The sequence below is a fragment of the Schistocerca serialis genome, chromosome 3 (genome assembly GCF_023864345.2).
Source record: "Schistocerca serialis cubense isolate TAMUIC-IGC-003099 chromosome 3, iqSchSeri2.2, whole genome shotgun sequence".
NCBI classification, from domain to species: domain Eukaryota; kingdom Metazoa; phylum Arthropoda; class Insecta; order Orthoptera; family Acrididae; genus Schistocerca; species Schistocerca serialis.
In genome coordinates, this window is record NC_064640.1 from 180,470,947 (window position 1) to 180,543,035 (window position 72,089).

The window sequence follows — 72,089 nt, forward strand, 5'->3', positions numbered from 1 at the left end:
TGAAGCTCTTACAATATTCCTCGCAAGTCATCGTCACCCCTTGTCACTATAACTTGATCAGGAATCTTATTCACGAAATTCTGCAATTTGATCAACCTGTACAACGTTCAGAGTCAGCAACTACTTCGCCCGATATTACCGAATTGTGTACAACAATATATAGATGGTCCCTTTAGCCTCTGTCCTATCCTTATGATGAACATTGCAATCTGTATTCAGGATTAAGTTGCTGTTTCCCTCCGGTTTCAGCGAAATTTCTGTTCCTAATACTGTCCAGTCATTGTTACTTTTAATAGGCGGTATTAATTCTGAATCCTAACTCTATATGATAGATGCTCCTGCAGTTGGCTGGTATTATATTAACTTTCTCTACTTATAAACTACTACACCCCTAGCTTTTCAATTTTACTTCTTGACACAGGGTATAGCAGGCTGGTGACGTAAGTCTCTGTGGCTCAGTTTCATTTCAAGTACTTACAGGACCTCGAACATGTTATTAGAGAGATCGGTATAACACCTTGAGTTCTCCCTGGTCTCTGTCTACCCTTTCCAGGGTGCCTACGCCTACCATTGCACAGTAGTCACGGCAATTTACATCTGCTTACAAACGTCAACTAATTTATCCCGTGTTCGACAAGAGCATTCAAGGTGTGGCTGCGTTATGGTTGCTAGTTTTATTCTGATTTCTGGATCTGTTAAGCTAAAAGAATTATTAATCCCCTTTAGCACATGAAGCAGCTGGTTACGAAAAGAAGATTTCTATCAATGTAACAGATAAACCTATGATTAAAATTCTGATTCCTGAAAGATTGTTGAGGATATAGTCGATAACAAATTCAACAGAAATGTTATTATACGATAAATATACACTCCTGTTGACAGCGAACTAAATGTAAAACGGTATGATATAATATAATCTACACGAACTACATAGAAAATGCCGAATTATTACGATAAATGATATATAACGTCAAAATTACAGAGAAACATTGCAGAGCAACCTGTCCAGTAAATGAACTACGCATTTGTTTATATCTGTGACACTTTTGTTTATTTTTAAGAATCAAAATAATTTGGCTAACAATAAAAACTGAATAATCTTTTTCAGCGGTGTGGAATTCATGTAATTTGTACCTCTATTACGTCACATTATCATTATTCCAAAAACATTTATTATGTCTGTAATTATACTTTGGTTTACACAGCTTTGTAAAATGACATGGGAGGAAGGATATTACAAGCTTTCAAGTAATACTGACTCATGTAATAATAAATCACTTTAACGTATTTAATTATCATCATCCCTTCACATATCTAAGAAGAATAGAAAAATATTCTATTCTTTTAACTGAAGCATAGACATGTAAGCAAATGGCAGTAAATATATTATGGTATCTTCACGTCTCACATTAACCATTTAGCTGCTGCTCATCATGTTGCATTCTTTGCCCATGCTACTTCCTGAACGTGTAGTGCTAGAAATTACGACACAGATTTAACCTAAAGAATCTCTCGTCATAGGCAAATACAAAACTGAGATGACTTCCTACTGTAATTGCATCAAACTATCGCCTGCATTCACTATTGTTCCATAGTTTACTGCACAAACTGCGTTGCACCATTGTTTAGCTACGAACGATTACCGCTGACTCTAGTCACATATTCTACCTCATTGGTTAAAGACCACGTTCAAAAATATATTACATCATCCCTTCACGAAGATAGCAGTTACTTACAAACATTAATAACGAAGATAATTTGATGTAGAACATAGTTTCAACAAACCAAATTATTTAATACATATTGCATAGGTAACAATTGGTTTCAAAAACAATGTATAAAAAAACATTCGGTATTAAATTATGATGGCAACAACATGCGATAATAATCAAAATACACTGCTGTTACGTTACAAGCTGGATAGATCTTCTATGTTGTATTAAAAACACCTCCAACAAACAGGTTCGCTATGAACTGTATCTAATTGAGTATTCAGGCATACTTGCTGGAGAAAAGGCATAAACCATTTTAATCGTAAAATATTAAGTATGCTTATTAAGTACGTAAAAGTGTCAGATAGGTCATAGTGTTAGCTAAATCGCTACTAATATCATAGTATGCTAACAATTCTGTGCGAGCATCAGGGACACGCCTCAGGGTCACTCTTACGCGGGTTAAACAAACCTGTGACAATTTATGCTGCCTTCTCTGGAGATGTTCAGTATACCCGGCTAGTATGGATCACACATACTTGTACAATTCCTTAGGATGGAAAATATTGAAGTGTGCGTCAGTGGAACTACAGCGAGTGTTCCAGTATTAATAATTTTATCTGTGCTATGTATTCAGACAGCATATTAAATTGTTCCTGTTTTAAGATATGCGACGCTTTAGTTGCATCGAGAATGGTGATGTAGACGTTCAGTACCTACATTTCTTCGGATCATCTTTGAATTTATTCCTCTGAACATCTTTCTGTCTTTATACATTGCAGTTGCTGCAGCCTCCTGCGTAAGCCATTGCGTATTTGTCGTTTTGAGTAATGATGGAATCAGAACAGAAATTTTGATTGCTGTGGAGTGTGAACCAAGTGATTGGTGAAATGAAGTCCTATTATTTCGCACGGGAATTTCATGTCATAGAATTCTCCTGCAGTATAAGCCGGCATCATTTATCGACAAGCACTTCTCATGAACGACGAACGGCATTTCAACCCCACATAACATCACAAAGTAACGTTCAGCGTCTCATCCAGCGACTTGCGGACACTTACGGAATCATAAGCAACGATCACGTGTGATTTCGGTTTACCACGTAGAACGCGACTGTTGTTAATAGACCAGTAAAGGTTGTACCGAGTGGATATCGAATTTGAAAAATGTTTTTGATGAATAGCAGCAGAAACCTTAATCCACGCCCTTGTTCACGCAATCGAATCGAAGCTCACAATATGCATAATTCTGCGCAGACATGATCGCGGACTTCTTGTTCTGAGGTGATTGGGCGGCGTGATACAAAGTTTTCGATGAGTTTATGACTAGCTGGACAGGGCTGGGAGTGCCTAGATTAGCGCTGTAGGGGCGAGTACTGTTGGATGTCTTTGAGTTTATTAGTTAAACACGTTTCTGCTGTTTCCCTTGTAAGCCATTCACTTTTTCCCGTTTTGTGTTTGTAATGAAATCGGAACACGATTCGTGATTGCAGTCAAGTGTGAACCAAGAGAACGATGAAATGAAAACCTATTGTTTACCACGGGAATTTGACGACATAGTATTCCCCTACCGTTTAGCCAACAGCAGTTGGTTTCGACAACCACAGTCATGTACGATGAACGACATTTGAACCCTGCATTCCAACTCAAAGTGAAGGTCAGCAAATTCATCCAGTGACTACCAGACATTGACGGAATCATATGAGACCAACACAAGTGATAGCAGGTTACTTCGCAAAACGAGCATGTCGTTTATGGAGCAGTGAATGTTGTGCCAGGCAGAAGGCGAAACTGAAAAAAATTATTTGATAAGTAATAGTTCCAGAAGTCTTATGCCACGCCCTTACTCACAGAATTTCAACAAAGCTTACAATGTATAACATTCTCCGCAAAACAGATAGGGGACCTCCTGCTCCGAGACCAGTGGCCGACGTGAACCAGAGACTACGATGATTGTTTCACAAGCTGGACAGGGCTGGAATCTCCTAGCTTTGTGCTGTAGTTTCGAAAACTGTAGGGTCTCAGTTAATGTCTAAGTGCCGCAATACTATCAGAGATACTATCCACCTGCTGATGGCGTGTGGGATACTCACGAAGGTATTGTGCTTGGGGGACTTTGCGTCCACATCATCCTGATCAGCTGCCGAATCATTAGCAACAACCTACATGGGTTGATAGCACTCGTAAAAAGGTGTGGAGTCCACAAAAGAGAAGGTTATGAAATTTATGAAAAACTCGACGATGACGAAGGTGAGATTTATTGTGGCAAATGCAAGCGTATATCTAAAGCATATGGGATATAGAAGTACTGTATTTATCACAAGGGACAACAAAGTCGGATTAGCTGAGATAAAACTGGAGCTGCATGCCAAAGTATTTCCTCAAGACTCAGTTTCATTATTGGGAATATTCTTATAACTCGATCTACCTATGAACCACCGGACTCACGCCCAGATGTGACTGAAAACTTTAAACTCAAACTCATCTCGCTTAATTTATTTCCCCATTCAGACTGTTGTCAATAGAGAAGCTTGTAATGATACAGATATGGATAGGAATAATTCTTAGTGTTGGTCATGGTAAGACACCTCGTTTATCATTGCTAAATGCCTTTTCTAAAAAGTACCTACCAAAAGTAAACTGTTCATTATATCAAGAGTAATCGCCATAACTGTGAAATACATTTGGCCTACTGCTGGACAAGTCTGTCACTGACCTTATGCATAAATGTTTGCGGTTGCCTGTGGTAACATGATTGTATCAATTCGCGCTCATATTCCCCCCAATGAAAACTGTGGCCAGTAATCTCTTTCTTCAGTCCTCCAAAAAGATGGAAATCACATCAGTGTAGTTGTAACAAGCCTAGCAGAATGTAGACAGGCATTTTGTTGCCACGGTTATTTCGTGTACGTTGCAGAAGTAATTTGGTAAGCCCTTGCACATCCTCCATACAGTCCCGACCTCTCCCCTAGTGGTTTCCGTATTTTCTGAGTCCTGAAAATGAATGTTCATCAACGCCCATCTGCTCCGTAAGAAGAGACACAGGTCTGGCTACAAACATGTTCCTTAGGCAGATGTGTGCCGTTATTTATTACGATGCTAGTGATAAATGAAAAAGGGGCATATCTTTTTGATGATGATATAAACGATAATTTTGCGGATTTGAGGAAATATTCTGTGTAGAAATAGTTTGAATATGTAACGTGAGGAAGAGTATTACTTTCCGGAGACAACTGAAGTAGTCTGAGCGAGCAGAGACAGGTAAAACGAAGACATTTCCAGCAAATTATCATAACAGAAGCCTTGCAGCGTAATACAAAGTTTTCAGAAGAGACATGATATCTTAGTAATTATTTTACGAGAAGGGAAGAGAAAATTGACAAGACGTAGAGATTTGTCTAAATACATGCATAAAAGCTATTTCGTCCTCGTTGGAATCAGTGACCTTCGCATCCGTTAATTGAAGTTGGTAAATGACGCAATGAGTGCTATTTGTGTCATCCAAAATGGCTCTGTGCACTATGGGACTTAACATCTGAGGTCATCAGTCCCCTAGACTCAGAGCTACTTAAACCTAACTAACCTAAGGACATCACACACAACCATGCCCGAGGGAGGATTTGAACCTGCGACCGTAGCAGCAGCGCGGTTCCGGACTGAAGCGCCTAGAGCCGCTACAGCTTCGTATATATTATTACGATTCTATTCCTTAATCTATTTTATGGGACTATTAGTGTTTGCGTGTGTGTATAATGAAGTGATCTGTCGTAGGCGAGAGCAGACGTGAGGCTACCCACGTGTAGGTTAGGAGAAAGTAATTGTGTTCTGCTGAATTATTTTGGTGATACATTGGTAGGTTTTGTGGTCGCATTTCGTGAGTATTCGTTGTCAGTGGCGTACATCCAGTGATACTGAAGTGCGCCTTATTATTACTACAGGGAGTATTCCAGAATTAATAATTTTAACAGTGTTATTTAGCCGGTCAGTTACATTTAATAATTAATATTTTAAGATGTGGACCACTTTTGTTGTGTCGAGAGCGCTCTGTACACAGTGGTGTTGAGGTTTATTGCTCAAATCGTATCGACTTATCTCTGCGTTTAGTCCCGTGAACATGCAGATGTTATAATACATAGAAACCATTGGTGTCTCCTACGTAAGTCATTTTGTATTTCGTTGTTTTCAGTTTGTGGAGGAATCTATAATCTGGAGTCCCATCCTTCTAGCTGACGGTCTGTGGGATACTCACGAGCATCCGTTAGTTTAGACCCCAACGTTTCTCCAGAAAACAATGTCCTCACATAAGAAGGTTTCAAATGTGAAGCGAAAACATATCTTCCGCCACCATCCCCATTTTGTAAAACAGGGTTTTTCTGCTCCTCTGAGTTGCTCCAGAACAACATTCACCAGAACACACTTATTGAAAGTTGGTTTTTTGTACCCTGAGTGTTATTTCGAGTCAACTTGCTGGTAGTCTAGAATCGGTAACCAAGCGAAATTCTTGTCCTAGTCCTCTCTTTTTGAAAAGCTGGGGTTCTCAAGTTGTGCCTTTAGTTACTCTACGTATTCCGAACATTGCTCCATAAGTACTATGCCGACAAAGAAGTAGTACTGAAATAGAAATTAAGCCACGTTTTTAACAGCTGCCCTTTTCACACTTTTGTCCGTTTTTTCTTGCTGTGTGTTTCTGTAGTTGTTCTGAACATAGTATCCTCTGGTCAAACACTGCCGACAAGTAAACAGTATTGAAGTGGAAACCATACCAATTTCCTTATTAGCCTATCTTTATATGCAGAATTATAGTTTCTAAATTTGTTGTGACTTACTCTAGTTCTCAACAGTCTCCAGAATGACATTTTTGAATAGTTAATAAATATACTAATAGTATGGAATCGGTGTTGCAGTTTGCTCCCCTGTAGATAATAACATTTTTGTTATCGTTTGAAAGTTTCCTTCATCCTCTGTATTCTTCCAAACTAGTATTGTAAGGTATCACAAACGCTGCAGATGAGTGATGACATTTCTTTCCACTTATCACTTTAGAAAATGAAATTCCTGTAAGAAAGTGCTGAGCATATGTTTCTAAGTTTACAGGTATGTCTAGTTTGTTCCCTTTGGATTTCCTGCTAGTCAGCACTGGTAGCGGTGCGTTCCAACATTTCGCAATGTTCCTCGTATCTGCACTCATCCTATTCAATCGAACATTTCACAAGCTCTGCAGGCTACGAAGAGAAAGAGACGGGAATGTCTCTTGCAGATTGTAATACGTCGTAATAGAACTTCGATACCTCTATGAGTAATTTCAGCCATAACAAGTGTTCGGTGACTTCAAGGGTAGTACTATCATCCAATTACTCATGTTCCAACAGAAATGGTAGCCCGCAATATTTTATCTGGCATCTGGCCCAGAATCGGTGAATGTCAACTAACGAAATTTGGAGACACTGAGCTTCCGCAATTACCAACAAATTGAGTTACAAGTAGACAAAGGAAGAGCTCCAAAATGCAATTTTTGGATTGACTGGATGAAATCCCATTGAAAATCTCATCGTCATGAAGATTAAACGCCACGACGGTGAAATTCACTCGATCGGTTTGCATCCATAGCACGTCATTATTGTATGCAGGAACAATTTGCTGTGTTCGTAAAGTGTTCACAATACATCTGTATAGATGGAACAGGTTAATTAGTAAAGAGATTGAAGAAACTAACAGGAGAAACTCAGTTCGCACATCTATGTTTATCAAATCACACAGAAACCCCGGTTTCCAGACTGCGCGTCTTTCAAATGTTGAGCGAGTCTCAAAACACATTACTGGCTTAATGAAACTATTCACTTGCGTAGCAAGTATGAGTCTCAGCGTATGTACGTACACTTTGGTAGATACAGTTAATTATTGTTGAGAAGGGAATGATGTGGAAATAGCGTTTAGTATCACCATTATAAAATTTGGTGGGGAGTTGTTTTAATTTCACAATGTGAAATCAACACGCATAAATGAAGATCTCTAGCTCAAGCCAGTCTTTTGTCTTTACATCATTACGCAAATACAGTATTACACCAACATGACCCAGCGATTCATGTTTTATTAAAACTGACGCATTACTAAAACCACGCAGCATTCAGGAAACATTATCAATAACCAAAAAATAAAGAAATTAGCAATTGCGATGTAAGTACATGATAATAGTAACATTAATTGTAGGTTGTAATACTGCAACTGATGTGAGTCGTTTAATTTGCCTTAAACACATTTCCGTAGTTCCTCAAAGGCATAAAAGGCATAATCGGGAAACTTCTCGTTTGACATTATACATAAGTTGATTCCAGTGAGATATGTATCCTTATAAGCATACAAGTGATGAAAATGGTGAAAATGTTAAAAAACGTAAAAAACTTAAAGAAACAAACCAAATAGACTATGCAGTGAAGGAGAGGATACGTTATTAATAAGTTCAAGCGAAACACAAAGGAAAAACTTGAAAAGAAGGAATGATAATTGAAAACCTGCGCGTGGTACTTGCTGCATGCTCTTACGTTGATAATTTACCCACGTTAGTGAAACAGTAACCTATGTAAATTGAACGCAAGCACATGATATCTCTCACTTACTTTTCGGATACGGTATGATTCCGATAGTTACCTATTTGGGATAATCCAAACCATGATTTTAGTTTTCTAAAGTACCTTTAACTTTTAACTGCTACATTAAATGCTCTACTTTTATGACCTCTTAGTTCAGTATCATTTATTTCCCGGCATTGTAATTCAGAGCAACTGATGCTAATCTGAATGAGTGTCATTTTGGTTATTTTTCCAAAATTGGAGGGCTGGCTCAACATATGGTTTTGGTTGCAATTTCAGGACTGTTTGTCCGGAAATACTGTTGTTCTGAAGCAACGATCAGAGCAGTTACTGCAAATAAGTGCAGGCGTTAAAATTCCGCTTTTCTTAAATTGGTGGCACGTGAGATAACCTGTTTTTGATTCCCATTTGGAAAATGTTTATCTGTGGACATTATTATTATGGAGCAGTGTTTTTATTTTTGTTTCTTACTCTCAAATTTATAGACGTGTTCTTCTGGAGAAACGTAGAGCAAGAAAACAGAATTTGAAAGCAATATGAGAACTTCAAAAATCTTTCATACACTCCTGGATATTGAAATAAGGACGCCGTGAATTCATTGTCCCAGGAAGGGGAAACTTTATTGACACATTCCTGGGGTCAGGTACATCACATGATCACACTGACAGAATCACAGGCACATAGACACAGGCAACAGAGCATGCACAATGTCGGCACTAGTACAGTGTATATCCACCTTTCGCAGCAATGCAGGCTGCTATTCTCCCATGGAGACGATCGTAGAGATGCTGGATGTAGTCCTGTGGAACGGCTTGCCATGCCATTTCCACCTGGCGCCTCAGTTGGACCAGCGTTCGTGCTGGACGTGCAGACCGCGTGAGACGACGCTTCATCCAGTCCCAAACATGCTCAATGGGGGACAGATCCGGAGATCTTGCTGGCCAGGGTAGTTGACTTACACCTTCTAGAGCACGTTGGGTGGCACGGGATACATGCGGACGTGCATTGTCCTGTTGGAACAGCAAGTTCCCTTGCCGGTCTAGGAATGGTAGAACGATGGGTTCGATGACGGTTTGGATGTACCATGCACTATTCAGTGTCCCCTCGACGATCACCAGTGGTGTACGGCCAGTGTAGGAGATCGCTCCCCACACCATGATGCCGGGTGTTGGCCCTGTGTGCCTCGGTCATATGCAGTCCTGATTGTGGCGCTCACCTGCACGGCGCCAAACACGCATACGACCATCATTGGCACCAAGGCAGAAGCGACTCTCATCGCTGAAGACGACACGTCTCCGTTCGTCCCTCCGTTCACGCCTGTCGCGACACCACTGGAGGCGGGCTGCACGATGTTGGGGCGTGAGCGGAAGACGGCCTAACGGTGTGCGGGACCGTAGCCCAGCTTCATGGAGACGGTTGCGAATGGTCCTCGCCGATACCCCAGGAGCAACAGTGTCCCTAATTTGCTGGGAAGTGGCGGTGCGGTCCCCTACGGCACTGCGTAGGATCCTACGGTCTTGGCGTGCATCCGTGCGTCGCTGCGGTCCGGTCCCAGGTCGACGGGCACGTGCACCTTCCGCCGACCACTGGCGACAACATCGATGTACTGTGGAGACCTCACGCCCCACGTGTTGAGCAATTCGGCGGTACGTCCACCCGGCCTCCCGCATGCCCACTATACGCCCTCGCTCAAAGTCCGTCAACTGCACATACGGTTCACGTCCACGCTGTCGCGGCATGCTACCAGTCTTAAAGACTGCGATGGAGCTCCGTATGCCACGGCAAACTGGCTGACACTGACGGCGGCGGTGCACAAATGCTGCGCAGCTAGCGCCACTCGACGGACAACACCGCGGTTACTGGTGTGTCCGCTGTGCCGTGCGTGTGATCATTGCTTCTACAGCCCTCTCGCAGTGTCCCGAGCAAGTATGGTGGGTCTGACACACCGGTGTCAATGTGTTCTTTTTTCCATTTCCAGGAGTGTATTTGAAGCTCAACTTTCCTGACGCACACAGGAGAATTTCTTAGCCTCGCCTACAGTCCATCCACATCACCCTGAATCGCTGCCGAAGCAACGTACAATGACTGGACGCACTCGTAAGAAGATGTGGTGTTCACACGATACAAGATACAGAAATTTAGGTACCAATCGAAACCGACTGGGCTGACAGATTTTGTGGCAAATGAAAGTGAATACTGAAAGCATATTCGTCTGTGTAAGTAGATTATTTATCGCAGCAGAGAAAAAACTTGGAATCACTTACATAAAAAATGAAGCTACTTGCCACATTATGCGGGCAAAACACAGAATCAAGTCTGAGCATAATCTTATAACTGGATCTACTTACTGACCACCGAACCCACGCCCAGAGACAAACGAAAACATTAAAGAAAAACTCATGTCGCCAAAACACATGTACTCAGTCATACCATAATGAGTAGATAAGATTTTAATCATATAGGGATAGTTCGAAATAATTGTACTTTCATAAGTTGAAACGTCCCCTTTTGAAAAATTATACATGACTGTGCTTAAACTGACACACAATATTTTTCTAGCGCAACGCAATCTGACTTTCAGAAATCCCTACAAAAGAATGGCCCTGACTAACATTAACCCATACCTTTCACAAATCACTTACCTCACAAAAATCTTCGTTACTCGAGCTACTGCAATACAGCGAGCGCCACTACTGTCAGCTAAGTAAAAGATTCAAACTACGGTAGGCACTAACTACTTACAGGCATAGTTAGCAAATGAAAGATTTTGATAGAGAAGAAACAATGAATTTACCTTAATAGTATTCAAAGGTCGTAATATATATAGCAGTTCATGACATCCAGACTTACAAATTTCAAAACTCCGCCATTTCTCTCCCCACATTCACCACCGCTGGCGGCTCATCGCCAACTGCGCAACGCTACGCGCTGTTCACATCCAGCTGCCCAACACTACAATGGCAGACAACAATGCAAACTAGCCACAGACCGCACACAGCACAACCAGTGAATTTCATACAGAGCGCTACGTGGCGTTACCAATAAGAAAACATAAGCAGCCTACTTACAAAGTGTTGATCACGGTAAGACACTCTTGCTGAACATTTCACTACACCTTTTATAAAAAGTACCTACCTTAGATAGTTCGGAAGCCAGCTCGTAATGGAAATATATACAACCTGATGGCAGTTAATGGACTAGACCTCCCTGAGGACGCTCATACTCAAAATGTTATCAGTGATTTTATTGCCGTTGTATAAGAAGCATCCCATTAAACCGGGACAATTAAAAAAAACGTAAGCAAACTGTTTAATATTTCAAGACGAAATGCCATAACTGTTACATCGTCTATGCTGCTGTGAGACAAGACTGTCATAGCCATTATGGAAAAATGTTTGCGGTTGCCTATTGCATTGTGACTGTACCAAGATGTGCTCCTCCTCGTTCAGAGCAAATCCATGACCACCAATGTCCTCCTTCAATCCTCTGAAATCCAGGAAATCACATGGGGAGGGATCGAGATGTTTAGCAGATTGTGCAAGGACTTGCAACGTAACTTCTGCAGCGAACTCAAAAGAAGCTTAGCAATATTTGGACGGGCATTTTGTGGCCATGGTTATTTAGACTATCGAAACAGGAGGTAACTGATGTACAATTGTTATCAGCGATCTTTCCGAAGCAAGACGAATCACAGGAGCAACAGTGTGATTTGATAGAATCTTTGTGAATTAATTTTTTCGTTTTCGATATGACCCATCTTCTAATTATCATTCTCCCGTGGACATACGATTTACTATGGCTCCTGCGATATCCAGCTGCTGCAGGAGATACATCTCAGGTGTGGGAGCTAATACATTTCCGCACTGACAGCCATTATTTTCGACACATCAGTGGCTATTAACATTCGTGCTAAACAATATGTAGCAGACTACACATAAAGATAAATGACAACGAAGAATTACGAAGCTGACTAAGTTACCTCAGGACATGAGCAATAAACACAAAATAAATTCATCTTTTCACAAGGACGGGTAATTTATATGTAGTCACTACTTCTTAAATAAAGCAATGAACTCATGCTTTCGTGAGACCAAAATGTAAATAAATCGTTACTTATTTCATCAGCTGTCATAAGCAATTTCGGTATTTACATTTGTTTTGTAAAGTCTGCTTATTTTATCACTTCTCTGCTAATTGTATTATCAAAACTGAACTCAACTAACATGATTCCATACTCTCCAGCCATATAGTTTCGATAAACATTTCAAGTCTCAGTTTTGAGTCTCACTGATCCTTTAATTCAGCATGTTCAATAATTTTCGGTAATTCGTATTAATTCATACATTCTTATCTCTCCTTATAAAAAATAAAGCAAACTGTGTTGACACACGGCACTTCATTCGTCGAAACAGAGAAATTATTTATCCTTCTAAATATCTACATAAATAATACTACGATTCTACTATATCTGTCCTTACTTTATGTGCTTATGTGTGCATATCCGTGTGTGGAATCAAGACATATGCCATAGCCAAGAGCAGAAGCGGGGCTACCTACGTGTAGGTTGTTGTTCTGGTCTTCAGTCCAAAGCCTGGTTTGATGTAACTCTCTATGCAACTCCATCCTGCACAATCCTTTTCATCTCCGATTAATTGCTGTTACCTACTTTATTCTGAATCTGCGTACTGTATTCATATCTTCGTCTCCTTTGACGACTTAAACCCCCTACGCTCCTAACCATTACCGAATTGGTGACTCCTTGATGCCTCAGAGTGTGTCCTACCAATGAATCCATTCTTTTAGCCAAGTTGTACCACAAATTTCTCTTCTCCCCGATTCTATTCAGTACCTCCTCATTAGTTACGTGATCTACCCATCGAATGTTCGGCTTTCTTCTGTACCACGACGTGACAAAAGCTTCTATTCGATTCTTGTGTACACTGTTTATCGTGCAAGTTTCACTTCCATACATGGCTACACTCCTCATACATACTTTAAGAATAGGCTTCCTGACACCTCCGGAATGTTTATCCAAAGAGGGTGCCATCATCAATTAGCCATACAGTAGAGCGTCGAGTCCTCGGGAAAATTACAGCTGTAATCATTCCTCGATTTCCGCCGTTTGCAGTACCAGCAGAGCATGGTCGTTTTGGATGGTCTTAAAAGGCCAGATCAGTCTGTCATCAAGACTACTGCCTATGCAACTACAGAAAGGGCTGGTGCCCCTCTTCGAGGAGCCATTACACCTGTGGTACGGCTATGTATCACTGAGGCACTCACGTCTTCCCACTAGCAGCAAGGTTTATGGTTCATACGGGGCGGGGGGGGGGGGGGGGGGGGAAGGGGCGCGGACCTATAAGTTAGGCGAAAGTATTGGTGTAGTAATAAATAATTTTGCGGATACAGTAGCACAGGTTTGTTGATGGCATTTCGTGATTGTTGATTGACAGTTATCTGTACTGAGTAATACACTCCTGGAAATGGAAAAAAGAACACATTGACACCGGTGTGTCAGACCCACCATACTTGCTCGGGACACTGCGAGAGGGCTGTAGAAGCAATGATCACACGTACGGCACAGCGGACACACCAGGAACCGCGGTATTGGCCTTCGAATGGCGCTAGCTGCGCAGCATTTGTGCACCGCCGCCGTCAGTGTCAGCCAGTTTGCCGTGGCATACGGAGCTCCATCGCAGTCTTTAAGACTGGTAGCATGCCGCGACAGCGTGGACGTGAACCGTATGTGCATTTGACGGACTTTGAGCGAGGGCGTATAGTGGGCATGCGGGAGGCCGGGTGGACGTACCGCCGAATTGCTCAACACGTGGGGCGTGAGGTCTCCACAGTACATCGATGTTGTCGCCAGTGGTCGGCGGAAGGTGCACGTGCCCGTCGACCTGGGACCGGACCGCAGCGACGCACGGATGCACGCCTAGACCGTAGGATCCTACGCAGTGCCGTAGGGGACCGCACCGCCACTTCCCAGCAAATTAGGGACACTGTTGCTCCTGGGGTATCGGCGAGGACCATTCGCAACCGTCTCCATGAAGCTGGGCTACGGTCACGCACACCGTTAGGCCGTCTTCCGCTCACGCCCCAACATCGTGCAGCCCGCCTCCAGTGGTGTCGCGACAGGCGTGAACGGAGGGACGAACGGAGACGTGTCGTCTTCAGCGATGAGAGTCGCTTCTGCCTTGGTGCCAATGATGGTCGTATGCGTGTTTGGCGCCGTGCAGGTGAGCGCCACAATCAGGACTGCATACGACCGAGGCACACAGGGCCAACACCCGGCATCATGGTGTGGGGAGCGATCTCCTACACTGGCCGTACACCACTGGTGATCGTCGAGGGGACACTGAATAGTGCATGGTACATCCAAACCGTCATCGAACCCATCGTTCTACCATTCCTAGACCGGCAAGGGAACTTGCTGTTCCAACAGGACAATGCACGTCCGCATGTATCCCGTGCCACCCAACGTGCTCTAGAAGGTGTAAGTCAACTACCCTGGCCAGCAAGATCTCCGGATCTGTCCCCCATTGAGCATGTTTGGGACTGGATGAAGCGTCGTCTCACGCGGTCTGCACGTCCAGCACGAACGCTGGTCCAACTGAGGCGCCAGGTGGAAATGGCATGGCAAGCCGTTCCACAGGACTACATCCAGCATCTCTACGATCGTCTCCATGGGAGAATAGCAGCCTGCATTGCTGCGAAAGGTGGATATACATTCTACTAGTGCCGACATTGTGCATGCTCTGTTGCCTGTGTCTATGTGCCTGTGGTTCTGTCAGTGTGATCATGTGATGTATCTGACCCCAGGAATGTGTCAATAAAGTTTCCCCTTCCTGGGACAATGAATTCACGGTGTTCTTATTTCAATTTCCAGGAGTGTATATTAAAGTGTGCTTCAATAGTACTAGAGCAAGTGTTCTTGTATCAATATTAATGTTCATATTTACTGTTCACACCTTATCAGCTTGTCTCTTCTGATCATATTTCCGCTTTAATACATACCAATTACTTGAGCCTCCTACGTAAGAAATTCCGTATTTGTCGGTTTGGGTTTGTGGTGGAATCAGAATATGATTAGTGAGAGCTCTGGAGTGTGAACCAATTAAAGGGTGAAATGATGTCCTATAACCTGACACGTTAATTTGATGACGTAGTATCCTCCCACGGTTTAGCCAACGGCAGTTATCGATAAGCACTTGTCACGTACGACAGATCACATTTTAATCCCGTATTTCAGCTGAAAGTAAAATTCATCAGGTTACTTGGGCAACTTGCAGACACTGACTGAATCATTAGCAACAAACACAAGTGAAAGCGGTAATACTAGCAAAATTCGCAAGTAGCTTATGAGTCAGTGAGTGTTGTACCGAGTTTACGAGGGACGCGAAATTGGAAAAAAATAATTTGATGAACAGGTGCTGCAGAAGTTAAAATCCACGCCCTTGCTCACGGAGGTTCAACGAAACTTGCAATATGCAGCTTTCTCCGCAGAACTGATCGAAGACGCCTTGTTGTGAGACGAGTGGGCGGTGTGAACCACAGACTTTGAAGATTGTGTGACAAGCTGGACGGAGCTGGGGCTCAATAGATTAGTGCTATGTGGCCTCCGTAAATGGGTCAGTGGCGCGCTACAAACCGAGATCAGATCTATCTAGCTGATGGTGTGTGGGATACTCATGAGGCTTTTTGAGCCTAAGCGACATTTCATCAACTTCACCCTGATCAGTTGCCGAAGCATTCACAATATCGTACAAGGATAGGCAGAATTCGTGAAAAAGTGTGGAGTTCACACGATACAAGGTACAGAAATGTAGGTAAAAATAGAAATTGACAGCGGTGATAATTTTTGTTGTAAATGTAAGTGTAAATCGATAGCATAAGCGTGTGGTAAGTGGTAGTAGTGTATTTATCGCAAGAGCCAACAAACTCAGATCTCGCTTAGATACAAATTGAAGGGGCATGCCCAAGTATTTAGGCAAGACTCAGTATCAGATGCGCAAGGTCTTATAACTGGATATATTTACTGCCCACCTGAGTCACGCCCAGATGTAACCGAAAACTTTAAAGCCAAACTCATCTCGCTAAAGTGTATGTTCCCCATTCATACTGCCCTGTTTAGAGAAGATTTTACTCATAGCTGTATCGGTAGGAATAATTAAATATTTATAAGTGTTGGTCATGGTAAGGCACCATGCTGAACATTGCTAAATGCCTTTTCTAAAAGTATCTAATTAGTTCGAATGCCCACTCGTGATGAAAATTTATTCCATCTAACGGCAATAAACTGACTAGACCTGTATGAGGATATTTATACTCAGAGTCGTATCACTGACCTTGAGGTGGTTATCTAGGTGGGAGCCACTGGAAAAACGTTATACCAAGGCCTGCTCCTCTACGTCAGAAGCAAATCGATGGCCAAGAATGTCTTACTTCTGTACTTCACAAACAAGGAAATCAAGTTGGGATGGATCGGGATCGAATGGCGAATGTGTAAGGGCTTCCAGTGGAACATCTGCAGCATACTCAGAACAAACTTAACCATATGTCGACGAGCATAACGTTGGGAAGGTTATTTCGAGTACACTGATGAAGTTTCTTGGTAAGACATTACACATGCAGCCCTTACCTCTGTCCTTCCGATTTCCATATTTTAAGGGCTCTGAAAGAAGATATTCGTGGCCGAAGATGTGCCCGAGACGTAAATATACACGCCTGGATAGAATCGTGATTCCTTAGGCACATCTATTCAAATTTTTGTTGCGAGTTAAGTGATAACTGAGAAAGGTAATAGAAGCACGAAAGTGTCAGCTTAAGGACGGGCAATGGGACGTGTCTGTGTATCAGTGAAGAGATGATAATTTTACAGAAATGAGGTAGTATTCTGTGTGGTATAGAAATGGAATGTGTAACGTGGAGAAGAAGACTGCAGACCGGTAACCATGGAAGCACTGCGCCTGCCGAGATGGGTGAAGCACAGAAGTTTCCAAATAATTATTATAGCAGCATCGTTGCAGTGAAACAGCAAATATTAAAGGTAGACATGGTATCTTCGAAGTTATCTGAAGCGAATAAAACGCAAAAATAGAATGCAGATGTAAGAGATTAGATTCAGGAACTGAAGATGCAGCAGAACATCGTCTCCATAATCCTCTGTTTCTTGCGTCGAAGGTTCCAGACATCTAAAATGTGAGAAGAGAGACGAGAATATACGCTGCAGCAGCCAGGAAAGTGTACGAAAAAGGTTTACTCGTTATTTTAACGAAGGAAGCATTAGGTCGGCTGGTCTATAATTCTTATCAGCGATCTTTACAGCTCACGAAGATGCACAACAGCAACAGTATGAATTAATAGCATTTCTTTGAATTAACTTGCTCGTTTTCGATGCCAACTATCTTCAGCTTATCGTCCTCGCGTGGACATCTGATTTATTATGGTACCTGCGTTATTCCGCTGCTGCAGAAGATACTTCTCAGGAGAGGGAGCAACAACTACAGGACGTGACTCTCTTCGACACATCAGTGGCTAATAACTTTCGAGCCAAACCGACTTCACGTAGAGCTAAATAACAATTAAGAATAATAAAACTGAATAAATCATTTGAGAACAATAACAATAAACTGAGATATATTCGAATTTTCACTCTGACGCTTGATTTTCTCGCAGTCAGATGCTTTATCTAACTATTTAAATTAAGCGGTGAAATCGTGCTTACCTGAGAGCAAAATGTAAAATGAATCTTTAGTGTTTCTACCGGCTGTCATAAGTAATTTGGAAATTTAAATTTGTTTTTGTAGAATTCCGTTCATTTTATCACTTCACTTCAAATTGTATTAGCAAAAATGTACTTAACTAACATGTTTCCATATTCTGCAGTCTTAAATTTTGGATAAATTTTTCATGTCGCAACTATCATTGTGATCGTAATTTTAAATCATAGTGCTCCATGTTTTTCCATAATTTGTATTAATTTATGAATTCTTAACCCTCCTGATGGAAAATGAGCGAATGGTGGTGACGCACAGTACTTCAGTCGTCAAACAGAGATGCTATTTGTCTATCTAATTAGCTAATTAAGTACTAATACGATTCTGTATCTGTTCTTGTTTTCTATAATAATGTGTATAAATTGTTGCGTTATCTAGCCATATGCCATAGTCAAGAGCAGCAGGAAAGTTAGCCGCGTCTAGGTAAGGCCAAACTGTTTGTTTGCTAACGAATTGTTTTGGCGAAACACTAGCGTGGTTGTTGGAGTCATTTTATTAGAGTTCATTGGTAGTGTCCTCTATCCAGTCATATTAAAGTATGCTTCAGAAGTACTACAGCCAGTGTTCCAGTAATACCTTACAATTGTAAGGTATTAAGATAAGTAACACCTTTGTTGCGTTGAGAAGTGTCTGTTCTCAGTGGTGTTGACGTTCACTGTTCACGTCTTGTCGGCTTGTCCGTGAATTCTGTTCTCTGAACATGATTTTGCTTTCGTACATAGTAATTACTGCTGCTTCCTACGTAAGCCATTCCATCATTTGTTGTTCCGAGTTTGAGATGGAATAAGATAAATGATTCGTGATTGCTGTGGAGTGTGAACCAAGTGCACTGTAAAATGAAGTCCTACTATTTCACATGGCAGTAGTATTCTCCTACGGTGTATCCAACGGCACTAATCGACAAGCACTTGTCATGTACGACGAACGACATTTTAAACCCGCATTCGATCTGAAAGTAAACTTCAGCAGGTTCATTCAGCGACTTGCAGGCATACACTGACTCATAGGAAACTAACACAAGTACTGCAGTTCTCTTCTTCATGTTACACATTACAACTATTTATTTCACTATTTAATCCAAATAACTTTCGCAACTAAATGCCCGTCCGCAGACTGCTAAGCATTTTTGAATAAGCTGCTGAAGTTTCCTGGAAGCCCATACACACTCTCCATACGGTCCCGATCCCTCCCCATGCTATTTCCATGTTATTGGAGCACTGAATAAAGGAATTCGTGGCCACTGATTTGCTTTTCACGATGAGGGGTACGCATTATTACAATGATGATACGATTGGTACCACAATCATTTTCCCGTAATTGCGTTGAAAGTATTATCTCACGGTAGGATACCTGTTTCAACAGTTATGCCAAATACTCAAATAATACAGAAATTGCGACCAGTTTCCGCAACCGTCTTGTTTTCCTGGCTGATGTCTCTCAAGACCACCTCAAAGTCACTAATACCATTTTGAGTGCGAACATCCTCAGTCTAACGATTTATTGACATTAGATCCAACAAATTATCATCACATGTAGACTTACTAACTATCAAAATTATGTACATTTTACAATAGGCGTATAGCAATTTCGAGCGTGGTGTTTCACCGTGACCAACTTTCACAAATGTTTAATAATTCCTATCCATATCTTTACGATTAAAATCATCTCGAATCATGACAGTGTGAATGAGGGACATGCATTTTGGCAAGTTGCTTCACTTTGAAGTTTCCGGTTACAATTTTGCGTGACTCCGGTGATAAATAGGTAGATGCAGTTATTGAATGATGCCCACAAATTATACTGAGTGGTGCCCAATAATCTGGCATGTAGCTTAAGTTTTTGGATCAGCTTATAAGAGTTTGTTGCCTCTCACGATAAATACACTACTTCCGTTTCCCTTACGCTTTTGCTTCCCGATGTACACTTGCATTTACCACAAAAATTAACACCGCTGTAAGTTTGGATTTTTACCCAAATTTCTATACCTTATATTGCTAGAACTCCGCTTCCAATCCTCGGACGTTGTTGCGAATTCTTCGGCAGCTGATCAGGGTGAAATGGGTGGAATGTTGCACAGACAAAAAAAAAAAAAAAAAAATTCTGAATATCACACACACTATCAGCTAAATGCATCTGATCTCTGCTTATAGTGCGTTAGTGGCCCATTTACGGAGACCCAACAGTTTTCGAACTTACAGTGCTATTATAGAATCTTGTTCAGCTTGTCTTCTCAGTCTCTGGTTCACGCCACCCTATTGTCTCAGAACATGGCGTTCGTCATCATTTCTGTGGATAACGCAGCATATTTCAAACTTTGTAGAAATTCCATGACCAAAGGCGTGGGTTAAGGCTTTTGCAGCTCCCATTCATCAAATATTTTATTTGCAATTTGGTATTCTACACGACACAACCCTCACAGTTCCTTAAATGACATGACCATTCTGGTAGACAGCTGACACTTACGTCATTTGTTTATGACTAATTCATTGTAGGCATATCGGTGAATGATCTTGCTGAACTTTACTTTGAGATGGAATGAGTTGGTTAGCATATCGTTTGTCGACCATGACAAGTGGGTGTTAATAACTGTCGTTGACAAAATCGTAGTAGAATAGTATGTCATCAAATTTTCGTGTGTACTAATACGAGTACGCCGAAGAAATTTATTGTTAAGCTCTTACACGTCGCCGGCTGGGCGGCTGAGCGACTCTAGGCACTTACCCGCGCAGACCGCTTCGGTCGCAGATTCGATTCCTGCCTCGGTCATGGATGTTTGAGATGTCCATAGGTTAATTAGGTTTAAGTAATTCTAAGTTCTAGGGGACTGATGACCTCAGAAGTTAAGTCCCATAGTGCCCAGAGCCATTTTGAACTTCACACTTCCACCACATATCCTCGAACTCAGCCATTGCGATTTCCATATATTTGCGGCCCTGAAGAAAGATATTTGCTGCCGTACATTTACTTCATACGTTGAGATACGGACCTGAGCACAAACATCATTCCTTAGTCATGCCTGCGCAATTTTTTTTTTTTTTTTTTACTACGAGACATGTGATATATGAAAATTCCAGTTGAAGCTTATACGTGGTAGTTTGAAGCCGAGCAGAGTGATGTGTCGGTTTATTAGCGAAGAAAGCGATAATTTAGCAGAAATGAAGTACTATTCTACGTAGTAAGTAGTTGGAATGTGTAGCGTGGAGAATGGAATTGCAGTACGATCGCAATGGAAGTAGATTGTGCATACAGAGACGGGTGAATCGAAAAAGATTCCAGATAATTATCATCGTGTAGTGAAATAGCCAATGTTAAAAGGCAACACAAGTTTTTCGGAATTATCAAGACAGAAGCGATCACATAAGAGTAAGCAAACATAAGAGAGAAGATAGAAGAACTGAAGATTCAGGAGAACATCTTCTCGATAATCTTCTATTTCCTGCGACGAAGATTCCAGACTTCGACAGTGCTAGAAGGGACAATCGTCATCACAAATCAAAATACACTTTGCACCAACAGAGATTGTGTACGAAAGAGATAAACACGTTAGTTTAACTATGGAAACAGGAAGCTGGTGGAAGGTTTATCGAACTGCTGTCAGCCGGCCGTTGTGGCCGAACGGTTCTAGGCGCTTGAGTCTGGAACCGGGCGACCTCTACGGTCGTGGGTTCGAATCCTACCTGGGCCGTGGATATGTGTGATGTCCTTAGGATAGTTAGGTTTAAGTAGTTCTAAGTTCCAGGGGACTGATGACCTCAGAGGTTAAGTCCCATAGTGCTCAGAGACATTTGAACCATTTTTTTGAACTACCGACACAACAATTGTGTGTAATTTCACTCTCGATGAGCATACGGAAAAACGAACAGTAATAACTTTCCGTGTGAGCTCTGGTTTCCCATATTTCTTTACGATGATTGTTTCTCATTATGAATGTCTGCGTCATCAAAATATTTTCTCACTCAGAGGAGAATGTTGGTGAATGAATTTTCGTAAGGATAATCCGTCGGTACAAACAAACGCCTGTGTTTTAACGGTGTCCATTCCAATTCCTGTATCATCTCTGTCACAAAGGCTCCCCTATTTCTCAATAATACTAAAGGTGCTGCTCGTCTATTAACTTTCCCGATCCACTCCGTTAACTCTATCTGGTAAGAATACCAGACAGCGGTGATGTATTCCAAAAAGGGACGAACAAGAGTAGTTTAGGCAGTCAGTTTACTACATCTGTTACATTTGCTAAGAATTAGCGCAATAAAACGTAGTCTATCGTATGTGTTCTTTCCAATTTAAATAGTTCGTAATTGGAATTCCTAGGTATGCAGCTAAATGTACCGCCTTTAGGTTTGACTGATTTATCGTGCAACCGAACATTAACTTATTACTTTGAGCACTCAAGTGGAGGACCTTATCTTTTCAATTGCCAATTTTCGCACTATTCAGATACCCTTTCCAAATCGTTCTGCAATTTGTTTTCTGACAAGTTTACAAAATGATAAGCAGCAGCATCATCTGCAAACAAACTAAGACGCCTCTCAGATTGTTTCCCAAATCGTTCATATAGATAAGGCACTTCAGAGGCAGTGCAACGCTACCTTGGGGAACGCCGCAAACCACTTTGTATCGAAATATTCCTTTATTTTATCACTACACTCCAAATTGTATTATCAAAACTGAACTTAACTACACAATGTTATAGTGTGCAGCCATAAAGTTTCGATAAACATTCCATGTTGCATAATTCATCTTGATAGTCACTTGCAATTATATTTATCAATAATTAATTGCATTTTGCAAATAATTTGTATTAATTTATAAATTTATAAATTCTTGTCACTCCGTATGAAAAATAAAGCAAGCTGTGTCGACACACAGCACTTGCGTCGTTCAAACAGAGAATTTTTTTGTCTAAATAGCTTCATAAATATTACTACGAATCGACATCTTTGCCTGCTTAAGGGGTTCTGTGTGTACATGCATGTTTCGAAGGAAGTCATACCTCATACTCAAGAGCAGAAAGGAGGCTAGCTACGTCTAGGTAAGGCGAAAGTATTTATTAAGTACTGTATTACTTGGGCGTAACAGAAACAGGTTTGGTGGCACCATTTCGCGAGTGAGCATTCCCACTGAGCTCTGTCAGTCACATTAAAGTGTGCTTCAGTAGTACTATAATAATCATGTATGTGAAGCATGTTTAGTTACTACTGTTTCAATGCATGCAGAACTGCCGTTGTGTCGAGAGTGGTCTATACTCAGTTGTGTTGACCTTCATTGCTCACGCATTGTCGGGTTACCTTTGAGTTTATTCCTCTGAACATGTTTCTGGCTTCACGCATAGCAGTTACTGCTGGATCCTACGTAAGCCAATTCGTATTCGTCGCTTTGAGTTTGTGATGGAATTATAACAGGATTCGTGATCCCTGTGTAGTGTGAACCAAGTGAACAGTGAATTGAAGACATTTTACTTCACACGGGAACTTGGTGGCATAATATTCATGTACGGTTCAGCCACCGGCAGCTTACGGCATCAAGAACTACAAAAAAAGCAGCCACATGTCTGAAGGATTGAATCACCTGTCAGCATGAGTAAAGAAATATTTAATAGATGTATTTGATTTGTAAAAACAAGCTGCATTTGTGAGACGGAGAATAAAAGAGTTTAGCTGCATGTTGTTCGCTGAGTTTCGGCTGTAACAATTTTGTATTCAGCGTCGATAGACACTGGTTTTGAGTACAAGACTCTCTTTGTGGGAATGTCTCAATGATTCCCTAGAAAACGCACTCACTGCCTTTGAGGTACTCATGTCGGTCTTAGTTAAGGAATATTTCATAAACTGGATGAGTGATTTATCTAACAGGTAGTGTCTTTCCGTCCTGCATTAAATTTATATACAGCATCTAAAATCTTGGAGATGAATATGTCCTATCTTAAATTACGTTTAGATATTTACATAATTTCAAACGTGTGTGTCGTTTCCTCCTTTATTATGACTTCGCTTTTTAGGCCACACAAGTAAGAAATTATTTTAAGTTGTCGCGAATTTGGGGGCCTTTTAAAGCTTTTATAATTGTCTCGTCAGTCTTAATTGTCGACTTGTTTTCCTACGGAGATTTGGCATTAATAGGTCTGATGGCTGTGATATTTCAAGTATTCTCGAAGATTTGTTTACTGATGAGTAAATTTTTGGATCAATTTTCCAACAAACAAACAAAAAAATGGTTCAAATGTCTCTGAGCACTATGGGACTTACCTGTTGTGGTCATCAGTCCCTTGCAACTTACAAGTACTTAAACCTAACTAACCTAAAGACATCACACACACCCATGCCCGAGGCAGGATTCACACCTGCAACCGTAGCCGTCCCGCGGATTCAGACTGCAGCGCCTAGAATCGCGCGGCAGCTACGGCCGGCGATTAATTTTCAATATTTATGTATTTCTTCTCCAAGGACGTAGTCTGTGCAATGGTGCCTTCCATTGCAGTTCCACATATCTCTTGGCATATGCTCGTTATCGATCCACTGGCCCACTATACAATCATCCAGCATTTCCAGGCTTTATCCCTCCTCTGTTGAAGTGAAAATTTGCTCATTTGACCTTCACTGAACCAGCCATGATCGTGAGTCATGCATAATTTTATACGTAAAATTAGCCGTTCTTTTCCAATCTAAAATCAAATATTAGGGTCCCTACTTAAAATGAAATCACTTTTAAGTTCCAAAACACCATGAAATTCACGTTGAAGCTAACGGCCAGTAGCAGCAATTCGTGACCCACTTTGCCACCTACAACTTATATCTGAGACATTTTGCTGTATGTCATTTCCATCCCGATTTATTCTCTACTATCGATTTAAATTTGTCCTCCCGTTTCGTTTGATTGATACTCTACATTATGCTTACAATGCGATGGGCGCTGTAGTGATTTACTAGTACACGTCAAATACGCTCACGTAATAACGTAATAATTTATTGCTTGTTACACGGCTTTTCCTTCTACCTGAGAGCTCTGGCTGACCGAGAAAGACGTCGTCCACACATAGACGCTAGTTTTGAAAACATCATTCCCAGTCGTCCAGAGAGAACGAAAGGATGTTGCGGCCTGGTGCCTATTTCCAAAACAGTCCGTATATTTTCGAGATCTGCTTGCCGTGGGCTTGATGGCTCTGCCCGCCTTCGTAATAGTACTGTTTCCAACAGCAGCCAGGTCGGATACAATTGCGCTAATATTATATTAAAATTTCTCGGCCATTGCTAACATGGTGTTCGATGTCGCAGTTGTACCGCACGTAGACCTTAGAGATGTTGCCTAACCTAAAGGCGTGATACCTTTTGCTGTAGATACTGGTCACCTCTTTAGATGGGCATTTTGTAACGCTGTGCTATTGCTTATACACACAGTATCTTTCGTTGGAAGCAACAAAATTTTGCTGTTACATTATTATTCTTATTATATAATTATTATTAACAACATGCCATATCTATAACATGAAGTATTACATTACAAAATGAGTATTGTTTAGGTGGCTTCGCAAGGCTTAATCGGGTGTGGTATATCTTATATATATGCTATGTTTGATCGGAAATCCGTAAAGTAGCAGTGTTTAAGGTTTTTGCTATGATGTTATTATTACGTTCAGATGTCATTATTTCTACCAATGGGGGATTTGTGTTCCTTTGTAACTCATGCACTATGACGCCACTCATACAATCCAGTTATTTGATGGTGGATTAGCAGTGATAGATAATATTCCGATACTTTCGGGCACATATTGATTTATTGTGTTTGGCTGAGAGCAGCATTATAACATTCATGCGACGCGATGTCGACGTGACGTCGAGGGCAGTGGGACACAGCATAAAATTTTGGGAAGACACGAGAAATTGTAATGTACGCGAATTACAGTATGTATAAACATATACGTAAAACATGAACAGATACGTAAAATACTGAAAAATGAGAGTACTAAATATCTGTCCGAATGCGGTCTCTGCAAGTACCTCGAATTAGGAAGATCGTGTAAACTTGAGGTCCTCTTGTTGCTTGGAGGCCTAAGGCGAGTTGGTTCTCTAACTGCCTGCTGTATGTAATTTTCGGGAAATACGCTCAGAATATTTGGAACACAACTGCACAAATGCTGAACAGGTCATTAACAAAACGTCATTAGCTTGTGAACGATTAACTTTGTCATTAAGCATTTGCACATAACACACAGTCAGACATCTGTAAAACTGAAGACATACAGTTCCTTAGTAAAAGCGGAAGCGCTGCCGTGGCGCATCACGCAGATATCGTCAGTTTAGAAATACAGAACACATACCAGATACATCGAGCTGTACTGACGAACAGAAGATATGATAATTGCATACATGTCATAGACAAACTGACGGTTGCACTGTGATAACAGCACCACGAAACTAAATTTTATCGGCAAGTGGCACTTGTTTTTTATCGCATGAAGTTCTTACAATATTCCTCGCAAGTCGTCGTCACCACCCGTCATTATAGCTTGATCAGGGATCTTATTCACGAAATTCTGCAATTTGCTCAAACTGTACATTTCCTGACGTAGATTTTTATAAAAGCATGTGATTACCATTGTAACCCACCTTTGATCCTAAACTTCATGCAGATTGGAGATTGAGATACATTCAGAATCATTAACAACTTCGCGTGATATTACCGAATTGCGTACAACAATATATAGATGGTCCCTTTAGCCTCTGTCCTATCCTTATGATGAACATTGCAATCTGTATTCAGGATTTAGTTGCTGTTTTCCTCCGGTTTCAACGAAATTTCTGTTCCTAACACTGTCCAGTCGTTATTACACTTAATAAGCGGTATTAATTCTGAATCCTTTCTCTATATGATAGATGCTCCTGCAGTTGGCTGGTATTATATTAACTTTCTCTACTTATAATCCACAACACCCCTAGCATTTCAATTTTACTTCTTGACACAGGGTATAGCAGGCTGGTGACGTAAGTCTCTGTGGCTCAGTTTCATTTCAAGTACTTACAGGACCTCGAACTTGTTACTAGAGAGATCGGTATAACACCCTGAGTTCTCCCTGGTCTCTGTCTACCCTTTCCAGGGTGCCTAGGCCAACCATTGCACAGTAGTCAGGGCAATTCACATCTGCTTACAAACGTCAACTAAGTTATCCCGTGTTCGACAAGAGCATTCAAAATGTGGTTGCGTTGTGATTGCTAATTTTATTCTGTTTACAGGAACTGTTAAGCTAAAATAATCATTAATCCCCTTTAGCAAATGAAGCAGCTGTTTGCAAAAATACGATTTCTATCAATGTAACAGAAGAAGCTGTGATAAAAATTTCTGATTTCTGTAAGATTGTTGAGGATATAGTCGATAACAAATTCAACAGAAATGTTATTATACGATGAATATACACTCCTGTTAACAGAGAACTAAATGTAAAACGGTATGATATAATATAATTTACACTAAGTAAATAGAAAATGCCGAATTATTACTATAAATGGTATATAACGTCAAAATTACAAAGAAACATTGCAGAGCAACCTGTCCAGTAAATGAATTACGCATTTAATTATATCTAAGCTGTGAAACTTTTGGTTATTTTTCAGAATTAAAATTATTTGGTTAACAATAAAAACTGAATAATCTTTTTTAGCGGAGTGGAATTCAAGTAATTTGTACCTCTATTACGTCTCATTATCATTATTCCAAAAACATTTATTACGTCTATGCTTTGATTATTCTTTGATTTACTTGACTTTGTAAAATGACATGGGAGGAAGGAAATTATAAGCTTTCAAGTAATACTGACTCATGTGATTATAAATCACTTTAACGTATTTAATTATCATCATCCCTTCACATATTTAAGAAGAATAGAAAAATATTCTATTCTTTTAACTGAAGCATAGACATGTAAGCAAATGGCAGTAAATATATTAAGGTATCTTCACGTGTCATATTGACCATTTAGCTGCTGCTCATCATGATGCATTCTTTGCCCACGCTATTTCCTGAACGTGTAGTGCTAGAAATTACGACATAGATTTAACCTAAAGAATCTCTCTTCAGAGGCAAATACAAAACTGAGATTTCTTCCTAATGTAAATGAATCAAACTATCGCCTGCATTCACTATTGTTCCATACTTTACTGCACAAAATCAGCTGATTGGTGAGCATATTGGGTGCCAACTGCGTTGCAGCATTGTTTAGCTACGAACGATTACCGCTGACTCTAGTCTCATATCCTACCTCATTGGTTGAAGACCACGTTCACAAATATATTACATCATACCCTCACGAAGATAGCAGTAACATACAAACATTAATAACGAAGATAATTTGATGTTCAACATAGTTTCAACAAACCAAATTATTTAATACATATTGCATAGGTAACAACTGGTTTCAAAAACAATGTATAAAAAATCATTCGGTATTAAATTATGATGGCAACAACATGCGATAATAATCAAAATACACTGCTGTTACGTTACATGCTGGATAGATCTTCCATGTTGTATTAAAAACACCTCCAACAAAAAGGATCGCTATGAACTGTATCTAATAGAGCATTCAGGCATACTTGCTGGAACAAAGGCATAAACCCTTTTAATCGTAAAATACTATGTATGCTTATAGATACGTAAAGTTCTCAGAAAGGTCATAGTGTCAGCTAAATCGTTACAAATAACATAGTATGCTAACAATTCTGTGCGAGCATCAGGGACCACCGTCCTGCACGCGTTGCCATGTGATGTTCCATAGCGAAGATTTTAGATACAGACATGATTTATGAATTTCATTCTAAGGCGTCGTAGTAGCATCCCTCTACGTCAGCATATAAGTCTATAACGAGCACACCATTATGAAGTGCATGTGGGTATGTCCCGTTGTATCAGGTATTTAGACATTTTCCCTTGCCATTCACGTATGGAGTGAGAGAAAAGTAATTGTTTACATGCCTTTGTGCATGCTGTAATTAACCTAGATTAGTCCTCACGTACCCTAAGGGAGAAATGATTAAACGTTTCTGACATTTTCGTACAGTCACCATTTAAAGCCGGTTTTGGACACTTTTTAGAAGATTTCTCAGGATAGTTTCCGTTTCTCTTTACGAATCTGCTCCTTCAGTTTCTTCATCTCAGTGACACTCTTACGCGGGTCAAACAAACCTGTGACAATATATGCTGCCTTCTCTGGAGGTGTTCAGCATACCCGGTAGAACGGATCACACATACTTGTACAATCCCATAGGATGGGTAATATAGAAGTGTGCATCAGTGGAACTACAGCGAATGTTCCAGTATTAATAATTTTATCTTTGTTATGTATTCAGACAGCATATTAAATTGTTAATGTTTTAAGATATGCGACGCTTTAGTCGTGTCGAGAACGGTGACGTAGACGTTGAGTGCTCACATTTCTTTGGATCATCTTTGAATTAATTCCTCTGACCATCTTTCTGTCTTTATACACTGTAGTTACGGCAGCCTCCAGCGTAAACCATTCCGTATTTGTCGTTTTGAGTTATGATGGAATCAGAACAGAATTTTTGATTGCTGTGGAGTTTGAACCAAGTGATTGGTGAAATGAAGTCCTATTATATCGCACGGGAATTTCATGTCATAGAATTCTCCTGCAGTTTAGCCGGCATCAATTATCGACAAGCACTTCTCATGAACGACGAACAGCATTTCAACCCCACATAACATCTCAAAGTAACGTTCAGCGGCTCATCCAGCAACTTGCGGACACTTACGGAATCATAAGCAACGATCACGTGTGATTTCGGATTACCACGTAGAACGCGCATGTCGTTAATAGACCAGTAAAGGTTGTACCGAGTAGATTTCGAAACTGAAAAATGTATTTGATGAATAGCAGCAGGAACCTTAATCCACGCCTTTGTTCACGGAATCCAATCGAAGCTCACAATATGCTTAATTCTGCGCAGACATGATAGCGGACTTCTTGTTCTGAGACGAGTTATGACATTGAGAAGGTTATGACATTTATGAAAAAATCGACGATGACGAATGTGAGATTTATTGTGGCAAATGCAAGCGTATATCTAAAGCATATGGGAAATAGAAGTACTGTATTTATCGCAAGGGACAACAAACTCGGATCCGCTGAGATAAAACTGGAGCTGCATGCCAAAGTATTTCCTCAAGACTCAGTGTCAATTTTGGGAATATTCTTATAACTCGATCTACCTATTAACCACCGGTCTCAAGCCCAGATGTCACTGAAAACTTTAAACTCAAACTCATCTCACTTAATTTCTTTCCCCATTCAGAGTGTCGTAGATAGAGAAACTTGCGTATGGTAACATGATTGTACCAAGTCACGCTCGTCTTAGCCCCAATGAAAGCTATGGCCAATAATCTCTTTCTTCAGTCCTCCAAAAACATGGAAATCACGTCAGTGTAGTTGTCACAAGAGTAGCTGAATGTGGACAAGCCTTTTGTTGCCATCGTTATTTCGTGTACGCTGCAGAAGTAATTTGGTAAGCCCTTGCACATCCTCCATACAGTCCCGACCTCTCCCCTAGTGGTTTCCGTATTTTCTAAATCCTCAAGATGAATGTTCATCAACGCCGATCTGCTCCGTAAGAAGAGACACAGGTCTGGCTACGAACATGTTCCTTAGGCAGATGTGTGCCGTTATTTATTACGATGCTAGTGATAAATGAAAAAGAGGCGTTTCATTTTGATGATGATATAAATGATAATTTTGCGGAATTGAGGAAATATTCTGTGTAGAAATAGTTTGAATATATAACGTGAGGAAGAGTATTACTTTCCGGAGACAACTGAAGTAGTTTGAGCGAGCAGAGACGGGTGAAACGAAGACATTTCCAGCAAATTATCACAACAGAAGCCTTGCAGCAGAATACAAAGTTTTTAGAAGAGACATGATATCTTAGTAATTATTTTACGAGAAGGCAAGAGAAAATTGGACAAGACGTAGAGATTTATCTAAATACTTGCATAAAACCTATTTCGTCCACGTTGGACTCAGTGACCTTCGCGTCCGTTAATTAAAGTTGGCGAATGACGCAATGAGTGCTATTTGTGTCATCCAAAATGGCTCTGTGCACTATGGGACTTAACATCTGAGGTCATCAGTCCCCTAGACTCAGAGCTACTTAAACCTAACTAACCTAAGGACATCACACACAACCATGGCCGAGGGAGGATTCGATCCTGCGACCGTAGCAGCAGCGTGGTTCCGGACTGAAGAGCCTAGAGCCGCTACAGCTACGTAAATATTATGACGATTCTATACCTTTATCTGTTTTATGTGACTATTAGTGTTTGCGTGTGTGTACAAAGAGGTGATGTGTCGTAGTCGAGAGCAGATATGAGGCTAGCTACGTGTAGGTTAGGAGAAAGTAATTGTGTTCTGCTGAATTATTTTGGTCATACATTGGTAGGTTTTGTGGTCGCATTTCGTGAGTATTCGTTGACAGTGACGTACATTCAGTGATACTGAAGTGTGCCTCATTATTACTAGAGGGAGTATTCCAGAATTAATAATTTTATCAGTGTTATTTAGGCGGTCAGGTGTATTTAAGAATTAATATTTTAAGATGTGGACCACTTTTGTTGTGTCGAGAGCGCTCTATACACAGTGGTGTTGAGGTTCATTGCTCACATCGTATCGACTTATCTCTGCGTTTAGTCCCGTGAAGATGTCGATGTTATCATACATAGAAACCATTGGTGTCTCCTACGTAAGACATTTTGTATTTCGTTAATTTCAGTTTGTGGAGGAATCTATGATCAGGAGTCCCATCCATCTAGCTGATGGTCTTTGGGATACTCACGAGCCTCCGTTAGTTTAGACCCCAAAGTTTCTCCCGAAAACAATGTCCTCACATAAGAAGGTTTCAAATGTGAAGCGAAAACATATCCTCCGCCACCATCCCCATTTTGTAAAACCGGGTTTTTCAGCTCCTCTGAGTTGCTCCAGAACAACATTCACCAGAACACACTTATTGAAAGTTGGATTTTGTACGCTGAGTATCACTTCGTGTCAACTTGCTAGTAGTCTAGAATCGGTAACCAAGCGAAATTCTTGTCCTAGTCCTCTCTTTTTGAAAAGCTGGGGTTTTTAAAGTGTGCTTTTAGTTACTCTACGTATTCCGAACATTGCTCCGTAAGTACTATCCCGACAAAGAAATAGTACTGAAATATAAATTAAACCACGGTTCTATCAGCTGCCTTTTTCACACTTTTGTCCGTTTTTCCTTGCTGTGTGTTTCTGTAGTTGTTCTGAACATAGTATCCTCTGGTCAAACACTGCCGATAAGTGAAGAATATTGAAGAGGAAACCATACCAATTTTCTTATTAGCCTATCTTTATATGCAGAATTATAGTTTCTAAATTTGTTGTGACTTACTCTAGTTCTCAACAGTCTCCAGAACGACATATTTGAATAGTTAATAAATATACTAATAATATGGAATCGATGTTGAAGTTTGCTCCCCTGTAGATAATAAAAGTTTTGTTATCGTTTGAAAGTTTCCTTCATCCTCTGCATTCTTCCAAAAAAGTATTTTAAAGCATTACAAACGCTGCAGATGAGTGATGACATTTCTTTCCACTTATCACTATAGACAATGAAATTCCTGTAAGAAAGTGCTGAGCATATGTTTCCAAGTTTACAGGTATCTCTAGTTTGTTCCCTTTGGATTTCCTGCTAGTTAGCACTAGTTAGCGGTTCGTTCCAACATTTCGCAATGTTCCTCGTGTCTGCACCCATCCTATTCAATCGAACATTTCACAAGCTCTTCAGCCTACGAAGAGAAAGAGACGGGAATGTATCTTGCAGATTGTAATACCTCGCGATAGAACTTTGATACTTCTATGAGTAATTTCAGCCATAACAAGTGTTCGGTGACTTCAAGGGTAGTACTATCATCCAATTACTCATGTTCCAACAGAAGTGGTAGCCTGCAATATTTTATCTGGCATCTGGCCCAGAATCAATGAAAGTCAACTAACGAAATTTGGAGACACCGAGCTTCCGAAATTACCAACAAATTGAATTTCAAGTAGACAAAGGAAGAGCTCCAAATTGCAATTTTTGGATTTACTGGATGAAAACCCATTGAAAATCTCATCGTCATGAAGATTGAACATCACGACGGTGAAATTCACTCGATCGGTCTACATCCATAGCACGTCATTATTGTATGCAAGAACAATTTGCTGTGTTCGTAAAGTATTCACAATACATCTGTATAGACGGAACAGGTTCATTAGTAAAAAGATTGAACAAACTAACAGGAGAAACTCAGTTCGCACATCTATCTTTATCAAATAGTCACAGAAATCCCTGTTTCCAAACTGGGCGTCTTTCAAATGTTGAGCGAGTCTCAAAACACAGATTCCCTACAATACTGGCTTAATGAAATTATTCACTTGCGTAGCAAGTGAATAATGTACGCGCATGTACGTACACTTTGGTAGATAGAGTTAATTATTGTTGAGACGGTAATGTAAGGTGATTTGCGCGTTATATCACCATTATAAAATTTGGTGGGGAATTGTTTGAATTTCACATTGTGAATTCAACACGTATAAATGAACATCACTTGCTCAATCCAGTCTTTTGTCTTTACGTCTTTACACAAATACCGTATTACACCAACATGGCGCAGCGTTTCTTGTTTTACTAAAACTGACGCATTACTAAAACAAAGCGGCTTTCAGAAAACATTACCAATAAACAAAAATTAAAGAAATTAGCATTTGCGATGTAAGTAAATGATAATAGTGACATTAATTATAGGTTGTAATACAGCAACTGAAGTGTGTCGTTTCATTTGCCTTACACTCATTTGCGAAGTTCTTCAAAGGCATAAAAGGCATAAACGGGAAACGCCTCACTTCTCGTTTAACATTAAACATAAGATGATTCCAGTGAGATATGTATCATTATAAGCATACAAATGATGAAAATGGTCAAAATGTTAAAAAACGTTGATAATTTATCCACGTCAGTGCAAGAGTAACCTATGTAAATTGAACGCAAGCACATGATATCTTCCAATTACTTTTCGGATACGATATGATTCAGATAGTTGCCTATTTGGAATAATCCAAACCATGATTTTAGTTTTCTAAAGTACCTTTTCCTTTTAACTGCTACATTAAATGCTCTACATATTACCTCTTAGTTCAGTGTCATTTATTTGCCGGCATTGTAATTCACTGCAACTGAAGGTAATCCGAATGAGTGCCATTTTTGGTTATTTTTCCAAAATTGAAGGGCTGGCTCAACATATGGTTTTGGTTGCAATTTCAGGACTGTTTGTCCGGAAATACTTCTGTTCTGAAGCAACGTTCAGAGCAGTTACTGCAAATAAGTGCAGGCGTTAAAATTCCGATCTTTTTAAAGTGGTGACACGTGAGATAACCTGTTTTTGATTCCCATTTGGAAAATGTTTAACTGTGGACATTATTATTCTGGAGCAGCGTTCTTATATTTGTTTCTTGCTTTAGAATTTATAGACGTGTTCTTCTGGAGAAACGTAGAGCAAGAAAAAAGAATTTTAAAGCAATATGACAACTTCAAAAATTTTTCATATTTGAAGCTTAACTTTCCTGACGCACTCAGGAGAGTTCCTTAGCCTTGCCTACAGTCCATCCACGTCACCCTGAATCGCTGCAGAGGCAACGCACAATGGCTGGAAGCACTCGTAAGAAGATGTGGTGTTCACACGATACAAGATAAAGAAATTTAGGTACCATTCGAAACTGACTGGGCTGACAGATTTTGTGGCAAATGAAAGTGAATATTGAAAGCATATTCGTCCGTGTAAGTAGAGTATTTATCGCAGCAGAGAAAAAACTTGGAATCACTTACATAAAAAATGAAGCTACATGCCACAATATTCGGGCAAAACACAGAATCAAGTTTGAGCATAATCTTATAACTGGATCTACTTACAGACCACCGAACCCACGCCCAGAGACAAACGAAAACATTAAAGAAAAACTCATGTCGCCAAAACGCATGTACTCAGTCATACCATAATGAGTAGAGAAGATTTTAATCATATAGGTATAGTTCGAAATAATTGTACTTTCATAAGTGTTGGTCACGGTAAGTCAATCCTGCTGAACATTTCACTACACCTTTTCTAAAAAGTACCTACCTTAGATAGTTCGGAAGCCAACTCGTAATGGAAATATATTCAATCTGATGGCAGTTAATGGACTAGACCTGCCTCAGGACGTTCATACTCAAAATGTTATCAGTGATTTTATTGCGCTTGTATAAGAAGCATCCCATTAAACCGAGACAGTTAAAAAATACGTAAGCAAACTGTTTAATATTTCAAGAGGAAATGCCATAACTGTTACATCATCTATGCTGCTGTGAGACAAGACTGTCATAGCCATTATGAAACAATGTTTGCGGTTGCCTATTGCATTGTGACTGTACCATGATGTGCTCCTCCTCGTTCAGAGCAAATCCATGGCCACCAATGTCCTCCGTCAATCCTCCAAAATCCAGGAAATCACATGGGGAGAGATCGAGATCTTTTGCAGGTTGTGCAAGGACTTGCAACGAAACTTCTGCAGCGAACTCAAAAGAAGCTTAGCAATATTTGGACGGGCATTTTGTGGCCATGGTTATTTAGACTATCGAAACCGGAGGTAACTGAAGTACAATTGTTGTCAGTGAACTTTCCGAAGCAAGACGATTCACACGAGCAACAGTATGAATTGATGGACTCTTTGTGAATTGACAGCCATATGTTTCGACATATCAGTGGCTATTTCCATTGGTGCTAAACAATATGTAGCAGACTACACGTAGAGATAAATGACAATGAAGAATACCGAAGCTGACTAAGTTATCTCAGGACAAGGACAAGAAACACGAAATAAATTCAACTTTTCACAAAGACGCATAATTTATACGCAGTCACTACTATTTAAATAAAGCAATGAACTCATGCTTTCGTGAGACCAAAATATAAATAACTCATTACTTATTTCATCAGCTGCCATAAGCAATTTCGGTATTTACATTTGTTTTGTAAAGTCTGCTTATTCACTTCTCGGCCAATTGTATTATCAAACCTGAACTTAACTAACATGATTCCATACCCTACAGCCATATAGTTTCGAAAAACATTTCAAGTCTCAGTTTTGAGTCTCACTGATATTTTATTTCAGCATGTTAAATAATTTTCGGTAATTCGTGTTAATTCATAGATTCTTAAGTCTCCTTATAAAAAATGAAGCAAACTGTATTGACACACGGCACTTCATTCGTCGAAACAGAGAAATTGTCTATCCTTCTAAATACCTGCATAAATAATATTACGAATCTACTATATCTGTACTTACTTTATGTGCTTATGTGTGCATATCCGTGGGTGGAATGAAGACATATGCCATAGCCAAGAGCAGAAGCGGGGTTACCCACGTGTAGGTTGTTGTTCTGGTCTTCAGTCCAAAGACTGGTTCGATGTAACTCTTCATGCTACTCCATCCTGCACAATCCTTTTCATCTCCAATCAATTGCTGTTACCTACTTTATTCTGAATCTGCTAACTGTATTCATAACTTCGTCTCCCTAGACGACTTAAACCCCGTACGCTCCCCTCCATTACTAAATTGGTGACTCCTTGATGCCTCAGAGTGTGTCCTACCAACGAATCCATTCTTTTAGCCAGGTTGTATCACAAATTTCTCTTCTCCCCGATTCTATTCAGTACCTCCTCATTAGTTACGTGATCTACCCATGGAATGTTCGGCATTGTTCTGTACCACGACGTGACAAAAGCATCTATTCGATTCTTGTGTACACTGTTTATCGTGCAAGTTTCACTTCCATACATGGCTACACTCCTCATACATACTTTCAGAATGGGCTTCCGGACACCTCCGGAATGTTTATCACAAGAGGGTACCATCATCAATTAACCGTACAGTAGAGCGTCGAAACCTCAGGAAAATTACAGCTGTAGTTATTCCTCGATTTTCGCCGTTTGCAGTACCAGCACAGCAAGGTCATTTTGGATGGTCTTAAAAGGGCAGATCAGTAACTCATGGAGACTGTAGCCAATGCAACTACAGAAAAGTCTGGTGTAGTAATACATAATTTTCGGGATACAGTAGCAGGTTTGTTGATGGCATCTCGTGATTGTTGATTTAAATTTATGTGTACTCAGTAATATTAAAATGTGCTTCAATAGTACTAGAGCAAGTGTTCTTGTATTAATAATTTAATCCATGTTATGTGTTCCGACAGTGTATTAATATATCACACTTGTAAGATATTAAGGTGTGCACCACTTTTATTGTGTTGAGAAATGTCTGTACTCATTAGTGTTCACATTTACTGTTCACACCTTGTCAGCTTGTCTCTGAATTTAGTCTTCTGAACATATTTCTGCTTTAATACATACCAGTTACTTGTGCCTCCTTCGTAAGAAATTCCGTATTTGTCGTTTTGAGTTTGTGGTGGAATTAGAATATGATTAGTGAGAGCTGTGGAGTGTGAACCAAGTAAAGGGTGAAAAGATGTCCTATAACTTGACACGTGATTATGATGACATAGAATCCTCCCACGGTTTAGCCAACGGCAGTTATCGGTAAGCATTTGTCACGTACGTCAGACCACATTTTAATCCCGCATTCCAGCTGAAAGAAAAATTCATCAGGTTACTTGGGCAACTTGTAGACACTGACTGAATCATAAGCAACAAACACAAGTGAAAGCGGTAATACTAGCAAAATTCGCAAGTAGCTTTTGAACCAGTGAGTGTTGTACCGAGTTGACGAGCGACGCGAAATTGGGTAAAAATAATTTGTGAACACGCGCTGCAGATGTTAAAATCCACGCCCTTGCTCACGGAGGTTCAACGACACTTGCAATATGCAGCTTTCTCCGCAGAACTGATCGAAGACCCCTTGTTGTGAGACGAGTGGGCGGTGTGGACCACAGACTTTGAAGATTGTGTGACAAGCTGGACGGAGCTGGGGCTTAATAGAGTAGCGTTGTGTGGACTCCGTAAATGGGTCAGTGGCGCACTACAAACTGCGTTAGATCTATCTAGCTGATGGTGTGTGGGATACTCATGAGGATTTTTGAGCCTAGGCGACATTCCATCAACTTCACCCTGATCAGTTGCCGAAGCATTCACAACATCGTACAAGGATAGGCTGAATTCATGAAAAAGTGGGAAATACACACGATACAAGGTTCAGAAATGTAGGTAAAATAGAAATTGACAGCGGTGGTTATTTGTGTAGTAAATGTAAGTGTAAATCGAAAGCATAAGCGTGTGGTAAGTGGAAGTAGTGTATTTATCGCAAGAGCCAACAAACTCAGATCTCGCTGAGATACAAATTGAAGAGGCATGCCCAAGTATTTAGGCAAGACTCAGCATCAATATGGGCAAAGTCTTACAACTGGATATATTTACTGTCCACCTGACTCACGCCCAGATGTAACCGAAAACTTTAAAGCCAAACTCATCTCGCTAAAGTTTATGTTCCCCTTTCATACTGCCCTGTTTAGAGAAGATTTTAATCATAGCTGTATCAATAGGAATAATTAAATATTTATAAGTGTTGGTCATAGTAAGGCACCATGCTGACCATTGCAAAATGCCTTTTATACAAGTACCTAATTAGTTCGGATGCCCACTCGTGATGAAAATTTATTCCATCTAACGGCAATAAACTGACTAGACCTGTATGAGGATATTTATACTCAGAGTCGTATCACTGACCTTGAGGCGGTTATATAAGTGGGAGCCAGTGGAGACACGTTATACCAATGCCTGCTCCTCTACGTCAGAAGCAAACCGATGGCCACGAATGTCTTAATTCAGTACTTCAAAAAGACGGAAATCAAGTTGGGAGGGATCGGGATAGAATGGCGAATGTGTAAGGGCTTCCAGCGGAACATCTGCAGCGTATTCAGAACAAGCGTGATAATATGTCGATGAGCATAACGTTGGGATGGTTATTGTGAGTACACTGATGAAGTTTCTTGGTAAGACATTACACATACTCATTACAGCCCTTACCTCTGTCCTTCCGATTTCCATATTTTCTGGGCTCTGAAAGAAGATATTCGTGTCCGAAGATGTGCCCGAGACGTACATATACACGCCTGGATAGAATCGTGATTCCTTAGCCACATCTATTCAAATTTTTGTTACGAGGCAAGTGATAACTGAGAAAGGTAGTAGAAGAACAAAAGTGTCAGTTAAAGGACGGGCAAAGGGACGTGTCTGTGTATCAGTGAAGAGATGATAATTTTACAGAAATGAGGTAGTTCAAATGGTTCAAATGGCTCTGAGCACTATGGCACTTAACATCTGTGGTCATCAGTCCCCTAGAACTGAGAACTACTTAAACCTAACTAACCTAAGGACATCACACACATCCATGCCCGAGGCAGGATGCGAACCAGCGACCGTAGCTGTCGCGCGGTTCCGGACTGAGCGCCTAGAACCGCTAGACCACCGCGGCCGGCATGAGGTACTATTCTGTGTGGTATACAAATGGAATGTGTAACGTGGACAAGGAAACTGCAGACCGGTGACCATGGAAGAACTGCGCCTGCCGAGACGGGTGAAGCACAGAAGTTTCCAACTAATTATTATAGTAGCATCGTTGCAGTGAAACAGCAAATATTTAGGGAAGAAACGATATCTTCGAAGTTATCTGAAGCGAATAGAGCACAAAAATTGAATGCAGATGTAAGAGATAAGATTCAGGAACTGAAGATGCAGCAGAACAACGTCTCCATAATCCTCTATTTCTTGCGTCGAATGTTCCGGACATCTAAAGTGTGAGAAGATACGAATCGATCTCAGAAAACTAGAATATACGCTGCAGCAACTGGGAAAGTGTACGAAAAAGATATACTCGTTATTTTAACGAAGGAGGCATTAGGACGACTGGACTATTATTCTTATCAGCGATCTTTACTGCTCAAGACGATGCACAACAGTAACAGTATGCATTAATAGCATTTCTTTGAATTAATTTGCTCGTTTTCGATGCCAACTATCTTCAGCTTATCATCCTCGCGTGGACACCTGATTTACTGTAGTACCTGCGTTACTCCGCTGCTGCTGAAGATACTTTTCGGGTGAGGGAGCAACAACTACTGGACGTGTTTCTCTTCGACACATCAGTGGCTAATTACTTTCGAGCCAAACAGACTTCACGTAGAGCTAAATAACAATGAAGAATATTGAAAGTGAATAAATCATATCAGAACAATAAGAATAAACTGAAATACATTCGATATTTCACACTGACGCTTGATTTTCTCGCAGTCAGATGTTTTATCTCACTATTTAAATTAAGCAGTGAAATCGTGCTTACCTGAGAGCAAAATGTAAAATGAATCTTTAGTGTTTCTACCGGCTGTCATAAATAATTTGGAAATTTAAATTTGCTTTTATAAAATTCCGTTCATTTTATCAATTCACATCAAATTGTATTAGCAAATATGAACTTAAATAACATGGTTCCATATTCTGCAGTCTTAAATTTTGGATAAATTTTTCATGTCGCAACTATCATTCTGAACGTAATTTGAAATCATAGTGCTCCACGTTCTTCCATAATTTGTATTAATTTATGAATTCTTAACTCTCCTGATGGAAAATGAGCGAATGGTGTTGACGCACAGTACTTCAGTCGTCGAAACAGAGATGTTATTAATCTATCTAGATAGCTACCTAGGTACTAATACGATTCTGTATCGGTACCTGCATTCTATGATTATGTGTATAAATTGTCGCGTTATCTAGCCATATGGCATAGTCAGGAGCAGCAGGAAAGTTAGCCACGTCTAGTTAAGGCCAAACTGTTCGTTTGCTAACTAATTGTTTTGGCGAAACTCTAGCATGGTTGTCGGAGTCATTTTATTAGAGTTCATTGGCAGTGTCCTCTATCCAGTGATATTAAAGTCTACTTCAGAAGTACTACAGCCAGTGTTCCAGTAATACCTTACAATTGTAAGGTATTAAATAAGCACCACCTTTGTTGTGTTGAGAAGTGTCTTTTCTCAGTGGTGTTGACGTTCATTGTTCACGTCTTGTCGGCTTTTTCGTGAATTCAGTTCTCTGAACATGATTTTGCTTTCGTACATAGTAATTACTGCTGCCTCCTACGTAAGCCATTCCATCATTTGTTGTTCCGAGTTCGAGATGGAATAAGATAAAGGATTCGTGATTGCTGTGGAGTGTGAACCAAGTGCACTGTAAAATGAAGTCCTACTATTTCACACGGCAGTAGTATTCTCCTACGGTGTATCCAACGGCACTAATCGACAAGCACTTGTCATGTACGACGAACGACGATTTAAACCCGCATTCGATCTGAAAGTAAAGTTCAGCAGGTTCATTCAGCGACTTGCAGGCATACACTGACTCATAGGCAACTAACACAAGTACTGCAGTTCTCTTCTTCATGTTACACAGTACAACTATTTATTTCACTATTTAATCGAAATAACTTTCGCAACTAAATGCCCGTCCACATACTGCTAAGCAATTTTGAATAAGCAGCTGAAGTTTCCTGGAAGCCCTTACACACTCTCTATACGATCCCGATCCCTCCCCATGCGATTTCCATGTTATTGGAGCACTGAACAAAGGAATTCGTGGCCACTGATTTGCTTTTCACGATGATGGGTACGCATTATTACAGTAATGGTACGCTTGGCGCCACAAGCATTTTCCCGTAAATGCGTTGAAAGTATCATCTCATAGTAGGATACATGTTTTAACAGTCATGCCATATACTCTTTCCGCAACCGTCTTGTGTTCCTGGCTGATCTCTCTCACGACCACCTCAAAGTCACTGATACCATTTTGAGTGCGAACTTCCTCAGTCTAACGATTTATTGCCGTTAGATCCAACAAATTATCATCACATGTAGACTTACTAACTATCTAAACTACGTACATTTTACAAAAGGCGTATAGCAATTTTGTGCGTGGTGTTTTACCGTGACCAACTTCCCCAAATGTTTAATAATTCCTATCCATATCTTTACGATTAAAATCATCTCCTATCTTGACAGTGTGAATGAGGGACATGCATTTTAGCGAGTTGCTTCTCTTTGAAGTTTCCTGTTACAATTTTGCGTGACTCCGTTGATAAATAGATAGATGCTGTTATTGAATTATGCCCACACGTTATACCGAGGGTTGCCAAATAATCTGGCATGTAGCTTAAGTTTTTGTATCAGCTTATAAGAGTTTGTTGCCTCTCACGATAAATACACTACTTCCGTTACCCATACGGTTTTGCTTCCGATGTACACTTGCATTTACCACAAAAATTAACACCGCTGTAAGTTTGGATTTTTACCCAAATTTCTATGCCTTATATTGTTAGAACTCCTCTTCCAATCCTCGTACGTTGTTGCGAATGCTTCGGCAGCTGATCAGGGTGAAGTGGGTGAAATGTTGCACAGGATTAAAAAAAAATTCTAAATATCACACACACTATCAGCTAAATGGATCTGATCTCTGCTTGTAGTGCGTTATTGGCCCATTTACGGAGACCCAACAGTTTTCGAACTTACAGTGCTATTATAGAATCTAGTTCAGCTTGTCTTCTCAGCCTCTGGTTCACGCCACCCTATTGTTTCAGAACATGGCGTTCGTCATCACTTCTGTGGAGAACGCAGCATATTCCAAACTCTGTAGAAATTCCATGACCAAGGGCGTGGGTTAAGACTTTTGGATCTCCCACTCATCAAATATTTTATCTGCAATTTGGTATTCTACACGACACAACCCTCACAGTTCCTTAAATGATATGACCATTCTGGTATACAGCTGTCACTTACATTTTTTGTTTATGACTGATTCATTGTCGGAAAATCGCTGAATGATCTTGCTGAACTTTACTTTGAGATGGAATGAGTTGGTTAGCATATCGTTTGTCGTCCATGACATGTGGGTGTTGATAACTGTCGTTGACAAAATCGTAGTAGAATAGTATGTCATCAAATTCTCGTGTATAGTAATACGACTACGCTGAAGAAATTTATTGTTAAGCTCTTACACGTCGCCGGCTGGGCGGCCGAGCGATTCTAGGCGCTTCAATCTGGAACCGCGCAGACCGCTACGGTCGCAGCTTCGATTCCTGCCTCGGTCATGGATGTTTGAGATGTCCTTAGGTTAGTTAGGTTTAAGTAGTTCTAAGTTCTAGGGGACTGATGACCTCAGTAGTTAAGGCCCATAGTGCTCATTGCCATTTTGAACTTTACACTTCCTCCACACATGCTCGAACTCCGCCAATGCGATTTCCATATATTTGGGGCGCTGAAGGAAGATATTGGTTGCCGTACATTTACTTCATACGTGGAGATACGGGCCTGAGCACAAACATCATTCCTTAGTCATGCCAGCGCATTTCTTTTATTACGAGACAAGCGATAAATGAAAATGCCAGTTGAGCCTAATACGTGATAGCATGAAGCCGAGCAGAGTGATGTGTCGGTTTATTAGCGAGGAAAGCGGCAATTTAGCAGAAATGACGTAGTATTCAATGCAGTAAATAGTGGGAATGTGTAGCGTGGAGAATGGAATTGCAGTACGATCACAATGGAAGTAGCATGTGCATACAGAGACGGGTGAAACGAAAAGGTTTCCAGACAATTATCATTGTGTAGTGAAATAGCCAATGTTAAAAGGCAACACAAGTTTTTCGAAATTATAAACACAGAAGCGATCACATAAGAGTAAGCACACATAGGAGAGAAGATAGAAGAACTGAAGATTTAGGAGAACATCTTGTCGCTAATTTTCTATTTCCTGCGACGAAGATTCCAGACTTCGTCAGTGCTAAAGGGGACAAACATCATCACAAATCAAAATAGACGTTGCACCAACAGAGATTGTGTACGAAAGAGATAAACATGTTAGTTCAACTATGGAAACAAGAAGCTATCAGAGGGTTTATCGAACTGCCGTCAGCTGGAGGCGGCGGAATAAAACTCTTTGGTGCAATCTCTGGCGCTGTGGCTCAGTGTAGCCACTTTTCATGGTGGTGAAAATACAACCAAATTCGTCCGTGGAGGAAGGGCATATGAAAGGTGGCTACACTGAGCCACAGCGCCAGAGATTGCGCCAAAGAGTCTTATTCCGCCGCCTCCACTGGCAGTGCTTGTCGAGATGTGGCAGTAGTCAGTGCTTGTGGAGTAGTAGGAGTCAAGTCGTTGTTGAGATGTCGTCGTAGTGAGTGGTTGTGCAGATCTTGCTGAGAGGATATTGATAGCTGTACTATTTAAGGCCATGTTTTATGCAGTTGTTTGATGGGCTAGACAGCAGATGTTGTTCGAATGGAGATATTGTAATGATCAGAGTGGTTTTCGTCAATATATATGAAGGTAAAAAGAAAATTCCCTTTTTTATTATTATTTCAGTTTCTTAAATAATGCGTCATTACAGGTTCAGTCAACAAAGCATCTGGCTTGTGTTCTTGTATTAGAGTGTAATTCTGGTTTCCTTACGCAATTATAGTATTTCTATTTTTTTTTATTACTTCAGTATACATGGTATTTAAAATATCTTGTCTTATCGAAGAAGAACCGTGCCAGATGTGTACGTTGAATCACACTTCCACACACAGAACAGTTACATTTGTGCTTTGGTTTCGTACGTTTTATAGTTTCTGGGGACTTAGTAAATTAATTGTGTTAACGGAGATTTTCTTTCATTCTTTATTGTTATTCTATGCAGTCAGATTGCGTACGAAAACTAGTCAGGGCCAACCGTTTACGAGACTTCGTAACGGGACAGTCAGCTACTAAAATATTAAAATTATTTGCATAATATTTATTTATTAAGCCCCCATGCAATATGCAACATGTTAAGGTATTACTGTTTCAATGCATGCACAACTGCAGTTGTGTCGAGAGTGGTCTATACTCAATGGTGTTGACCTTCATTGCTCACGCATTGTCGGGTTACCTTTGAGTTTATTCCTCTGAACATGTTTCTGGCTTCACGCATAGCAGTTACTGCTGGATCCTACGTAAGCCAATTCGTATTCGTCGCTTTGAGTTTGTGATGGAATCAGAACAGGATTCGTGATCCCTGTGGAGTGTGAACCAAGTGAACAGTGAATTGAAGACATTTTACTTCACACGGGAACTTGGTGGCCTAATATTCATGTACGGTTCAGCCAACGGCAGCTTACGGCATCAAGAACTACAATAAAAGCAACCACATATCTGAATGACTGAATCACCAGTCAGCATGAATAAAGATATATTTAATAGATGTATTTCATTTGTAAAAACAAGTTGCATTTGTGAGACGGAGAATAAATGAATTTAGCTGCATGTTGTTTGCTGAGTTTCGGCTGCCTTTGAGGTACTCATGTCGGTCTTAGTTAGCGAATATTTCATAAACTGGATGAGTGATTTAACTAACAGATAGACTCTTTCCGTTCCGCATTAAATTTATATACAGAATTTAAAATCTTCGAGATGAATATGTCGTACCTTAAACTACGTTTAGATACTTACATAATTTCAAACGTGTGTCTCGGTTCCTCCTTTACTATGACTTCGCTTTAAAGGCCACACAAGTAGGAACTTACTTTAAGTTGTCGCAAATTTGGGGGTCTTTTAAAGCTTTTATAATTGTCTCGTCAGTCTTAATTGTCGACTTGTTTTCCTACGGAGATTTGACATTAATAGGTCTAACTGGTGGATGTGATATTCCAAGTATTCTCGAAGATTTGTTTACTGATGAGTAAACTTTTGGTCCCACGCCCGGGTTCCCGGGTTCGATTTCCGGCGGGTCAGGGATTTTCTCTGCCTCGTGATGGCTGGGTGTTGTGTGCTGTCCTTAGGTTAGTTGGGTTTAAGTAGTTCTACGTTCTAGGGGACTGATGACCATAGATGTTAAGTCCCATAGTGCTCAGAGCCATTTGAACCAGTAAACTTTTGGATCACTTTTCCAACAACAAAAAAATGTTCAAATGGCTCTGAGAACTATGGGACTTATCTGTTGTGGTCACCAGTCCCATACAACTTAGAACTACTTAAACCTAACTAACCTAAGGACATCACACACATCCATGCCCAAGGCAGGATTCTAACCTGCGACCGTAGCGGTCCCGCGGATACAGACTTTAGCGCCTGGAATCTCGCGGATGCTACGGCCGGCGATCAATTTTCAATATTTATGTATTTCTTCTCCAAGGACGTAGTCTGTGCAATGGTGCCTTCCATTGCAATTCCACATATCTCTTGGCATATACTTGTTATCAATCCACTGGCCCACTATACAATCATCCAGCATTTCCAGGCTCTATCAATCCTCTGTTGAAGTAAAAATTTGCTCATTTGACCTTCACTGAACTAGCCATGATCGTGAGTCATGCATAATTTTATACGTAAAATTTGCCGTTCTTTTCCAATCTCAGTTCAAATATTAGGGTCCCTATTTAAAGTGAAATCACTCGTAAGTTCCAAAACACCATGAAAGTCACGTTGAAGCTAACGGCCAGTAACAGCAATTCGTAACCCACTTTGCCACCTGCAACTTTTATCTGAGACATTTTGCTGTATCTCATTTCCATCCCGATTTATTCTCTACTGTGGATTAAAATTTGTCCTCCCGTTTCGTTTGATGGAAACTCTACATTATGCTTATAATGCGATGGGCCCTGTAGTGATTTACTAGTACACGTCAAATACGCTCACGTAATAACGTAATAATTTATTGCGTGTTACACGGCTTTTCCTTCTACCTGAGGGCTCTGGCTGACCGAGAAAGACGTCGTCCACACATAGACGCTAGTTTTGTAGACATCATTCCCAGTCGTCCAGAGAGAACGAAAGGATGTTGAGGCCTGGTGCCTATTTCCAATACAGTCCGTATATTTTCGAGATCTGCTTGCCGTGGGCTTGATGGCTCTGCCCGCCTTCGTAATAGTACTGTTTCCAACAGCAGCCAGGTCGGATACAATTGCACCTAAAATGATATTAAAGTTTCTCGGTAATTGCTAACACGGTGTTCGATGTCGCAGCTGTACCACACACAGTCCTTTGAGATGTTGCCTAACCTAAAGGCGTGATACCTTTTGATGCAGATATTGGTCACCTCTTTAGGTGGGTATTTTGTAACGCTGTGTTATTTCTTATACACACAGTATCTTTGGTTGGAAGCAATTAAATTTTGCTGATACATTATTATACTTATTATATAATTAACAACATGCCATTTCTATAACATGAAGTATTACATTACAAAATGAGTAATGTAGAAGTGGCTTGGCAAGGCTTTATCTTATATATATGCTATGTTTGATTGGAAATCAGTAAAGTTACAGTGCTTAAGGTTTTTGCAATGATGTCATTATTACGTCCAGACGTCATTATTTCTACCAGTGGGGAATATGTGTTCCTTTCTAACTCACGCACTATGACGCCACACACGTAATCCAGTAATTTCATGGTGGATTAGCAGTGATACATAATATTCCGATACTTTTGGGCACATATTGGTTTATTGTGTTTGGCTGAGAGAAGCATTATAACGTTCATGCGACGCGATGTCGACGTGACGTCGAGGGCAGTGGGACACAACTCAAAATTTTGGAATGACACGAGAAATTGTAAAGTACGCAAATTATAGTATATATAAACATATACGTAAAACATGAACAGATACGTAAAATACTGAAAAACGAGAGTACTAAACATCTGTCCGGATGTGGTCTCTGCATGTACCTCGAATTAGGAAGATCGTGTAAACTTGAGGTCCTTTTGTTGCTTCGAGGTCTAAGTCGAGTTGGTTCTCCAAATGCCTGCTGTATGTAATTTTCGGGAAATACGCTCACAATATTTGGAACAGAACTGCACAACTGCTGAACAGGTCGTTAATAAAACGTTATTAGCTTGTGAATGTATGACTTTATCATTAAGCATTTGCACATAACACACAGTCAGGCATCTGTAAAACAGAAGACATACAGTTACTTAGTAAAAGCATAAGCGCTGCCGTGGCGCATCACGCAGATATCGACAGTTAAGAAATACAGAACACATACCAAATACATCGAGCTGTACTGACGAAATGAAGATACAATAATTGCATACATGTCATAGACAAACTGACGGTTGCACAGTGATAACAGCACCACGAAACTAAATTCTATCGGCAAGTGGCACTTATATTTATCGCATGAAGCTCTTACAATATTCCTCGCAAGTCTTTGTCACCCCCTGTCACTATAGCTTGATCAGGAATCTTATTCACGAAATTCTGCAATTTGCTTAACCTGCACATTTCCTGTCGCAGATTTTTATAAAAGCATTCGATTACCATTGTAACCCACCTTTGATCCTAAGCTTCATGCAGATTGGAAATTGATTCACATTCGGAATTAGTAACAACTTCGACTGATATTACAGAATTGTTTACAACAATATATGTACGGTTTCTTTAGCCTCTGTCCTATCCTTATGATGAACATTGCAATCTGTATTCAGGATTTAGTTGCTGTTTTCCTCCGGTTTCAACGAAATTTCTGTTCCTAATACTGTCCAGTCATTATTACTTTTAATAAGCGGTATTAGTTCTGAATCCTTACTCTATATGATAGATGCTCCTGCAGTTGGCTGGTATTATATTAACTTTCTCTACTTATAATCCACAACACCCCTAGCCTTTCAAATTTACTTCTTGACACAGGGTATATCAGGCTGGTGACGTAAGTCTCTGTGGCTCAGTTTCATTTCAAGTACTTACAGGACCTCGAACTTGTTATGAGAGAGATCGGTATAACACCTTCAGTTCTCCCTGGTCTCTGTCTACGCTTTCCAGGGTGCCTACGCCTACCATTTCACAGTAGTCGGGACAATTCACATCTGCTTAGAAACATCATCTAATTTATCCCGTGTTCGTCAAGAGCATTCAAAGTGTGGCTGCGTTGTGGTTGCTAATTTTATTCTGTTTTCTGGATCTGTTAAGCAAAAGAAATATTAATCCCCTCTAGCAAATGAAGCAGCTCGTTACAAAAATACGATATCTATCAATGTAACAGAAAAAGCTATGATTAAAATTACTGATTCCTGAAAGATTGTTGAGGATATAGTCGCTAAAAAATTCAACAGAAATGTTATTATACGATAAATATACACTCCTGTTGACAGCGAACTAAATGTAAAACGGTATGATATAATGTAATCTACACTAAGTAAATAGAAAATGCCGATTTATTACGATAAATGATACATTACCTCAAAATTACAATGAAACATTGCAGAGCAACCTGTCCAGTAAATGAATTACGCATTTGTTTATATCTGAGCTGTTACACTTTTGGTTATTTTTCAGAATCAAAATAGTTTGGTTATCAATAAAAACTGACTAATCTTTTTTAGGTGTGTGGAAGGCATGTAATTTATACCTCTATTACGTCACATTATAATTATTCCAGAAGCATTTATAATGTCTATAATTATTATTTGATTTACATGACTTTGGGGAATGTCATGGGAGGAAGGAAATTATAAGCTTTCAAGTAATACTGACTCATGTAATTATAAATCAAATTAACATTATCCCTTCACATATCTAAGGAGAATAGAAAAATATTCTATTCTTTTTACTGAAACATTGACATGTAAGCAAATAGCAGCAAATATATTATGGTATCTTCACGTCTCATATTAACCATTTAGCTGCTGCTCATCATGTTGCATTCTTTGACCATGCTACTTCCTGAACGTGTAGTGCTAGCAATTACGACATATATTTATCCTAAAAAATCTCTCGTCAGAGGCAAATACAAAACTGAGATGACTTCCTTCTATAAATGCATCCAACTATCGCCTGCATTCATTATTGTTCAATACTTTACTGCACAAAATCGGCTGATTGTTGATCATATTAGGTGCCAACTGCGTTGCACCATTGTTTAGCTTCGAACGATTACCACTGACTCTAGTCTCATATCCTACCTCATTAGTTGAAGACCACGTTTACAAATATATTACAACATCATCCCCTCATGAAGATAGCAGTTACTTACGGACATTAATCACGATGATAATTTGATCTACAACACAGTTTGGTTCAAATGGCTCTGAGCACTATGGGACTTATCATCTATGGTCATCAGTCCCCTAGAACTTAGAACTACTTAAACCTAACTAACCTAAGGACAGCTCACAACACCCAGTCATCAGGAGGCAGAGAAAATTCCTGACCCAGCCGGGAATCGAACCCGGGAACCCGGGCGTGGGAAGCGACAACGCTACCACGCGACCACGAGTGAGGGCTACAACACAGTTTCAACAAACCAAATTATTTAATACATATTGCATAGAAAACAATAGGTAACACTTGGTTTCAAAAACAATGTATAAAAAACATTCAGTATTAAATTATGATAGCAACAACATGCGATAATAATCAAAATACAGTGCTGTTACGTTACGGGCTGGATAGATCCTTTATGTTGTATTAAAAACACCTCCAACAAACAGGATCGCTATGAACTGTATCTAATAGAGTATTCCGGCATACTTGCTGGAGCCAGGCATAAACCCTTTTAATCGTAAAATATTATGTATGCTTATTAAGTACGTAAAATTGTTAGAAAGGTCATAGTATGTTAGCTAAATCGTTAGAAATATCTTAGTACGCTAACAATTCTGTGCGTGCATCAGAATCCAACGTCCTGCACGGGCTGGGATAATATGTGCCACAGCGAGCTGGTGTTATGGCTTAATCATTTGCAGGGACTGTACACAAAATCTCAACCTTTATGTTATGCTACATGCTGATTGAGTGGATTACTGTTGTGCCAATCAGCTACTAGCCAGAGAGCTATCGGGCACCTACAACATATCAGTTGCCTGTATCTTGTATGTGTGCCTCTGCCTGAGTGAATAATTGCTCCCCTAACGTCTCAAAAGATCAAAATGGAAATTCGTAGGTCTGTCCGAACACTTTCTGTGAATATAGCCCAAGATCGAACTTTTACAAACAACTATTAACAGACTTCTGTGCGTACCTCGCCAGAGTGGAATAAGTCTACTCTACAAATATGAATATTAGTGGAACACAATTGTACTTCGAGATGTGAAGGGATGACATGAAAGTACATTTCAGAAGATTGCAGACACAGACATGCTGTCTGAATTTCATTCTAAGGCGTCGTACTAGCATCCATCTACGTCTGCATATAAGTCTATAACATGAAAACCATTATGAAGTGCATGAGAGAGGGTAGGTCCCATTTTACCAGCTATTTCGATAACTTCCCTTGCCATTCACGTACGGAGTGAGAGAAAAGTAATTGTTTACATGACTTTGTGCATGCTGTAATTAACCTAGATTAGTCCTCACGTACCCTAATGTTGCGATGGGTAGGCGTGTCTAACATTTTCCTACAATCACCATTTAAAGCCGGTTTTGGAAACTTTTTTAGAAGATTTCTCAGGATAGTATCCGTTTCTCTTTAAGAATCTGCCCTTCCAGTTTTTTCAACATCTCAGTAACACTCCCATGTGGGTCAAACAAACCTGTGACAATTTATGCTGCCCTTCTCTGGAGATGTTCAGAATACCCGCCTAGTATGGGCCACACATACTTGTACTGTATCTTAGGATGGGTAACATGAGTTAATCGTAAAGCAATCTCCATTGTTGACTAATAGGTTTAAGTATTTCTAAGTTCTCGGGGACTGATGACCTCAGAAGTTAAGTCCCATTGTGCTCAGAGCCATTTTGAACCAACGACGTGTATGTTTTTTTGATTGCTGAGGAGTGTGAACCAAGTGAATGGTGAAATGAACTCCTGTTATTTCACACGGCAATTTCATGACCTATAATTCTCCTGCAGTTTAGCCAGCATCGTTTACCGACAAACATTTCTCATGAACGGCGAACGACGTTTCAACCCCACATATCATCTCAAAGTAACGTTCAGCGGCTCATCCAGCGACTTGCAGACACTTACGGAATCATAAGCAACGATCACGTGTGATTTCGGTTTACCACGTAGAACGCGCATGTCGTTAATAGACCAGTAAAGGTTGTACCGAGTAGATATCGAAATTGAAAAATGTATTTGATGAATAGCAGCAGAAGCCTTAATCCACGCCCTTGTGCACGGAATCCAATCGAAGCTCGCAATATGGATAATTCTGCGCAGATATGATCGCGGACTTCTTGTTCTGAGACGAGTGGGCAGCGTGAACCAGAAACTTCGAAGAGTTTATGACTAGCTGGACAGGGCTGGGAGTGCCTAGATTAGCGCTGTAGGGTCGAATACTGTAGGATGTCTTTGAGTTTATTAGTTAAACACGTTTCCGCTGTTTCCCTTGTAAGCCACTCACTTTTTCCCGTTTTGTGTTTGTAATGAAATCGTAACACGATTCGTGATTACAGTCAAGTGTGAACCAATAGAACGATGAAATGAAATCCTATTATTTCACACGGGAATTTGATGATATAGTATTCCTCTACCATTTAGCTAACAGCAGTTGGTTATCGACAACCACAGTCATGTACCATGAACGACATTTGAACCCTGCATTCCAACTCAAAGTGAAGGTCGGCAAATTCATCCAGTGATTACCAGACATTGACGGATTCATAAGAGACCTACACAAGTGATAGCGGGTTACCTCGAAAAATGAGCATGTCGTTTATGGAGCAGTGAATGTTGTGCCGAGCAGAAGGAGAAACTGAAAAAAAAATTATCTGATAATTAAGTGTTCCAGAAGTCTTATGCCACGCCCTTACTCATAGAATTTCAACGAAGCATACAATGTACAACATTCTCCGCAAAACAGATAGGGGAACTATTGCTCTGAGACCAGTGGGTGACGTGAACCAGAGACTACGATGATTGTTTCAGAAGCTGGACAGGTCTGGGAGTTCCTAGCTTTGTGCTGTAGTTTCGAAAACTGTAGGGTCTCAGTAAATGTGTAAGTAGCGCAATACTATCAGAGATACTATCCACCTGCTGATGGCGTTTGGGACACTCACGAGGGTGTTGTGCTTAGGTGACTTGGCGTCCACATCATCCTGAGCAGCTGCCGAATCATTAGCGACCAACCTACAAGGGTTGATAGCACTCGTAAAAAGGTGTGGAGCCCACAAAATAGAAGGCTATGAAATATATGAAAAAATCGAAGATGACAAAGGTGAGATTTATTGTGGCAAATGCAAGCGTATATCGAAAGCTTAAGCGTATGGGAAATAGAAGTACAGTATTTATCGCAAGGGACACCAAACTCGGATCAACTGAGACAAAACTAGAGCTGCATGCCAAATTATTTCCTCAAGACTCAGTATCAATTTTCGGGATATTCTTATAACTCGATCTACCTATTAAACACCGGACTCACGCTCAGATGTGTCTGAAAATTTTAAACTCAAACTAATCTCACTTAATTTTTTTCCCCATTCAGAGTGTCGTCGATAGAGAAGCTTGTAATGATACAGATATGGATAGAAATAATTATATATTTCTTAGTGTTGGTCATGGTAAGACACCTCGTTTATCATTGCTAAATGCCTTTTCTAAAAAGTACCTACCTTAGATGGTTCGCAAGCCCACTAGAGATGGAAATATATTGGATCTAATGGCAATAAATGGACCACACTTCTCTCAGGATGCTCATGCTCAGAATGGTATCAGTGATAACTTACCGTTTGTATATGAGGCAGTAGTGACAGTCAGACAGTTGGGATAAACGTAAGTAATCCGTTTATTATATCAAGAGTAATCACCATAACTGTGAAAACATTTGTTCTACTGCTGGACAAGTCTGTCACTGACCTTATGGATAAGTGGTTGCGGTGCCTATGGTATCATGATAGTACCAAGTCGTGCTCATCTTCGCCCCAATGAAAGCTATGGCCAGTAATCTCTTTCTTCAGTCCTCCAAAAACATGGAAATCACATCAGTGTATTGGCAACAAGCCTAGCAGAATGTGGGCAGGCATTTTGTTGCCATGTTTATTTCGTGTACGCTGCAGAAGTAATTTGGTAAGCCCTTGCACATCCTCCATACAATCCAGACCTCTCCCTTAATGGTTTCCGAATTTTCTGAGTCCTGAAGGTGAATTTTCATCAACGCCGATCTGCTACGTAAGAAGAGACACAGGTCTGGGTACAAACATGTTCCTTAAGCAGATGTGTTCAGTTTTGTTATTACAAGGCTAGTGATAGATGAAAAAGGAAGCTGAAGCTAGAAAGTAGTGTATTGTAGACGGGGAGGCGGCCTATATATTTTATGATGATCTAAATGATAATTTTGCGGAATTGACGAAATATTCTATGTAGAAATAGTTTGAATATGTAACGTGAGGAAGAGAATTACTTTCCGGAGACAACTGAAGTAGTTTGAGCGAGCAGAGACGGGTAAAACGAAGAGATATCCAGGAATTTATCATAGCAGAAGCCTTGCAACGAAATACAAAATTTTTAGCAGAGACATGATATCTTAGTAATTATTTTACGAGAAGACACGATGAAATTGGACAAGACGTAGAGATTTATCTAAATACATACATAAAAGCTATTTCGTCCTCGTTGGAATCAGTGACCTTCGCATCCGTTAATTGAAGTTGGTAAATGACGCAACGAGTGCTATTTGTGTCATTCAAAATGGCTCTGAGCACTATGGGATTTAACATCTGAGGTCATCAGTCCCCTAGACTCAGAGCTACTTAAACCTAACTAACCTAAGGACATCTCACACATCCATGCCCGAGGCACGATTCGAACCTGCGACCGTAGCAGCAGCGCGGTTCAGGACTGTAGCGCCAAGAGCCGCTACAGCTACATAAATATAATTATGATTCAATACCTTTATCTGTTTAGTGTGACTATTAGTGTTTGTGTGTGTGTGTATAATGAGGTGATGTGTCGTAGTCGAGAGCAGATATGAGGCTAGCCACGTGTAGGTTAGGAGAAAGTAATTGTGTTCTGCTGAATTATTTTGGTGATACATTGGTACGTTTCGTGGTCGCATTTCGTGAGTATTCGTTGACAGTGACGTACATCCAGTGATACTGAAGTGTGCCTCAGTATTACTAGAGGGAATATTCCAGAATTAATTATTTTATCAGTGTTATTTAGCCGGTCAGGTATATTTAATAATTAATATTTTAAGATTTGGACCACTTTTGTTGTGTCGAGAGCGCTCTGTACACAGTGGTTTTGAGGTTCATTGCTCACATCTTATCGACCTATCTCTGCGTTTAGTCCTGTGAAGATGTCGATGTTATCATACATAGAAATCATTGGTGTCTCCTACGTAAGACATTCTGTTTTTCGTTATTTTCAGGAATCTATTTCTATTATTTTCAGGAATCTAAAATCAGGAGTCCCATCCATCTAGCTGATGGTCTGTGGGACACTCACGAGCCTCCGTTAGTTTAGACCCCAACGTTACTCCAGGAAGGAATGTCCTCACATAAGAAGGTTTTAAATGTTAGGCGAAAACATATCTTCCGCCACCATCCCCATATTGCAAAATCAGGTTTTTCTGCTCCTCTTGAGTTGCTCCGGTAGCTCTGACCGTTACTTCAGAACAATACTCACCAGAACACACTTATTGAAAGTTGGTTTTTTGTACCCTGACTGTTACTTCGAGTCAACTTGCTGGTAGTCTAGAATCGGTAACCAAGCGAAATTTTTGTCCTAGTCCTCTCTTTTTGAAAAACTGGTGTTTTAAAAGTGCGCCTTTAGTTAATCTACGTATTCCGAACATTGCTCCATAAGCACTATCCCGATAAAGAAATAGTACTGAAATAGAAATTAAAAAACGTTTTTATCAGCTGCCCTTTTCACACTTTTGTCCGTTTTTCCTTGCTGTGTGTTCTGTAGTTGTTCTGAACATAGTATCCTCTGGTCAAACACTGCCGACAAGTAAACAATATTGAAGTGGAAACCATACCAATTTTCTTATTAGCCTATCTTTATATATAGAATTATAGTTTGTAATTTGTTGTGACTTTCTCTAGTTCTCAACAGTCTCCAGAACGTCATTTTTAATAGTTAATAAATATACTAATAATATGGAATCGATGTTGAAGTTTGCTCCTCTGTAGGTAATAACATTTTTGTGATCGTTTGAAAGTTTCCGTCATCCTCTGTATTCTTCGAAAATAGTATTTTGAATCATCACAAACGCTGCAGATGAGTGGTGACGTTTCTTTCCACTTAGCACTTTAGAAAATGAAATTCCTGTAAGAAAGTGCTGAGCATATGTTTCTAAATTTACAGGTATCTCTAGTTTGTTCCCTTTGGATTTCCTGCTAGTTAGCACTGGTAGCGGTTCGTTCCAACATTTCGCAATGTTCCTTGTATCTGCACCCAACCTATTCAATCGAACATTTCACAAGCTCTGCAGGCTACGAAGACGAAAAGACGATAATGTATCTTGCAGATTGTAACACGTCGCGATAGTACTTTGATACTTCTATGAGTAATTTCAGCAATAATAAGGGTTCGGTGACTTCAAGGATAGTACTATCATCCAATTGCTCATGTTCCAACAGAAATGGTAGCCCGCAATATTTTATCAGGCACCTGGCCCCGAATCGAGGAAAGTCAACTAACAAAATTTGGAGACACTGAGCTTCCGCAATTACCAACAAATTGAGTTTCAAGCAGACAAAGAAAGAGCTCCAAAATGCAAGTTTTGGATTGACTGGATTCAATCCGATTGAAAATCTCACGGTCATGAAGATTGAACTACACGACGGTGAAATTCACTCGATCGGTCGATATCCGTAGCACGTCATTATTGTATGCAAGAACAATTTTTCTGCGTTCGTAAAGTATTCACAATACATCTGTATAGATGGAACAGGTTCATTAGTAAAAAGATTGGAGAAACTAACAGGAGAAACTCAGTTCGCACATCTATGTTTATCAAATCGTCACAGAAACCCCAGTTTCCAGACTGTGCGTCTTTCAAATGTTGAGCGAGTCTCAAAACACAGATTCCATGCATTACTGGCTTAATGAAATTATTCACTTGCGTAGCAAGTATGACTCTCAGCGTATATACGTACACTTTAGTAGGTATAGTTAATTATTGTTCAGACGGTAATGTAAGGTAAATAGCGCGTTTTATCACCATTATAAAATTTGGTGGGGAATTGTTTGAATTTCACATTGTGAAATCAACACGTATAAATGAACATCACTTGCTGAATCCAGCCTTTTGTCTTTACGTCAGGACGTAAATACAGTATTACACCAACACGACGCAGCGATTCTTGTTTTACTAAAACTGACGCATTACGAAAACGATGCGGCTTTCAGAAAACATTACCAATAAATAAAAAATACAAAAATTAGCAATTACGATGTGAGTAAATGATAATAGTAACATTAATTGTAGGTTTTAGTACAGCAACTGACGTGAGTCGTTTAATTTACCTTAAACACATCTGCGTAGTTCTTCAAAGGCATAAAAGGCCTAAACAGGAAACGCCTCACTTCTCGTTTGACATTAAACATAAGATGATTCCAGTGAGATATGTATCATTATAAGCATACAAATGATGAAAATGGTCAAAATGTGAAAAAGTGTAAGAAACTTAATGAAACAAACCAAATAGACTATACAGTGAAGGAGAGGATACGTTATTAATAAGATCAAGCCAAACACAATGGAAAAAATCGAAAAGAAGGATAGATAATTGAAAACCTTCACGTGGTCCTTCCTGCATGCTCTTACGTTGATAATTTACCCACGTCAGTGAAAGAGTAACCTATGTAAATTGAACGCAAGCACATCATATCTCCCACTTACTTTTCGGATACGAAATGATTCAGATAGTTGCCTATTTGGAATACTCCAAACCATGATTTTAGTTTCCTAAAGTACCTTTTCCTTTTAACTGCTACATTAAATGCTCTACTTTTGTGAACTCTTAGTTAAGTATCATTTATTTGCCGGCATTGCAATTCAGAGCAACTGAAGCTAATCTGAATGAGTGTCATTTTGGGTTATTTCTCCAAAATATGAGGGCTGGCTCAAGATATGGTTTTGGTTGCAATTTCAGCACTGTTTGTCCGGAAATACTGTTGTTCTGAAGCAACGTTCAGAGGAGCTACTGCAAATAAGTGCAAGCGTTGAAATTCCGATTTTTTTGAGGTGGTGGCACGTGAGATAACCTGTTTTTGCTTCCCATTTGGAAACTGTTTAACTGTGGACGTTATTGTTCTGGAGCATCGTTCATATATTTGTTTCTTGCTTTCAAATTTATAGACGTGTTCTTCTGGAGAAACGTAGAGCAAGAAAACAGAATTTTAAAGCAATATGAGAACTTCAAAAATCTTTCATATTTGAAGCTTAACTTTCCTGACGCGCTGAGTAGAGTTTCTTAGCCTTGCCTACAGTCCATTTACATCACCCTGACTCGCTGCCGAAGCAACGCACAATGACTGGAAGCACTCGTAAGAAGATATGGCGTTCACACGATACAAGATACAGAAATTTAGGTACCAATCGAAACTGACTGGGCTGACAGATTTTGTGGCAAACGAAAGTGAATATTGAAAGCATATTCGTCTGTGAAATGGAAGTAGAGTATTTGTCGCAATAGAGAAAAATCTTTCAATCACTTACATAAAAAATGAAGCTACATGCCAGAATCAAGTCTGAGCATAATGCTATAACTGGATCTACTTCCTGACAACCGAACCCACGCCCAGATTTAAACGAAAACTATAAAGAAAAACTCATGTGGCCAATACGGATGTACTCAGTCATACCATAATGAGTAGAGAAGATTTTAATCACACAGATGTAGTTGGAAATAATTGTACCTTCGTAAGTGTTAGTCACGGTAAGACACTCTTGCTGAACATTTCTGTACACCTTTTCTAAAAAGTACCTACATTATATAGTTCGGAAGCCAACTCGAAATGGAAATATATTCAATCTGATGGCAGTTAATGGACTAGACCTGCCTGAGGACGTTCATACTCAAAATGTTATCAGTGATTTTTATTGCGGTTGTATAAGAAGCATCCTTTTAACCGATACAGTAAAAAAAACGTACGCAAACTGTTTAATATTTCAAGAGGAAATGCCATAACTGTTACATCATCTATTTTGCTGTGAGACAAGACTGTCATAGCCATTATGGAACAATGTTTGCGGTTGCCTATTGCATTGTGACTGTACCAAGATGTGCTCCTCTTCGTTCAGAGCAAATCCATGGCCACCAATGTCCTCCTTCAGTCCTCCAAAATCAAGGAAATCACATGGGGAGAGATAGAGATCTTTTGAAGGTTGTGCAAGGACTTGCAACGAAACTTCTGCAGCGAACTCAAAAGAAGCTTAGCAATATTTGGACGGGCATTTTGTGGCCATGGTTATTTAGACTATCGAAACAGGAGGTAACTGAAGTACAATTGTTATCAGCGAACTTTCCGAAGCAAGATGGTTCACAGGAGCAACAGTGTGAATCGATAGAATCTTTGTGAATTAAATTTTTCGTTTTAGTTATGACCCATCTTCAAATTATCGTTTTCCCGTGGACATACGATTTACTATGGCTCGTGCGATATCCAGCTACTGCAGGAGATACATCTCAGGTGTGGGAGCTAATACATTTCCCTACTGACAGCCATTATTTTCGACACATCAGTGGCTATTTCCATTCGTGCTAAACAATATGTAGCAGACTACACTTAGAGATAAATGACAATGAAGAATAACGAAGCTGACTAAGTTACCTCAGGACAAGGGCAATAAACACAAAATATATTCGACTTTTCACAAGGACGCGTAATTTATACGTAGTCACTACAATTTAAATAAAGCAATGAACTCATGCTTTCGTCAGACCAAAATGTAAATAAATCATTACTTATTTCATCAGCTGCCATAAGAAATTTCGGTATTTACATTTGTTTTGTAAAGTATGTTTATTTTATCACTTCTCGGCTAATTGTATTATCAAAACTGAACTTAACTAACATGATTCCATACTCTACAGCCATATAATTTCGATAAACATTTCAAGTCTCAGGTTTGAGTCTCACTGATCTTTTAATGCAGCATGTTCAATAATTTTCGGTAATTAATTCATACATTCTTAATTCTCCTTATAAAAATGAAGCAAACTGTCTTGACACTCGGCACTTCATTTGTCGAAAAAATAGAAATTATTTATCCTTCTAAATACCTACATAGCTGTAATTATTCCTCGATTTCCGCCGTTTCCAGTACCAGCACAGCAAGGTCGTTTTGGATGGTCTTAAAAGGCCAGATCAGTAAGTCATCGAGACTGTTGCACATATAGCTACAGAAAAGGCTGGTGCCCCTCTTGAGGAACCATTACACCTAGTGTTCTTGTATTAATATTTTAGTCCATGTTATGTGTTCCGACAGTGTAATAATTTATAACACTTGTAAGATATTAAGGTGTGCACCACTTTTATTGTGTTGAGAAATGTCTGTACTCATTAGTGTTCACATTTACTGTTCACATCTTGTCAGCTCGCCTCTGAGTTTACTCTTCTGAACATGTTTCTGCATTAATACAAACCAATTACTTCGGCCTCCTACGTAAGAAATTCCGTATTTGTCGTTTTGAGTTTGTGGTGGAAACAGAATATGATTAGTTACAGCTGTGGAGTGTTAACCAAGCAAAGGGTGAAATGATGTCCTATAACCTCACACGTGAATTTGATGACATAGTATCCTCCCACGGTATAGCCAACAGCGCTTATCGATAAGCACTTCTCACGTACGACAGACAACATTTTAATCTCGCATTCCAGCTGAAAGAAAAATTCATCAGCTTACTTCGGCAACTTGCAGACACTGCCTGAATCATAAGCAGCAAGCACAAGTGAAAGCGGTAATACTAGCAAAATTCGCAAGAAGCTTATGAACCAGCGAGTGTTGTACAGAGTTGACGAGAGACGTGAAACTGGAAAAGAAGGATTTGATGAACGGGCGCTGCAGAAGTTAAAATCCACGCCCTTGCTCACTGAGATTCAACGAAACTTGCAATATGCAGCTTTCTCCGCAAAACTGATCGAAGACCCCTTGTTGTGAAACGAGTGGGCGGTGTGAACCACAGACTTTGAAGATTGTGTGACAAGCTGGACGGAGCTGGGGCTTAATAGATTAGCGCTGTATGGCCACCGTAAATGGGTCAGTGGCGCACTACAAACAGAGATCATATCTATCTAGCTGATGGTGTGTGGGATACTCATGAGGCGTTTTTAGCGTAGACGACATTCCATCAACTTCACCCTGATCAGCTACCGAAGCATTCACAGTATCGTACAAGGATGGGCAGAATTCGTGAAAAAGTGTGGAGTACACACGATACATGGTACAGAAATGTAGGTAAAAATAGAAATTGACAGCGGTGATAATTTTTGTTGTAATTGTAAGTATAAATCGGAAGCATAAGCGTGTGGTAAGTGGAAGTAGTGTATTTATCGCAAGACCCAACATACCTAGATCTCGCTAGGACACAAATTGAAGCGGCATGCCCAAATACTTACGCAAGGTGAGGCACCATGCTGAACATTGGTAAATGCCTTTTCTAAAAGTACCTAGTTAGTTCGGATGCCCACTCGTGATGGAAATTTATTCGATCTAACGGCAGTAAACTGACTTGACCTGTATGAGGATATTTATACTCAGAGTCGTATCACTGACCTTGAGGCGGTTATATAAGTGGGAGCCAGTGGAGACACGTTATACCAATGCCTGCTCCTCGGGATAGAATGGCGAATGTGTAAGGGCTTCCAGCGGAACATCTGCAGCATATTCAGAACAAGCGTTATAATATGTCGATGAGCATAACGTTGGGATGGTTATTTCGAGTAAACTGATGAAGGTTCTAGGTAAGACATTACACATACACATTACAGCCCTAACCTCTGGCCTTCCGAAATCCATATTTTCTGGGCTCTGAAAGAAGATATTCGTCGCCGAAAATGTGCCCGATACCTACATATACTCGCCTGGATAGAAGAAAACTGCTGGACGTTGACCATGGAAGCACTGCGCCTGCCGATACGGGTGAAGCATAGAAGTTTCCAGGTAATTATTATAGCAGCATCGTTGCAGTGGAACAGCAAATATTAAAGGCAGACATGACATCTTCGAAGTTATCTGAAGCGAATAAAACACCAAAAAAAAAAATGCAGATGTAAGAGATAAGATTCAGGAACTGAAGATGCAGCAGAACAACGTATCCATAATCCTCTATTTCTTGCGTCCAAGGTTCCGGACATCTAAAGTGTGAGAAGAGACGAATCGATCTCATAAAACGAGAATATACGTTGAAGCAACTGGGGAAGTGTACGAGAAAGGTATACCCGTTATTTTAACGAATGAATCATTAGGTCGACTGGACTACATTCCTATCAGCGATCTTTACAGCTCTAGACGTTGCACAAGAACAACAGTATGAATTAATAGCATTTCTTTGAATTAATTTGATCGTTTTCGATGCCAACTATCTTCAGCTTATCGTCCTCCCATGGACATGTGATTTACTATGGTTCCTGCGTTATTCTGCTGCTGCTGAAGATACTTCTCAGGTGAGGGAGCAACAACAACTGGACGTGATTCTCTTCGACACATCAGTGGCTAATAACTTTCGAGCCAAACAGACTTCACGTTGAGCTAAATAACAATGAAGAATAATGAAACTGAATAAATCATTTCAGAACAACAACAATAAACTGAAACATATTCGATTTTTCAGTCTGTCGCTTAATTTTCTCGCAATCAGATGCTCTAACTCACTATTTAAATTAAGCAATGAAATCGTGCTTATCTGAGACCAAAATGTAAAACGAATCTTTACTGTTTCTATCAGCTGTCATAAGTAATTTGGAAATTTAAATTTGTTGTGATAAAATTGGTTTATTTTATCACTTCACATAAAATTGTATTATCAAAAGTGAACTGACTAACATGGTTCCATATTGTAAGATCTTAAATTTTCGATAAAATTTTCACGTCGCAATTATCACTCTGATCGTAATTTGAAATCGTAGTGCTCCATGTTTTTCAATAATTTGTATTAATTTCTGAATTTTATCTCTCCTTATGGAAAATGAGCGAATTGTGTTGACGCACAGTACTTCAGTCGTCGGAACAGAGATTTTATTTATCTATCTAAATAGCTTCCTAGGTTCTTTGGCAGTGTCCTCTATCCAGTAATATTAAAGTGCTTCAGAAGTTCTACAGCCAGTGGTTCAATTTGCTCTGAGCACTATGGGACTTAACATCTATGGTCATCAGTCCCCTATAAGGTAGAACTACTTAAACTTAACCAACCGAAGGACATCACACAACACCCAGTCATCACGACTACAGCCAGTGTTCCAGTAATACTTTACAATTGTAAGGTAATGAGGTAAGCACCACTTTTGTTGTGTTGAGAAGTGTCTGTTCTCAGTGGTGTTGACGTTCATCGTTCACGTCTTGTCGGTTTGTCCGTGAATTCTGTTCTCTGAACATGGTTCTTCTTTCGTACATAGTAATTACTGCTGCCTCCTACGTGAACCATTCCATCATTTGTCGTTCCTGAGGAGTGTGAACCAAGTGCACTGTAAGATGGAGTCCTACTATTTCACACGGCAATTTAATGACGTAGTATTCTCCTACGGTGTAGCCAACGGCACTAATCGACAAGCACTTGTCATGTATGACGAACGACATTTTAAACCCGCATTCCATCTGAAAGTAAAATCAGCAGGTTCATCCAGCGACTTGCAGCCACACACTCACTCATAGGCAACTAACACAAATACTGCAGTTCTCTTCTTCGTGTTACACATTACAACTATTTACTTCCCAGAACATTATCTCGTTTCAGCAAATAACCACTTTTTTTCACTAAGGAACCAATTCGACCCTCCGCCATCATTAAACTGCCATTGCTCTGTTTCAGCTGCCATTCTCATTTACCACTTGCCTCGTAATAAAAATTTGTACAGATTTGCATAACTAATCACGACTTTACCCAGGCCTGCATCTATATGTGTGGAGCAAATCTACGGCCAGAAATATTTTCGTTGAGGGGTCCAAAATTATGTAAACCGGATGGGGAGATTTCGGGTCTTTTTGGGGGATGTGTAAGGGCTCAGAAAGAACTTCTTCGCTTTAATCGAAATAACTTTCGCAACTAAATACCCGTCCACATACTGCTAAGCATTTTTGAATAAGCTGCTGAAGTTTCCTGGAAGCCCTTACACACTCTCCATACGATCACGATCCCTCCCCATGCGATTTCCATGTTATTGGAGCACTGAACAAAGAAATTCGTGGCCACCGATTTCCTTTTCACGATAAGGGGTGCGCGTTATTACAATAGTGGTACGATTAGTAACGCAATCCCCTGCCGTAATGGCGTTGAAAATCTCATCTCACAGCGGGATACATGTTTTAACAGCTATGCCAAATGTTCTTGAAGTAATAAAGAGAATGCGACCAGTTTCCGCAACCGTGTTGTTTTCCTGGCTAATCTCTCTTACAACCGCCTCAAAGTCACTGATACCATTTCGAGTATGAACATCCTCAGTCTATCGATTTATTGCCACTAGTTCCAACAAATTATCATCACAAGTAGACTTAGTATCTAAACTATGTACTTTTTAGAAAAGGCGTTTAGCAATTTTGTGAGTGGTGTTTTACCGTGACCAACTTTCACAAATGTTAAATTATTGCTATCCATATCTTTACGATTAAAATCATCTCGAATCATGACAGTGTGAATGAGGGATATGCATTTTAGCGAGTTGTTTCTCTTTGAAGTTTCCGGTTACAATTTTGCGTGAGTCCGGTGACCCAACAGTTTTTGAACTTACAGTGCTATTATAGAATCTTGTTCAGCTTGTCTTCTCAATCTCTGGTTCACGCCACCCTCTTGTCACAGTACATGGCGTTCGTCATCACTTCTGTGGATAATGCTGCATATTTCAAACTTTGTAGAAATTCCATGACCTAGCGCGTGGATTAAGACTTTTCCATCTCCCACTCATCAAATATTTTATTTGCATTTTGCTATTCTACACGACAAAACTCTCACAGTTCCTTAAATGACATGACCATTCTGGTAAACAGCTGACACTTAAGTTTTTTGTTTATGACTAATTCATTGTAGGCAAATCGCTGAATGATCTTGCTGAACTTTACTTTGAGATGGAATGAGTTGGTTAACATATCGTTTGTCGTCCATGACAAGTGGGTGTTGATTACTGTCGTTGACTAAACCGTAGTAGAAAAATATGTCATCAAATTTTCGTGTTTAGTAATGCCAGTACGCTGAAGAAATTTATTGGTAAGCTCTTACACGTCGCCGGCCGGGTGACCGAGAGGTTCTAGGCGCTTTAGCCAGGAACCGCCTGACCGATACGGTCGCATGTTCGAATCCTGCCTCGGGCATGGATGTTTGTGATGTCCTTAGTTTAGGTTAGGTGTTAGTAGTTCTGAGTTCTTCGCTGCACAAACACCAACTGAAGCCATTGAGGTCCTTTTGTCGCTTGGAGGTCTAAGGCGAGTTGGTTCTCTAACTGTCTGCTGTATGTAATTTTCGGGAAAGACGCTCAGAATATTTGGAGCAGAACTGCACTGATGTTGAACAGGTCATTAATAAAACGTTATTAGCTGGTGAATGAATGACTTTAACATTGAGAATTTCTATATTACACACAGTCAGACATCTGTAAAACAGAAGACATATAATCACTTAGTAAAAGCAGAAGCGCTGCCGTGGCGCATCACGCAAATATCGCCAGTTAAGAAATGCAGAGCACATACCAGATACATGGAGCTGTACTGACGAACTGAAGATACGATAATTGCATACATGTCATAGACAAACTGACGGTTGCACAGTGATAACAGCACCACGAAACAAAATTCTATCGGCAAGTGGCACTTGTTTTTATCACATGACGGTCTTACAATATTCCTTGAAAGTCGTCTTCACCCCCTGTCACTATAGCTTGATCTTATTCACGAAATTCTGCAATTCACTCAACCAGTACATTTCCTGACGTAGATGTTTATAAAAGCATCCGATTACCATTGTAACCCACCTCTGATCCTAAACTTCATGCAGATTGGAGATTGATACACATTCGGAATTAGTAACAACTTCGCCAGATATTAGCGAATTGTTTGTAACAATATATAGACGGTCCCTTTAGCCTCTGTCCTATCCTTATGATGAACATTGCAATCTGTATTCAGGATTTAGTTGCTGTTTTCCTCCGGTTTCAACCAAATTTCTTTTCCTAATACTGTACCGTGTGTTTAAAAAGTCAGCATAAATTTGAAAACTGAATAAATGACGGAATAATGTAGATACAGAGGTACACATTGACACACATGCTTGGAATGACATGGTGTTTTATTAGAACCAAAAAAAGATACGAAAGTTCAAAAAACGTTTCATTTGATCAGAATAGCAATAATTAGCATAACAATGTAAGACAAAGCAAAGATGATGTTCTTTACAGCAACTATTCAATATGTTCACCATCATTCCTCAACTATACCTGTAGTCGAGGAATAACGTTGTGAACAGCACTCTAAAGCATGTTCGGAGTTATGGCGAGGCAATGGCGTTGGATGTTGTCTTTCGGCATCCCTAGAGATGTCGGTTGATCACGATACACTTGCGACTTCAGGTAACCTAAAAGCCAATAATCGCACAGACTGAGCTCTGGGGTCCTGGGACGCCAAGCATGAAGAAAGTGGTGGCTGAGCACACGATCATCACCAAACGACGAGCGCTTGAGGTCTTTCACGCGTCTAACAATATTGGATCGTTCCGCCAGCAGGTGTTTATCAGCCTGGCTGGGGATGATACGATTCTGTAACATATCGGCGTGCCTCTCACCCGTCACGGTAGCAGTTTTGCTGTCCAGCGCCATCTGTCGAACATTTTTTTGGAATAAAAAAACATTCCTAGCATGTGCGTCAATTTTTACCTCTCTGTATACATTATTCCGAGGTTTATCACGTATTCAAATTGATACTGACTTTTTGATCACCCGGTACTTACAGGACCTCGTACTTGTTATTAGAGAGATCGGTATAACACCATGAGTTTTCCGTGGTCTCTGTCTACCCTTTCCAGAGTGCCTACGCCTACCATTGCACAGTAGTCTAGGCAATTTACATCTGCTTACAAACGTCAACTAATTTATCCCGTGTTCGACAAGAGCATTCAAAGTGTGGCTGCGTTGTGGTTGCTAATTTTATTCAGATTTCTGAATCTGATAAGCTAAAAGAATTATTAATTCCCTTTAACAAATGAAGCAGCTGGTTACGAAAATGAGATTTCTGTCAATGTAACAGAAAAAGCTGTGATTAAAATTACTGATTCCTGAAAGATTGTTGAGGATATAGTCGCAAAAAAATTCAACAGAAGTGTCATTATACGATAAATATACACTCCTGTTGACAGCGAACTAAATGTAAAACGGTATGATATAATATAATTTACAGTAACTAAATACAAAATGCCGATTTATTACGATAAATCTTGTATTACGTCAAATTAACAATGAGACATTGCGGAGCAACCAGTCCAGTAAATGAATTACGCATTTGTGTATATCTGAGCTGTGACACTTTTAGTTATTTTTCAGAATCAAAATAATTTGGTTAACAATAAAAACCGAACAATCTTTTGTAGGAGTGTGGAATTCATGTAATTTATACCTCTATTACGTCACATTACCATTAGTCTACAAACTTTTATAATGTTTATAATTATTCTTTGATTTCCATGACTTCGTAAAATGATGTGAGAGGAAAGAAATTATAAACCTTCAAGTAATACCGACTCATGTAATTATAAATCACTTTAACGTATCTAATTAACATCATCCCTTCACATATCTAAGAAGAATAGAAAAATATTCTAATCTTTTTTCTGTAGCATAGACAAGTAAGCAAATATCAGTAAATATATTATGGTATCTTCACGTCTCATATTAACAAATTTAGCTGCTGCTCATCATATTGCATTCTTCTTCCTGATCGTGCAGTGCTAGCAATTACGACATAGATTTAACCTAAAAAATCTCTCGTCAGAGCAAATACAAAAGTAAGATACTTCCTACTGTAAATGCATCAATCTATCACCTGCATTCACTTTTGTTCAATACTTTACTGCACAAAATCAGCTGAATGTTGAGCATATTAGGTGCCAACTGCGTTGCACCATTGTTTAGCTACGAAAGATTACCACTGACTCTAGACACAGATCCTGCCTCATTGGTTGAAGACCACGTTCACAAATATACTACAACATCAACCCCTCACGAAGATAGCAGTTACATACAAACATTAATAACGAAGATAATTTGATGTACAACATACACTACTGGCCATTAGAATTGCTACACCACGAAGATGACGTGCTACAGACGCGAAATTTAACCGACAAGAAGAAGATGCAGTGATAAGCAAATGATTAGCTTTTAAGGGCATTCACACAAGGTTGGCGCCGGCCGCGACACCTACGACGTGCTGACATGAGGAAAGTTTCCAACCGATTTCTCATACACAAATAGCAGTTGACCGGCGTTGCCTGGTGAAACGATGTTGTGATGCCTCGTGTAAGGAGGATAAATGCGTACCAACACGTTTTCGACTTTGATAAAGGTCGGATTGTAGCCCATCACAATTGCGGTTTATCGTATGGCGACATTGCTGCTCGCGTTGGTCGAGATCCAATAACTATTAGCAGAATATGGAATCGGTGGTTTCAGGAGGGTAATACGGAACGGCATGCAGGGTTCAAACGGGCTCGTATAACTAGCAGTCGAGATGACAGGCATCTTATCCGCATGGCTGTAACGGATCGTGCAGCCACGTCTCGATCGCCATCAACAGATGGGGACGTTTGCAAGACAACAACCATCTGCACGAATAGTCGACGACGTTTGCAGCAGCATGGAGTATCAGCTCGGAGACCATGGCTGCGGTTATCCTTGACGCTGCATTACAGACAGGAGGGCCTGCGATGGTGTACTCAACGACAAACCCGGGTGCACGAATGGCATAATGTCAAGTTTTCGGATGAATCCATGTTCTTTTTACAACATCATGATGGTCGCATCCGTGTTTGGCGACATCACGGTGAACGCACATTAAAAAGCGTGTATCCGTCATCGCCATACTGGCGTATCACCCGGCGTGATGGTATGGGTTGCCATTGGTTACACGTCTCGGTCGCCTCTTGTTCGCGTTGACGGCACTCTGAACAGTGGACGTTACATTTCAAATGTGTTACGACCCGTGGCTCTACCCTTCATTCGATCGCCTGCGAAACCCTACATTTCAGCAGGATAATGCACGACCGCATGTTGCAGGTCGTGTACGGGCCTTTCTGGATACAGAAAATGTTCGACTGCTGCCCTGGTCAGTACCTTCTACAGATCTCTCACCAATTGAAAACGTCTGGTCAATGGTGGCCGAGCAACTGATTCGTCACCATGCGCCAGTCACTACTCTTGGTGATCTGTGGTATTGTGTTGAAGCAGCATGGGCTGCTGTACCTGTACACGCCGTCCTAGCTCTGTTTGACTCAATGCCCATGCGTATCAAGGCCGTTATTACGGCCAGAGGAGGTTGTTCTAGGTACTGATTCCTCAGGATCTATACACAAATTGCGTGAAAATGTATTCGCATGTTGGTTCTAGTATAATATATTTCTCCAATGAATACCTGTTTATCATCTGCATTTCTACTTGGTGTAGCAATTTTAATGGCCAATAGTGTAGTTTCAACAAACCAAATTATTTAATACATATTACATAGGTAACAATAAGTAACCCTTGGTTTCAAAAAAATGTGTAAAATACATTCGCTATTAAATTATGATGGCAACAAAATGCGATAATAATCAAAATACCCTGCTGTTACGTTACAGGCTCGATAGATCTTTTATGTTGTATTAAAAACACCTCCAACAACGGGATCGCTATGAACTGTAACTAATGGAGCATTCAGGCATACTTGCTGGAGCAAAGGCATAAACCCTTTCAATCGTAAAATACCATGTATGCTTATTAAGTACTTAAAAATGTTAGAAAGATCATAGTAAGTTACCTAAATCGTTACAAATATCATACTATGCTAACAATTCTGTGCGAGCATCACGGACCACCGTGCTGCACGCAGTGGGATGTTATGTGCCATAGCGAATTGGGGTTATGCTTTAATCATTTGCAGGGATTGTATCAAAATGTCAACCTTTATGACATGCTACTTGCTGATTGAGTGGATGAATGTTGTGCCAAGCAGTCACTAGCCAGCGAGCCAGTGGGGCTCCTACAACATATCAGTTGCCTGTATCTTGTATGTGTACCTCTGCCTGAGTGAATAAATGCTCCCCTAACGACTCAAAAGACCAAAATGGAAATCCGTAAATCTGTCCTAACACTTCCAGTGAATACAGCCCAAGAATGAACTTTTACAACCAACTATTAAGAGACTTCTGTGCGTACCTGGCCAGAGTGGAATAAATATTAATCGAACACAATTGCATTTTGAGATGTGAAAGGATGAGATGAAAGTACATTTCAGAGGATTGCAGATACAGATATGATTTCTGAATTTCATTCCAAGGCGTCGTAGTAACATCCATCTACATCTGCATATAAGTCTATGACGTGCAAACCATTATGAAGTGCATGAGAGAGGGTACGTCCCATTGTATCAGCTATTTAGACATTTTCCCTTGCCATTCGCGTATGGAATGAGAGAGAAGTAATTGTTTACATGCCTTTGTGCATGCTGTAATTAACCTAGATTAGTCCTCACGTACCCTAATGGAGCGACAGGTAGGCGGTTGTAACATTTTCCAACAATCACCATTTAAAGCCGGTTTTGGAACCTTTTTTACAAAAATTCCTCAGGATAGTTTCCGTTTTTCTTTAAGAATCTACCCGTTCAGTTTTTTCAACATCTCAGTGACACTCTCACGCGGGTCAAACAAACTTGTGACAATTTACGCTGCCCTTCTCTGGAGATGTTCAGTATACCCGGCTAGTAGGGGTCACACATACTAGTACAATATATTAGGAAGGGTAACTTGAGTTCTTCGTAAGCAATCTCCATTGTTGACTAATAGGTTTAAGTAGTTCTAAGTTCTCGGGGACTGATGGCTTCAGATGATAAACCCCATAGTGCTCAGAGCCATTTTGAACCTTACACGTCCTCCACATATCCTCGAGCTCTGCCATTGCGAATTTCATATATTTGGGGCCCTGAAGAAAGATATTTGTTGCCGTACATTTACTTCTTATTTACTTCTTATGTGGAGATACGGGCCTGAGCACAAACGTGATACCTTAGGCACGCCTGCGCATTTTTTTTATTACGAGACAAGGGATAAATGAAAATGGCAGTTGAAGCTGGTACGTGGTAGCTTGATGTCGAGCAGAGTGATGTGTCGGTTTATTAGCGAAGAAAGCGGCAATTTAGCAGAAATGACGTAGTGTTCTATGTAGTAAATAGTTGGAATGTGTAGCGTGGGAAAGGGAATTGCAGTACGATCACAATGGAAGTAGTTTGTGAACACAGAGACGGGTGAAACGAAGAGGTTTCCAGCTAATTGTCATCGTGTAGTAAAATAGCCAATGTTAAAAGGCAACACAAGTTTTTCGGAATTATCAACACAGAAGCGATCACATAAGAGTAAGCAGACATAAGAGAGAAGATAGAAGAACTGAAGATTCAGAATGACATCTTCTCGATAATCTTCTATTTCCTGCGACTAAGATTCCAGACTTCGACAGTGCTAAAAGGGACCAATCGTCATCACAAAACCAAAATACACGCTGCACTAACATAGACTGTGTACGAAACGGATAAACACGTTATTTTAACTATGGAAACAGGAAGCTTACTAAACTATAATTTTTATCAGCGAACTTCCTAAAGGAAGAAAATGCACATGGGCAACAATGTGTATTAATAGCATC